The 68,638-nt window shown below is 45.3% G+C and overlaps 2 protein-coding genes and 1 long non-coding RNA gene across 3 annotated transcripts; all 3 read left to right on the forward strand.

The window, feature by feature from the left end:
- Window positions 1-476: 476 nt before the first annotated feature.
- Window positions 477-54,535, forward strand: BEAN1 (brain expressed associated with NEDD4 1). Its single transcript, XM_066557525.1, has 5 exons — window positions 477-577; window positions 1,930-2,004; window positions 39,935-40,144; window positions 43,074-43,215; window positions 53,807-54,535. The coding sequence occupies exons 1-5, from the start codon at window positions 547-549 to the stop codon at window positions 54,036-54,038; spliced, it is 690 nt and encodes a 229-aa protein (XP_066413622.1). The 5' UTR covers window positions 477-546; the 3' UTR covers window positions 54,039-54,535.
- Window positions 54,536-56,564: 2,029 nt separating this feature from the next.
- LOC136561440 (uncharacterized) lies at window positions 56,565-58,195 on the forward strand. The gene is made up of 2 exons (XR_010784342.1): window positions 56,565-56,852; window positions 57,916-58,195. It is a non-coding gene; the product is annotated as an uncharacterized lncRNA (long non-coding RNA).
- A 2,089-nt stretch (window positions 58,196-60,284) lies between these two features.
- On the forward strand, window positions 60,285-66,886 carry LOC136561415 (uncharacterized). The gene is made up of 2 exons (XM_066557711.1): window positions 60,285-60,569; window positions 62,731-66,886. Exons 1-2 carry the CDS (start codon window positions 60,285-60,287, stop codon window positions 64,204-64,206), a joined length of 1,761 nt encoding a protein of 586 aa, XP_066413808.1. The 3' UTR covers window positions 64,207-66,886.
- The last annotated feature ends 1,752 nt before the right edge of the window (window positions 66,887-68,638 follow it).

Raw genomic sequence — 68,638 nt, forward strand, 5'->3', positions numbered from 1 at the left:
ACGGCATTTAACAAGCACGGTGAGAAACGTCCCCAAGACCCCTGGTAACAAGTAGATGTTACGACTGTAGAGTGGGTTTAGCTCTCGCTTGGACTACATGACTACATCCTCCTGCTAGCCCCCATCCAGCCCCACGGAATTATATCCTCCGCACAGCCGGATAATCCCGTCCATCCCCGTGGGTTTACTCCAGGCAGTCCCTCCCTTCCAGCCCAAGTGCTGGGCTGGACTCGGCTTTCCGGAGCCGCTGTCCACCTCCAGCTCCGCATGCAGGCGGCGAATCCCCGCGGCAGCCCCGGTACCGCCGCCCGCCGCTGCCGGGCGCTGCCGCAGGAGGGATGAGCGGCGGGCGCAGCCCCGGCGTGTGCGGCCCCGGGCCCCCCCGCGCTGCCCCCGCCATGTGCGGCCCTGCCCGCGGGGCGGGGGTCACCCGCCCCCCGGCCTCCAGCCCGGGGCCGCCGGCTCCGGCCCGGCCCCGCTCCGGCCCCGCGCACGGCAGGAGGCGGCGGGGCCCCGCCGGCCCCCGGGGAGCCGCGGCGGGGGCGGATGGAGACAGCGGGCACGGCGGCGGGCTGGGGTAAGGCAGGGCAGGGCGGCATGGGGGAAGGTACGGGCTGAGCCGGGATGGGCAAAGGCAGCAGCCGGGGGAAGGTACGGGCTGAGCCGGGATGGGCAAAGGCAGGGGCTGGAGCTGAACCGGGCTGAGGGGAAGCAGGGGCTGGGGCGGGCTGGGGAGAGGCAGAGCCTGAACCGAGCCGAGGAAAGGCAAGAGCTGAGCCTAGCCGGGGTAAGGAAGGAACCAAGCTGGGGAAAGGCGTGAGCCATGCCGGGGTAAAAGGTAGGGGCTGTGCCGTGCCGTGCCGTGCCGTGCCGTGCCGGGGTAAAGCAGGAGCCGTGCCGGCCGAGGCACGCTCTGAGGGGCCGATCCCGGCCGGGTGGGGCAGGCTCTGAGGAGCCGATCCCGGGTGGGGCAGGCTCTGAGGGGCGATCCCGGCTCTGAAGGGCCGATCCCGGCCGGGTGGGGCAGGCTCTGAGGGGCCGATCCCGGCTCCGAGGGGCCGATCCCGGCTCTGAGGGGCCGATCCCGGGTGGGGCAGCCTCTGAGGGGCCGCGGGAGCCCGTGGGTTGCCGCCCAGCCGCGGGTGCAGAGTGCGGGGATCCCAGAGCCCAAAGGACCCTGCCCGAAAGTTTGTGTGGGCCGGGCCCCCTCCGGAGAAGGGAGCAGCCCCTTCCCGGCCGTGCCCCGGGCAGGGCAGGGCAGGGCAGGGCAGCGCCGAGACCCCGAGCCGAAGTCTGTGACACAACGAGTGACTCTCGGGAATCAGGCTTTAAATCCTCGTCTGCATTAGCAAACGAGCTCATCTTTAAAGAAATCTAAAGATTTGGTTATTTAGGACACGTTTTACTCGTGTGCATTTTGTTGCCTGTAAATATAAATCTTTGAAGAGCAAGTTATAAATATTAAAGCCTAAGTGCATAGGGGGAGTATGTGTATCAGATTTTAGACTAAATTTATTCCAACCTAGTTTGGCACACACATGCCTGATGCATTCAAGCTGCACTCACACAAATCAGGGAAGTTATTTGGTTTTACAGTGGTAGGTGCCGGTTTCAGAGACTGGTGAATGACTTAACAATAATTAGCATATTTATATAACACAATGTTGTTTATACGTTGGGGTTTGGAATCTGAGAGGCATTAATATAATTTCCTGAACAGGAGGGATTCCTAGAAGTGTGCAGCAATGCCTTGTTTGGTGTTTTCCCCCCACTTGAGTTACATCTGTGTGTGCACTCAGGGTCTGAGATGTGCAATCCTGCCCAGAGAGAGCAGGTGAACCTTAACTCAATGTGCCTTCAACTCACATCTGGTACCAAATGAAAACAAACTGTTATTAAGGACCTTTCTCTTCATTTTTCCCTTTTTAGTTATTTTCTTCCATCTTCCTTTCATCTCTGGAAGCTCCATCAGTATTGGGATAGGCAGCAATTATTCCAATCTCCGTAAGTAATCTCTTTTTCATTTTTTTTTAAACTGCATTATTGGCATGTTTTGCAGTCATGTACAGCTGCAGAAATAATATATTTCAAATTCTCTAGCAGATAAACATCAATCCAGTAAAAAGCAAATAGCTTCCTGACTGAGAAAAAACTGAGTTAACAGAAATGTCCTTAACCTTGTCATCCTTAGGCAGACCAAACTCACAGAAATGACAGAATTGTCTGAAATAAAGGACCATAAAATTTAGTGTCAGGTACGAGTACTTCAATATTTTATTAAAAAAAAATCTTCCTTTCAGCATTTTCTCCCACAACAGCAAACTACCAAATTGACAAATGGAGCACACTGACATCAGTCAAAATTTATATCATTTTGGCACTCATTAGTAAACAAATGTGGCTAAAAATTACTTCCAGTCGTTGAAATAAAACAATTCCTGACATTTGACTTCCTTCTGCTCTCCTTTTTATGACTGCCTTTTGTAGTCATTACATGAAGGTTTTTTGAAAAGGAAATACAGCTTTATAGGAGCCAATTATCCTCGTGTCACTGGTCCTATTTTGGCAGAAAACCACATGCACACAGGGAAGCAGGGCAGCATGTCCAGTGTCTTGGATGGAAGAATGCATCATGAAAAAAATACATAACAATTAAACCCACCAAGAGCCCTCTTGAAGCAAGGGCTGCAGCTCAAGAAAAGCTGTGCTGGAATGTTATAATCAGACTGTGACTTTGTAACACTGCTCATGCCCATCTGGCTGAGGAATCTTACAATTACAGGTGCAGTTTAAAGGAAGAACAGACAAGAAGTTCCCTTAATTTCCTTTGGAACATACATGGAGGAACACAAACACAGCTACAATCATTCATAGATAGAAATCACACCCATTTTAATGTTTGCTGTCACAACCTATCATGACAGCAAACTTGGAGAAATTATTCATAGAGTCAGAACCAGCTTCTGGCTACAGCAGGTAGTTTTTGGATCAATCCCTAAGATAACTTTGGTAATCGAGAGCAGAGTTTAGTTGGTAAAGGTGAAGACAGTGCAAAACCAAGTAAATGCCAAGTGCTGTCTTTCAGATTGTCTGGTAATTCTTTAAACTCCTCCAAAACACCACATTAAAGCTGGGCTGAAGAGCAACTGCAAAATCAGTAGCTGCTGCCTAATGATGCCCAACTGGCATCACCCAAGTCACAGAAATATGTAATAGCAGTACAAAAATGTGGACATTGGTACAGCTGCATTGGCAGTCTCCTCATTTGTTAGTGAGCTGCCTGTGGGCTTGGCAAGAAAATCCTGGTGCTGTGCTGGTGTTGTTACAGGTCAATATTGCAAAAAGAATGCTGGGATTATTTGCCCCCAGAAATGTTGGGTTTACATAATGCACAAAGTGATGTTTGCCAGCACTTCACTGCAGGACAGCTTTGTCTTGCATTGGGTTTAGATCAGCAGAGTTCTGTAATAGAACAATTGCAGCAACCAGTTCAGAGGAGTCTGAGGATTGCTCTCATTTCCACGCAGGTGCCTACAAAATTAAGTGGTTTAGATCATGGTTTTCCTTCAGCCTTAACTGAGTGCAGCTCAGCCAGACTTGACGTTCTGGCCCTCCCCACAAGGGCTCTCAGCTGTAATTCCTGTAATTCAAGCCTAGGCTCTGAAATGTTCCACTGACAGGAACAGATAACATTAACACAGCACCAGGTGGGCATTAGCCACAAGTGAAACCATGGCTCATGGGATGCTTTTACAGCAAATGTGGAGAGACCAGAGTTATCCCAGGCTGTTTGGAGGTACCACAGGAAGGAGACTCCACAGTGGCCTCTACAGAACTCCTGTAGGCCAGGTACCAGACCTGTTTGCTGCCCAAACACTGAATTTCCTAAGCAAGGGCAAAGGCCCAGGAGCAGGACTGCAGCTCTGCCCATACAGAGTCAGCACTGCTCTAGTCCAGGACAAAGGGGAAAATTCACCCAAGCAAAGTCCAGGCAAGAGAGTACTCAGGGAGGGAACCCAATGACTGCAACAACACAGAGCCAAGGTGGGCTGACAGGGTCAGAGTTTAACAGAACTTCCTAGTCACAAATAGAATTTGTTTTGACTTTGTTGCTTTAGATGTTTCTTTCTGAGAGAAACATTGGATTTTCTTTGCAAAGTGTTTCTAGGTTTTAGTCAGCTGTGTTTGGATGGTTGGTTGGTTGGTTGGTTGGTTGGTTGGTTTTCAGAATAAAAAGTCAGATTTAAGAAGATAAACTATTATCTGAAGATAAACTATTAATCAGCAGTCATGAACCTCAGTCAGTGTTTCAAATGCTTAAATGAAGGGGTCCAAAACCTGTCAGAGAAATAAAAAGGCAGAAAAAGTGTTCTATGCAAACTGCCTTCCCTTTCTGCATGTGCCTGCCTCCTCCACCTCCTTCCCAGCACTTCTGAGATTTATCTCTGAGGAAATTGGTTGTAGACACAAGTAAAAGCAATCAAACCAACTGATTATTCAATCAATTATGCAGATTGCCAACACATATGTGTTATTATAAAAAGACAGTTATCTCCAGCTATTTAGTGACTCTATGTATTCAAATGTTATAGGATAGTCCAATTCAACTACATCCCTGCTTTTAGAAATAAGAGCACAAGGAATGTCCAGAGATATGTAAAATGTTCATTTGCAGGCATGAATGACAAAAAACAAAGCTTTAAAATATACAAGCAGCATTTCCAAATCCAGCACTAAGATTCCTGTCTTAGAATCTTCAGAGTCTACAGCCTTGTCTTAACTAGACAGAATTCTCTCACCAAACCAAGAAGGAACAGAGGCATTCCTACTGTGGCTCTCTGTGCACAAAAACCCACCTAAAACAGGCCCAGGGGACACCTCCCAGGAGGGAAAAGTGCAGAAAATCCTCACCCTGGGATCAGTAGAAACACCTTGGAGGTTGTCCCCAGCATCTGGCTCAGGGACAGCAGAGGAGCACATCTGGCTGCCAGCTGTGCTGCCACTGATTCCAGCACTGAGAACTGCATCCTGAGACCCCAGGACAACAATGAAAGGATGAATAAACTTCTACTCATAAACAAGGAAATCTTTCTGCACACAGCAAGGATAAAATGCCCTCTCCACTGGGACTCTGCAGCTCTTGATGGCAAATCCTGTCTTTTTCCCTCTCCAAACTCAGCCAGATTAGTGCAGTTGTCTGAGGCACAAACACAATTCCCAATGACAGGATGCACATCAGCAGGAACATAACTGCACATCCCCAGGCACAGAGCCCAGTGCCTCAGTCCAACCCAGGGAAGAGCCTGAGTGATTTGGGGTCTGTGCAAGCACCCCCAGGAGCTCTCCTGGCCATCCCACATTTGAGACATGCAGGACAGGAGATCATTTGCAGCTTTGGTGGGAGCTGCTGGCTTGGGGAGGTCCAGGATGCCAGGAGTTTAAGAGAGAGCCTGACAGATCTGCAGCCAGACTTGTGCACAGCATAGCAGGACATCCCCTTGCACTTGTGGGGTGCCTTAAGAAGTGTCAGTGATCAAAGCACCAACATGCACCACTCATTATCAAAAATGCCAGATAACCACATAGGTCTGTGGTGCCAGACACTGAGGGACATGCAATGCAGTTTCCCCTTCTTAAGTGCACAGCAAAATTTAATCCCCAGAATAATCTGTTCTTTTCTTCCTTCATTCTATTTCTTCTCCAAATGTGGATGTTTTTCTGAAGCTGGCAAAGAGGTTTCCATCTCCTTTTCCTTAAGGGCATACCCCAAATCTCCCTACAGTTTTCCACATTGCACTTCATGTTTTAATGACTCCAGCTGGGCAGGAGGGAAGGATGCTCAAATACCTCCAGAACCACACCTTGGAATCCTTTGTTCCTCTCCTCTACTAAGTAATAGCCCGCATCTTTCTGCCATCAATTTACTTTATGATGCCTTGAAGTCATCTGTTACATGAATAATAATTTCTTCAACTTTTAAATGGAATCAGCACTGGGAAGGGATCCATTTCTCTCCAAGCCTGACAGTTTCTCATCCTCCTGTATGAGGATGTAGGCTGACAACTCCAATTCAATCATTTCCATTGTGCCTACTAACTTAATGCTTTCATTTCAAGCAGCTTCTCCCAACTCACACTTCTCCACTCGAAATAATAGATTAGGAAATAATATCTGCATAGTTCCCATGCACCTGCATTGCAAACAGGCAGAGTCTAGTCCAGACTTGCTCTCTCGCAAATAAATAAAATGATGCTTCAGTTTTTGGAGGGGATCTCATCAAGCTGCTACAAGCAGCTCTATCAAGAAACCTCTTAGAGGGGAGCTTTGGTTTAGATCTTGTTTGAGCTGTGTGTTCAGGCACATGCCCAGACACCTTTATGCAGAGCATCCCTCCAGGAGAGCTGGACTCCTCTGTAAAGCTTCCTTACAGTCTCTGTCCTCAGATGTTTTAAAGATTTGGTCTACAGCTCAGAGCTGGCAGAAGCATTCAGCTGGCTTTGACAGCATTTATACAAACAGGGATTTTAGCTCCAAGACTTGATACATTTCTTGCTGGAACTTCATTAAATACCCCTGACTTTTTTCTTTTTTTAAAATTACATTATATGACATAGGGAAGCTTACAGTCCTCAAGAACCTTTGTGAAGATAATTCACTAAGGATGTTTCAGCCAAAGCCCCGTGATCTCTGTCTACTCTTAATGCAAGTAGTTGCATTAAGACACTTTGTTTCTGTGGGCTCTTTAATGCTAAGTTTCTTATCTTTTAATTCTCTTTTTAGTTGCAAGAATGTTAATCCCTCTGTTTCCATCTATAAAATGAAGATTTGTCTTTCAGCAACTGTTTTTTCCTTCATTGATAAGTAATCTTTATTAGTTTTGTGGTTCAAGAAAAGCAGCTCTGTAAGCATCTGATCTTCACAGGTTTTCAGCATCCAGCTTTATTTTGATTTAGTTGCAAAATTTCTACAAGATTACTTCTACTTAGAAGCCCCACTAGAACTGCAACTTAATCACTGTAGGTTCTGCACAAAACAACTGGCCTTGTCCTTTCAGATGACAGGTATCTAAAAAACAGAAGGTGGGCAGAGGAAAAAAAGGCTGGCAGAAAAGTCAATTGCTTTAAATTACAGGAAATTTAGGGAAAGCCTGGCTCTCCTGGCTGCTGGGGTGGTGTCTGCCATTCCCTGCCACTGACTCTTGTTAACAAGAGAGGAATTCTCTGAATTCTGTTTCCCCTTACTGAGGACCTGCAATGTTTTTTATGGTTAGATGATAAATGTGTTTCTAGAAATTTTCAAACCAGGTTTCTTTGTTGTCACCTCAATGTATTGCCCTGAAACTTGCTCCAAGGGCAGTGGTTACACAGGGAACCACAGGACAGCAGAGAAAAGGTAAAGCCCTGCTGCCTTGACCAGACAATAAAAGCTCTGAGAGGTAAATTAACTGGGGGATTTTATTTTATTTTATTTTATTTTATTTTATTTTATTTTATTTTAATTTTTTATTTAAAGACAAATTGCTGCTTTATTGCAGCAGCCATGTTGACAAGTAGCCCAACAATATCTAGTCACTGGATATTGTAATTCCAGTTCTGCCTCAGAGACACATCCAGAGAGAAATGTGAATCCAGAGATTTCTGGTTTGGCCTGGAACTTGGTTCTAAGGGAGGAACACACACTCTGCAAAGAGGAGCAAAAAGGAGGAGCTATTTGGGGTGATTTTTGTGCATCATTTGAAGAGTACATCAAACTGCACTAATGATCACTCTCCTCACAGTAAACACATTTGTGGAATCAGATGTTCCTTTAGAAAGAATGTGGGACATTTAATAGTAGACTGAAAACAGTTCCAATGCACCCTCCTGAGTGCTCTGGCTGAACAGCACATCTCTGAGCAGCAATCCCAACCAGAAATGCCCAGATGTTTAGAGAGAGCACAAAATCAAAATAAAACTACACAGACAATTTTATAAAATACTTTCCTTTTAGAACAGTACAATCCTAAATGGAAACATGAGTGGAAACTGCACTTTTGCCATTTGATTCTATTAATCAATCTGAAAGATATCTGAAAACCTGATAAAATAGAAAAAATCCCTTAATTCAGAGTTTTATTTCTGTGCTTCCAATAAAAAAATTTAAAAAAAACAAAAAAAACATGTTTCCACTGAATGAAGCAAGCTGTAAATTGGAAATATTCCTAAAGTTGCAGACATAAGATCTGCAACTCTTAAGGAGAGCTGCAGCATCTGTAGAGGTAAAAACAAGAGCTCTTCCCCAGATTTTCAAATGATGATTCCCAAATAGAGCCAAAGGCAATGTGGTAAAATGCAGGGATGAAGGTGGTGCTAAGGTACTGTAGTAGTACAGAAATGACATCCTGTGTCTGTGCTCTGGTTTAAGGTTAGTGTGCTTGCCTTTAGTTGCCATCAGTGCAAAAGTACTGAGGAACTGGTGGACACAAGAAGTCGCCAGAGATGAGAATTGTCTTCCTTACATTGTGTTTGGCACAGGTTCCTCTGTCATGCTCCTCTAGATCATAGGTACAGGGCTTTAAACATCAGCCCAGCCTGGGCCATGAGTGGTTCATTCGATATCACTCACTGGCTGTGGTGACAACTGGGTACCCACTCCAACAGAGACACAACTGGGGGGACATGTGGCTAAAGAAATTGGTATTATTGACACAGGAAAATTAGCTGCAAACTTTTATTATTACTGTATTTTAATATTGATGCAGATTCGTTTTCAAGTTGTGGGTCCATTTTTTTGCATCACATCTGTATAATACTGCCCCTTAGCCTAAATTTGATGTGGCAATTTGATGTTCCTAAGTTACCAGTTTCCATTTGCTAAATCCATCAAACATGGGCTGGTTTAGAATCCACACCCTGAAGCCCATTGCATGGCCCTCTCTGATGGGAACAGGTGAAGAACAAGAAAGGGCTCCTCTGAGAGAGGCTTCTTAGCTCCTTGGCATCCATAGGAAAAACAGGTTTCAAATCAATTTTAGTTTTAAAACATGCTTGAAGACAAACACCTTTTGGCAGCATGTACTGGGACAGAAGGATCACCTTGGGAAGTGATGCATTTTTTCACCAGTGAAACAATCAGTCTCAAAAGAATTTTCATTGCAAACAACTGAAAGCTCATTATTTGCTCAGTCAGTCTGTGATGCCTCTGTCCCTGCTGGTTGTGCCTCACTCTCTTCCTCAAAAGAACACTGACATGATTTTAGTCTTCATCATTTTGGGGATTATTATACAGCTCCCTTTGAGAACAGATGGGACATTTGTATCATCTGGATTCACAAAACACATAATTTGCACTTGCTACAGCTGGGATAGGTTTGCACACCCATTTTTTAACCATCATTACCCCACAGCTCCTCAGTCCAAAGGAAATTGGACCTGCCCCTGTAATGTTTTACAGTTGACAGTGTGAATCCCTGAGGCTAACAGAACATCACTGTGGGTTTCTGGTGTTCTCACAAAGCCCAGAGCCCAAAGTGACTTCCCCAGTTCCACAACAGCTGGCAGCACACAAAGCACAGCATTGCCTCCTGGGACATGAGGTGTTTGGCTTAGAGGGACCTTCAAAGTGGAGCCAGCGAAGTGGTGAAAGGTAAAACAGGAATTTTATGTTGCAGGAACTGTAGAGAATTTTCATATGTCCAAAAAGTGGTGACATCACAGCAGTGGTAGAGGAGAGGTGTTCTGAACTGATAAAAACAGGGGCAGTGGTGAAGATACAAAAGAGTGAAACTGAAGCAACTTCATAGAGGTTTAAAATCATTAGGGCAACTTCAAAATAGATTAGGAATTAAACATTTATAGATGATATCACCAATTACTTACATATGACAGTTACTTACAAATGACAATTAATATGACAATTATTACCAGGACCAATTACTCCAATAAATTTCCAAATAAATTCTTTTTCCCTTTGCATCATTCTTCTGTTTGACATTTGCAATGACTGTGTAACCAGTCCAACACCAATAAAAAATGTTTCCATTTAGACAAGGACTACCCTTGGCACCACAAAGTATTATTGCTTAGCAGCTGCTTCTATCATTTTATTAACTCTAAGAAAAACCCCAAAACTAACAAAGCAACAAACAAACAAGCAAATCAACCCACGCCCAGACAGGAACTCCCACAAGGTTAATTGCTGGGAATTCCATGCCATTTTACCTGGAATTGTCTGAGATGCCTGCCAGAACTGCAGAGGCCATTTGGGAGGTGCAGATGATGTTTGAAGGCTCACAGTGATCCTGGGAGGTGGCAGAGCTGCCAGGTGCAAGGGCCCAGGCTGAGATTTGCTGTGGCACTGCTGGTGATCTTTATGAATTGGGGACACTGCCATCTTCCCGTGGGGAAGCTGTGCAGGAGAGAAAACCAGGCACAATTACCCAAAGTGCAGGATTTGCAGCTGTAAAGGGAGACAAAAGGTTCCAAATTAAAAATCCTGGAGAGCTAACAAAGCTCATGGAGCAGCAGTGCCTGTGCTGGGTGCCAGCCTGCACCTCTTCAAGCTGGGCCTGAACCTTTGCTCGCCTCTGGAATGTTTTAGATTGTTCACATAAAGTGGCCTGGATACAACCTGAATTCATAATGCTCTGCTGAAAATTAAAGCTGATTTCCAAAGAATCTGCACAATTTTCTGTACAAATTCTGACTTCCCAAACTTAAAAATATTTAATTTAGTCATTCATTAACTGTTTTCTGTCTGGTCTACTTCTCTTTTTCTTTATTGGAAGACTCTGCATGTGTCAGTGCACACTCAGATGCACTTGTCAGACAATTATTTGCATTTTTGTACCATCCAAACAAGATCACCTTCAATAGCTCTTCTGGTGAAATGGGAAAAATTATAAAATAATATATTCTTTGAATAATGTAGGAAGTTTTTACCTCTCTTTTCCTGAAGAATTTTCTGACTTCCTGATCTCCATAATTTTGTTTGTTCCATATAGTATGTTAATAGATTTCTAACCTAAGAAACTGGAATATATTTACATAAGTTCTTTTTTCAATTATTTGCTCAGTGGTTTAGATGCTTCAGTGGGACACTGAAATTCCATGGGATATTTTGTATTGTGAAGTGTAAAGCACACAAGAAAACCCCATATACTTCCTTATACAGAGATGCCCCAGTTCCCATTAAACCCAGTGTCATGCAGCTGCTGTTTGAATGTTGATGGGTGTGAAAAGCCAAACTGCTGCTGCTGCAGGCAAACCCTCAGAGCTTCTGGCATGGGAAGGGGTGGCCCTGCTCAGATGTGACAAGTGGCACCAGTCCCACCCACACTCCCATTTCTCATGCAAATATGTTTTGTACAGGTGAATGCATGACCTGAAACTGCTTTTCTGGCTGTCTCTGCTTTGAGAGGAGGAAATGTCTGTTCATTGATGTCTGTGTGCAAAGGAACCCCAGTGCACTATCAAAGGACAAGAGAAAATTATTTTTTCCCTTCTCTAGGCAGAGAGCAGTGATTCAGTTTTCTACTCGGCCCCCCCAAAATCAACAGCAGCCCTGGGACACAGCTTCAATCATTTAATGAGGGGCCAGTAAAATGTTTGGCTGCAGGCAGAGCTGCTGACCCTACTGCATAGCATTTCATGTCTCTGCAAACCAACTCTGAGTTTATGGCTCCATAAATTCACGCAAGGCTTTATTAGGAGTATTGAAAAAATCTTCCCCACTCTATCATACTCAGTTCCTACCCTTAACTGTCAAATTGGAAAGGGACCATGACAGTGTTATACTTACAGCTAAGGAGGTCTGAATCCAGTCCTTCAGGCTTATAGAAGATAACAGATCTCTTTTTTTCCCCCATTTAACCATTTTGAGTGTTCAGCTGGGGTGAGGATGCATTGTTTTGGTTTGGGTGTTCAAGCACATCAGGCAGCCAGAAGGCTCAGAGGCACCTCAGCCTTGTGATTTCCCTGGTGTGCTTCACCTGGACCTCCTGTGGCTCGAACCCATGGAAAATGCCCAGAACAGCAGGACAGGAAGGATTTGTTTCAGTCTGAGACCCTTTTCAGGTCTGACAAAGCAGAGGGGGCTGTCATCCAGCCCGGCCTTTCAAAAGCAGCAAGATTGACTTTCAGAGGGAATTGCTTGTTACACAATGTATTGTTTCTGCTCCTTTCAGATGAACTGAGCTTTCTGCTGAGTAAAAATGAACCACACTGTGGTGACAGACTCTGCCTCTTACACTGGCTGTGCTGTCACTTGAAAGGGGACTGTGGCAGAGTCCACATGTCCTTGAAACTGTTCAAGTGAGTTCCCCTTCACTTTCCTGAATCATACCCCCACATTCTGGGAATGTGAATCCATCTGCTCACCAGCTCAGTGTCTGCAGCAATAGGCTGCTCTGAACAATAGGTTTCATCTGGTTTTGCTGTTGCAAGGACATGGATGTTTAGAGGCTTATTTATTCATCTGTCTAAATCATTCATACTGGATGCTGAGTTCAAGGACCATGTGTGGTTCAGGCAGCAGTGGGAATGCAAGCTGTGGTCAAGCTCAGAGTGTATTAAGCTAATGTATTATGAAAGCTACTGCCCTGAAATGCCAGTTGAGGAGGGAAAAGGAAGGAAAAAAGCCTAAGAAAGGCAGTTGCCATTGCCAGAAACAATTAGGCACTGGCAGCTCTGCAGAGCAGTGGCTGCTGGCTCGGCCTCTGCAGTGGGAAGTGGAGTGTGAATAACCAAAGCACCTCACAGCTGATGCAAGTGATGTTAGGCCAGGGGAGAGGGCAGAATTACTGTGAGAGATAGCCAGTGTATTTAAAGGAGTCATGGGGTACTTTTGATACAGAGTGCAGACAGTTTTAGCCATTTGTTTTAAAACCAGATTTGTTGCAAAGGAGTTGAAGGAGGTGTTGAAAGATCTCTGATGAACACAAGAATGCTGCAGTCTCAGCAGCTGCTGTTTACAAGCAAACTTGGAGATGTAACCACCTCAGCTTCTTCAGTTCCTGCCTTGTTATGTTTACACGTTAATGTCAAGCTGCAGTTTTAACACTGAACCCTTCCTTTTAGCATACTCACTTTGTGACTAACAATATCTAAGAGACAAACTGCTTTTAGACTTCTATTCTACACTCTACAAATAGCATTGATCACATGCTGTCACTAATCACTTGTGGATTTCAGTTACCATGACATTTTACACAGAGAAGCGTGGCCTCAATGTGCAGAAGGACCAGATGTTACAATGGCAGAGTGGACTGTAAAGACACTTCAGGTGAAAGTAACCCAAAAAGTGAGATTCAGGAGTGAATAATACACCCCATCCTCCAATAGGCATGAGATACACGGAGGAAAAATGCAAAGTAAAATGTCACACTCTGGACATGCAGTGTGAACAGCAGGTCCTCACCACCTTCCCTGCTCAGCACCACCCACTCCCAGGCTGTCCAGAGCAATTCCAGCCCCACACAGCACTCTGACAAGAGAGCAGCATCCAGGTTAGATCCAAGGAGCACAGAAGATTGTGCCTTTACACTGAGAATTCCTAAGGTTTGCAGTTGATGTGCATGGGAGGAACATAAGACCTGAATTTAGGCAAGATCTCATGTTCTTACACTCTGAATTCATAACCTGATCAGCAGAGATTACAGCTGGAATAGGGTTGTGGATTTTCCTCTGAGAAAACATATTGGGTGTGGCTGTGAAAGGTTTAATGGGAACACACCAGTTTGGATGATCTTGCATTTTGCCAGGATCCCATGATACCCTTTAATCAATTGCATTGCACATAAGATGTGTTCTTTTCTGCCCTTTTATGAAGGTGTGCATAAAGTAGTGACTGGCAACAATCTTCTTAATTGATGCAAATATATATTTTTCTAAATGCAAAGCTGTCACTTCAGTGCTAGTAAAAAGGCTACAGGAATGACAGCTGACAAAATAAGAGTCAAGTACTCACAGGTTTGCTCTGAACATATTACAGCCATTAAGAGCTCCAAACCAACAGAGCATTTGCAATAGTTACAGGAGTGCACAGAGCTCAGAAACTGCCTGGGGGAAAATTCGTCATTTGTCAGTGCAAAGACTGATGATCTCCAGCCTTCTCCAGGACACTGAGAGTTCACAAGTGACCCTGGGGGCAGTGTCACCCCTGAGGTACCAGCAGCTGCCGCCCCACAGGGACCCTCCAGCCAAGGCAGCTGCCAGAGCCCTGTGCAAGCCCTGCCACAGAGCAGCAGGCACAGCAAGGCTCCCCAGAGTTCCCCTGGTGCAGCATTCCCTCCAGCCAGCCTGCCCAGGAATGCAGGACACACAGACACACAGACAGACAGACAGACTCCAAGGGCTGCCAGGCACATTTCCAGAGCAGCAGTGTCCACATCAGGAAATCATCCATGAACGTGTGGCTAAATCAGCACATCAAAAACTGCTTGTGTATAAAACCCCCACCTTTGGGACTAATGTATAGGTAACATCATGTAAGGTATATAATTATATACCTTACATATTTTATTTTATATATATATATATATATATATATATATATAATCTTATCTTATATTTTCTTTTCTTTTCTTTTATTTTATTTTATTTTATTTTATATTATATATTATATATTTATATATTATATATATTATATATATTATATGTATATAATATATATTATATTATATATATTATATATATAATAGCTAATATATTATATATTATATTATTTATATTTATATTATATATTATTATATATTATATTATATATTATATACCATACTTATTACCTAACATCTTGGGGATGAGTATATATCTAAATATACATGATATATATGTATCATATTTACTACTTTTCCTCCTATCTGTGTGCAAGATAGAGGCACTCCACTTGAATCATTCACTGTTCTAATTTCTGACTTTCTGGTTTTGTAATGCATTTAGCCCATAGGGTAGAAAACACCTTGTTTCCTTCAGAATAGATTTGATATATTTGATATACCTATTTCATCCTAATATATTTTAGGACATTTAGGACTTCCTGGCAGGATCCAAGCACCTTGTGTTGTCCTCTGAAAGCAACAGTCATTTTAAAGAACTGCATCCTTGAGCCAAAAAGCATGAATGAAAATACCTGACTTTTTCATGTTAGTTGCCATTATTCTTTCTCATCTTAGATTCCTTACATTTACTTTACAGTTAATGGTATCTTGATTCAGAAACTTAATTTTCCTTTTATTTTGGCCAACAAAAACTTCATCTACTTCATATGAAACCCTTAAATAATAAAAACCAGGAACCAAGAAGGGAGTATAGTTCCTTTATAGCATGTTTTTCTGTTAAATCATTATTAATAGATACCTTTAAAGCTTTTGTCCATCATAGCAATTATCCATTACTTGTGTGTGTCCTTGGACAATTTCTCATGTTGCTTAAGGGCATTGATTAAGCATACAAATAGATCTATCACCTAATATTGTTGTTTATTTATTTAGAGGTTTTCAGGGACATGAGGATTGCCACCTTTTTTGAATTGAAAAGGATTTTATATAAAAAAAAAAGCAGGAATAGATAGATAGATAGATAGATAGATAGATAGATAGATAGATAGATAGATAGATAGATGATAGATAGATAGATAGATAGATAGATAGATAGATAGATAGATAGATAGATGAAATTTACCTTCATATTATTACTTCAACAACCTAAAAATCTTTTGATAAATGGCTTTAAGTGACTTTAACTTTGGTTTTTAACAACAGGCAAGTGCAGCACTCTATAAAGTTGCAGCCATCAGACTGTCAGTACTAAAACCCTACAGCCATCATCTCCCTACCTTTGTTTAGAGGTCACATCTGCATCCCCCACCCTCACACACACAAATTCCCAGTGGAAATTGGAACCTTCTGCTAAATGGCTGTTTCTTCAAGGACAAGAAGTGACACAATATTTTCTGATTCCCAGTGCTGGTTGCCAGCAGTGCTCCCACTGCTCTGTGTGTTTCTGACTCACATTAGCAGGGTGCAGCAGGACCTCTTACTCACTGCAGTTATGATGAATTAACTGCAAAGGAGGAGGAAGAAGACAGCTGTTGTTTAGGCTTTTTTTAAACCCAAACAAAACCTGTAGTCCAGATCTCTGCCATGCAATATGGTGGTCCTTGACTGCAAGTGCCTCAATGGATGCTAAGCAGATGTTTTGAAATTAATTTCCACTGGGCTGGAAGTTTGTAATTCTCATCATAAATCATAATGTAAAACTAGTGCATAGATAGGTTAACATTTCCATTTTCAGTGTGTTACAAATAAATAATTTCTACACTGTAAATATCTAGCAGAATAAAGCTATATTTCACCTTTGGAGCTGTCTGTGAAAACAGTCCTTGGCAAAGTTCTTCATTACCAGCCAGGAAGGACAGCTTTATATTTCTACAGGAGGCTGAATCAGCTCCTCAGATCTTCCCTGCAGCTTATCAGGATTTTTCTGTGAACCTCAAGAGTTCCAGGGAGTGTAACTCACAGCAAAAGGGGAAGAACTATCAGGTAGAAGACCTTCACCAGCATCTGTTCTTGCTGACAGCTTGACCCAGACTAAGTAGGCTTGAGATTACTCCCTCAGCCTAAAAATGTCTGAGTACAGGAGGCCCCCAGCTCGTCCTCTGCAGAGAGGGGTGTGTCCCTAAGTGCCATTGGGATCACAATCCCTGTTTCTCATGAAAGGACTGGACACACCAATATTGCACAGCACTCACCAGGCCATCAGATGAGCCCTCCAAGTACAACTGCCAGACTGTGTTCCATCTAATTAGCAAAGCAATTTTGTGATAGAATCAATTAATTACAGTGCCAGGCAGATGGTGATAGAGCCACACGGTGTGCAGAACTCTGTCTCTTCAATTCACTATCTGGAATATTATATTTATCAAAGTCACAAGGCCTTTCAATGCTGATAACATCCTTTACTGTGTTATTTTGGTCTGCTCTATTTCAATTTTGTTCCAATTCTTTCCCCCACCTCTGGCTTTCCAGAAACCCAAATATCTTTCAGTAAGGCTGAAACAGCCTTATAAAATAGTTTGTGTTATGAGCAGTAATGGCAGCTGGTGGTTATGCAGCACCTTAAAGAACTCCTTTATCTTTTGGAGCCCTGTTGAAAACTCTGTGCAATAATTTGACCTTCAAACATGCATGAAACTGGAAAATGAGAACCATTTCAGGTGCTTCTGAAAAATAGGTTACCCCCCCAGTAAATGCCTACAAGCAGGACTTAAGTACTTTTGGTTTCTACTCACAAGCAAATCTATCATCAGCTTTTGAGATAATGGAATTTTTGGTGGACTACAGCTGTACAGGGATTCCAAGGGAAGCTCACCATATACAACCTTATTTGGAAAAAAACCCAGCAGTTCAGTCTCAGGTATCAACTAACAGAACAGACCAGTCACCCAGAGAACTGGGATAAAATACAGGAACCAAAGTATTGGGATGTATTTCCTACTGCCCCAAGAAAACTTCCCCATCAGTCTGAAACTGGTCAATTATTCCTGTCAATGCTGGAGTTCTTAAAAATGAATCACAGAAGCATTGTGGGGTTTTGCTTTGGACTGGACTAGGTCCTCTCTGATGGCACTTAGGTTCAGACTGGAGCTGTGGTGTGATTATTCAGGCCCTTCAACTAAACCCTAAATTCAGATTCTAGAATCTCAAAGCATGGAAGGTTGTGCTTTGTGCAGGTTTGAAAACAAGAAGTTTTCCCACTGTATACCAAATTAGTCCAGTTCTGGTTTTGGTCTGAGAAAGGTTTAGCTTTAAACAGACATAAATAGCCAAGTTCCTCAGTCTGTTACATGTGCCCACAGTGCATTCACTGCAGGGCTTCTGGACTGGCCTGTCACTAAAGAATATTCATGAGATCTGCTTCTTAAAACATTGGCAGTTCACCAGCAACAGAAGCAGATTAATGACAGAGGGAAAGGGAAATTACTTTCAAAAACCTCCAGCTCACTGTGCCATTAGTAGCTAATCCAATATCCTGCTCTTGTCCCTCAGAGGGAATCAAACCCTTTGTTCTGGCAATGATAAAATCAGATTCACTGGTGTCTACAGCAGTGACCAGGAGGCCTCAGCACTCATTAGATAACAGACTGCTTTGTACCAGCCATGCAGGATCTCAGAAATGAGAGGGACAAAGCAAAAAGAGATGCTAAGGAAGGAGTTCAGAAATAAATCCTGAGGAAAGGGGAAACCCAGACCTGGCAGCTCTTTCTCAGCCATATCACACCAATTTTACTGTCACAAAACTCATGGAAATCTCAGGCCACAGCTGTGAGAATGAAGCCATGGAGTTCTGAGGAGATCCACCACGGTTGGGGGCAGTCTGGTCACACTGGGGCTCTTGTGCTGTTTGAACAAGCATGAGCAAAAGGCAGAGACAGCCCATGTGTTCTGTGTGAGACAGGGAGAGAGATTCCCCAGGGCCTACACAGAGAATGGTGCTTGGAAAACAAAGAGGATCCACAGTATTTTACACATCCTTTCAGACCTAGGCACGTGCAGAAAAAGCTTTGTAGTGAAGTGAATTTTCAGGGAAGGAACAGAGGAAAAACTCAGGTCCTCAAAATCAAAATCCACAGTATCTACTGAGAGTAAGAGTGGACTTCCCAGGGAGGCTGGCTTCCAGGATGGATTTCCATCATATGTTCAGCATATTGCTGCAAGGTGGAAAACATCTGTGCTATTGCCACAAACCAGGCTGGCAGGAAGAGCCTGAACAAGTGGTGGAGCAAACAAGAAGAATGTGGGAGGAGAGAATCTTTGTTCTTTTTGTAGCACCTCACACATGCAGTTTCCCAGCCATGGCTCCTGGGCATTATAGCTATGTAAGAATATCAGTCCTGGTGTGCTGAGCCAGGCTCCAAAATTCCTGAAAGGCTGTTTAGGGCATCACAGTAACCAACAAGAGCCTGAGAAGCCACATGTGTGATTTATGGAGAGGATTCCAGTGCAGCCCTCAGTGTGTGCTTCCCACATCTGAGTGTGCACACACAAACACACAGAGCTCTGGACAGGAGGGGCTTCGTGCAGAAAAAAAATCAAATATAACTTGATACTTCCCGTTTTATTAGTAATTAAACATTGCATACAAAAACTGAGAATAATCCTGTCATGAAGATTTTACTTAAAGCTCACATTAACAGGAGGTTTCTGTTTGTTCCAAGAGCAGCATCTCCACAGCCAAGCCCCCAGATTGCCTCTCTGGGCAGCACCTCAGGCCTTGGGGGTTCATAACCTCCATCCCTCCCCAGCAGCTTTATAGAAAGTCATGTAGATAATCCTGCCCATGGAAAGTCCTCTCTAGGTAAAAGGATAAAGGAGGGGGGAAAGCAAAAAAACCCAAAACATCAGCATGCAATTCAGGGGCAGCTTAGGAAATAAATTCTTATAATCATGCTGACTAATTTGGAAAGAAAAAATAATGTCAAAATAAAAAGTTCTTATTGCAGGATAGGTCCCCAGCATTCAGTTAATTTTTACCCTCCATAGCTGTCCTGGCTTTCAGAAACAGAATTGTTGCCTCCTAGCTTACTGTGAGCTTAATTTTAGCAGTTAGGAAGCAAAGCCCTTGCATAAAATATTGCATTTAATGGGCACCTACCATGAAATTCAGCCTAATGGGAAAGAACATGAACTGTTTTCAAGTGTATTGCAAGTATGATTATATTTACCTATTCCTTTCTGGCTCAGTCCACCAGAATCCCCAGACAAAAAACCACATTCCTATGTTTTTCTTCCTCTCCCTTTCTCTTTCCTGTGCTCTCTTTTCTGATTGAGGGTGGTTTTTGCTGTTAAATCCTCTTGGATGGGAAGTAGAACCACTTCTAGGACTTAACAAAAGCATTGTCCTGTGTGCATTCAGGGGAAGCTGCCCTCAGAAGCAATGCATGGATTCGTTCCAGTTGAGAAAACAAGCTAAAATTTCCCTGGCTGGAAGAGGAAATCAAATGTATGACCTTTGCTCAAGGGTTAGCCACACATTTCTCAGAAATTACTCTTGGAAAAGTGGTGTTGACCTGTAGCACGTAAGATGTTCCTGTCTTCATCTCCCCCTTGTCTCCTTCTCCACCACTCATTTAGCATGAAGCTAAAGAACAAAAGAATTGAGGTTTAGTGTCTCACTTTACCTATCTCCCTTTTTATAGGCTGTATTTTCTATCTAGAGACTTTCCTGAAACCATGAGAAAGTAGATGTAAAGGGTAAAATTCTGCTTCAGGTTTAAACACACATTTTCATTGGTACCAAAGAATTCATCCACTGAAGCCAAAGAGAATCACAACCTGTGTAATCATTGCTCCCAGTCCCAAGGGTCACATGAGTGGAGGCTTTCATCTTGAAAAAAACCTGGTTTATGTAACTTGACACTTCTCATTTTATAAGTAGATAATTAAACACTGCACAAGAGCTTAAAATGATTCTGTCATGAAGATTTTACTTAAAGCTCACATTAACAGGAGGTTTCTGTTTGTTCCAAGAGCAGCATCTCCACAGCCAAGCCCCCAGATTGCCTCTCTGGGCAGCACCTGAGGCCTTGGGGGTTCATAACCTCCCTCCCTCTCCAGCAGCTTTATAGAAAGTCATGTAGATAATCCTGCCCATGGAAAATCTTCTCTAGGTAATCCTGCCTGGACTCCACCAGGATGGTGAACAGAATCAAGACACAGAACAGGAGACTTTGAGGCAGATATGTTTGAATACTGTCCAAACTTGGGCTTTGGACAAGCCTTGTCCAAAAAGCTGATTTCAAGAGAGGCACGGTACTGCTATTTAAATATCAATTGCATAAACACAGCAGAATTTTAAATACTAAATATTGAAAACATTAAATGTTAACCTAATGACTGCATTCTTTGTTTCCATTCATTTCATTGCATGCCCTTTTAGAGCTGGTCCAGCTGAAGGAAAGGAATTTGCAATTTCACAGTTCTCTTGCAAATTTGTAGCCAGGTTTCTCCCAGTCCTTGCCAGCAGTTCCAGGGAAGGCACACAGACCTGATCCAGATTGTCAGAGCCAGGCAGGTACTCAGGAGGGGCATTTCAGAGAGGTTCAACCTCCCTGCAGGTGCATCCAGGCTCTTCTTACTGTCCAAATGGGAGAGCAAGAAATTCCTGAAACCAGCTCCAAAGGGAACTTCCAGAAGTGGAGAATATTTGCTCTTAATCTGTGGGATACTGTCACACACCACTGAAAGAGATGGGAACACCTAGCTTTAAGGAACCACTGAAGGAACACAAATGGAAGGGTTATCAGAGGCTCTGGCAGGAAAGAATCCCAGCTCAAGAGGCCCAGATTGCCCCATGCCTGCCAGTTTCCTTCTGAAGTCATTTCAGCTGCCTTTAACATCAATTTTTCACTCAGCAAATGAATGTAACTGTACTTGTCAGCTTGGCAAATTGCTGTATCATAGTACCCTTGCACTTCCATGAAGCAACAAAATTATATTCCTTATATTCAGGAATTCCTTTATTATACAATCTTTTCTATTAGGAAAATACTTAAACATCCCAAAGAAAAATATAAAGGGATGGGGGAAAATAAAAAACAACCCAATCAGTATCCAGTTTGGGGGCAACTTAGTAAGTCAGTTCTTGCAAACACTCTGACTAATTGAGGCTCCTTAAGGTATCACACTGCTGTACTGATAGTTTAAGCAGTCTTTGTCAGGCAGTTAAGTTCTGTATTCACTGCTGCTCATAACTCTTATTTCTTCTTCACTTGCATAGTCCCAGGCTGTGACCTGCAGACAGGTTTCAGCTCTTTGGAGCATTCACTACAGGTATCAGTGTTTAATAGGGGAGTTTAGGTTGCTGTGGAAATCACCATCTACTGTTTCCCTGCCACAACAAAATTCCTTTTGCCTATAAAAATCCTGCTGCTGGGCTGGTTATAAATGTCATAGATTACCTTAGTCTGGATTATCAACACTAATGACAACAATATCTTCTTCTTTTACAACTTTTATTTATCCTTTCTAAGGACCCATTTGGAAGACTGCTTCTTCCAGTAGCTATGTTTGTTCAGTATATTCTTCCTCTTTTATTTGCTGGCACTTGGTTTTATTTAATGAGTATTTTACTGCCTGCTGAGGGTCAGTATTTGTTGATCTTGCCTGATACAGAAAATCCCACTGACACACTATCAGCTTCTGTAAGCAGAAATGAACAAAAGACACGATTGCAATAGCCCGGGAGTAACTGTTAATAAGAGCAGAACTTTTATCTGGTTTTGCATCTCTGATTTGACAGCTTATCTTTTCAGAGGCTAAAAGGAGCAGAGGGCTTAGGAATAACAACTGAGCACAGAGTTCTGGTCCCAGGAAACAAGAGAGACAAACCTGCAGGGCTGTGGCCCCTTTGCCTCCCCCTGGAAGCACTGACAATGGCTGAGGGAAGGCAGGAGCCTGAACACAGGAGGAGGAGCAGGGACAAGCAAAGATTGCAGTGCCAGCTCCTCCTGACATGGGACAGGCATTGGGATGATGGCTCCCCTTGTCCCATGAATTTAGAAAATGCTCAGTTCTGCTAAATACAGCCATTTTCAAGATTTAACACAGTAAATTATCTGACAGGATATAAAGAATGACCAGTTCTGTTTCATAGTGAGAAATGATCAGTAGTATTGTTACATTCTGAAATAAATATTAACATATTTCTCTGAATGGCTGCCCTTTTTTTGGGGAGAAGCCAAGGTTTAAAAGTTTCTATCAAGGCAGCCTGTGAAGGCTGCTCCAAAAACCCACAAACACAGCCAAGAAACTGTTCTTGTTAAAGGAGTTACCTTGCTATGCCTTTTCCTTCATCTGTTATATGAATCTATGAATTTCAGCAAAAGTCCTTTCCAACTTTCTGGCAATTTTGATTTTAACACTTCTATAATACAAACTCTGAACAGCAGACAAGCCCATCAGCAAGGCAAAACCCTCTCCCACAATCCAAAGTGGTGGAACAGTGACAGTTTTAGAACATGAATCTCAGTGCCTCCTGAATTAGAAAATTTTGTAGAAATAAAATCAAGGATGGATTTACAGAGCACAAATTATGCACATAAGCACCTTCCTGAACTGAGGCTCAGCTTCAGTACCTTTATAAAAAATAGCAGACTCTTGGTTTTGGCACATTATGAAATATGAGTTAGTGGAAAACACTATATGCTGTGGAACTAAGATGAAAAATACAGAATGAACAGAGTGAATAGAAAACAGCCAGCAGGGCCAGAGGACATAACACCTCCTTGAAATCCTAAATTCAAATCTTCCTTGAGTCCTAATTGAAATAATGTGGCTGGTTTCATCTGGGTGGCTTCCAGAAGAGGCTTGTTCCTATCACTGCATTGCAAGGGAAGTGTTTGTAGCTGCCAGACTTTGTTCCCCAGAGGGGAGTGACAAATAAATGCATTTTACAAATAAATACATAAATAGGGCAGGAGAAAAGTGTGTAAAGTGGTAGACAAGAAAATATTCTGATGTCTCTTGTTAAGCATCACTGGTGACTCCCATTAACAAGAGCCATTCCCAGAACCTGTAAATGATGTTTATAAATGAAAGGAAGCCTGAGGACGCCCTGTCTGGGAGGAAAATGGAAGTGCCTGTTTCAATCCCTCTGTGTGGGATAGTCAGGGAAATGCACAAAGCAGGGTCTGGGAAGGGACACCAAGGAGTGGAGGATCCAACTCAGAGAACACTCCTGGCACTGACTCCTTTGTGACACACACTTGGGAGTTAGACTGGGAAAAGGGTCTGGGAATTCAGCATTCTTTCAGTGCGGCTAGAGGCATGAAAACCTTTCTTTTCATGCCTGGCTTCAGCTCTCTGGCCCTGGGAGTGCTGGATAAATCTGAATTCCTGTTTGGGCTTGGAGCTCCTGGGTGCCCGTAGGGAGCTCTGCCACCCATGGTGGTGACATGGCCCTGCCTCTGCTCCAGAAGGAGGCCTGGGACCTGCCCGTGGTGCTCCAGGAGCCAGATCCAGGTGCTGAGCCAGGCTTTGGGAAAGGTCTCTGCTCATGGCCTGGCCATGCAGGGCTGTGCAGGCAGAGCTCCCAGATCCAGGTGCTGATCTTTGGGAAAGGTCCCTGCTCCCAGCCTGGCCGTGCAGGGCTGTGCAGACACAGCTCCCAGCTCCAGGTGCTGATCTTTGGGAAAGGTCTCTGCTCATGGCCTGGCCATGCAGGGCTGTGCAGGCACAGCTCCCAGATCCAGGTGCTGATCTTTGGGAAAGGTCTCTGCTCATGGCCTGCCCATGCAGGGCTGTGCAGGCAGAGCTCCCAGCTCCAGGTGCTGATCTTTGGGAAAGGTCTCTGCTCCCAGCCTGCCCATGCAGGGCTGTGCAGGCAGAGCTCCCAGCTCCAGGTGCTGATCTTTGGGAAAGGTCTCTGCTCCCAGCCTGCCCATGCAGGGCTGTGCAGGCACAGCTCCCAGATCCAGGTGCTGATCTTTGGGAAAGGTCTCTGCTCCCAGCCTGCCCATGCAGGGCTGTGCAGGCAGAGCTCCCAGATCCAGGTGCTGAGCCAGGCTTTGGGAAAGGTCTCTGCTCCCAGCCTGCCCATGCAGGGCTGTGCAGACACAGCTCCCAGATCCAGGTGCTGATCTTTGGGAAAGGTCTCTGCTCATGGCCTGCCCATGCAGGGCTGTGCAGGCACAGCTCCCAGATCCAGGTGCTGATCTTTGGGAAAGGTCTCTGCTCATGGCCTGGCCATGCAGGGCTGTGCAGGCACAGCTCCCAGATCCAGGTGCTGATCTTTGGGAAAGGTCTCTGCTCCCAGCCTGCCCATGCAGGGCTGTGCAGGCACAGCTCCCAGATCCAGGTGCTGATCTTTGGGAAAGGTCTCTGCTCATGGCCTGGCCATGCAGGGCTGTGCAGGCAGAGCTCCCAGATCCAGGTGCTGATCTTTGGGAAAGGTCTCTGCTCCCAGCCTGCCCATGCAGGGCTGTGCAGGCACAGCTCCCAGATCCAGGTGCTGATCTTTGGGAAAGGTCTCTGCTCATGGCCTGGCCATGCAGGGCTGTGCAGGCACAGCTCCCAGATCCAGGTGCTGATCTTTGGGAAAGGTCTCTGCTCCCAGCCTGCCCATGCAGGGCTGTGCAGGCAGAGCTCAGGGAAGGGAGCTCGGTGGATGCAGGCGCGGCTGAGGCTGGCACCGCTCCCCGTGTGACTCCGAGTCTGCCACCAGCAACAAACAGAGCCATTCTGGGGATTCTCCAGCGAAGAGAAATGTCAGAACTGACACAATGTTTGCAGTAATAAGCTGTGTTGGCAAAATTCTTGTAGATGTCGCCCGAATGTAAATGAACCCCGGTGACTCAGGGAAGCGATCTCCTGAAGAAAGAGAAGAAAGAGACACAGAACTTATTTGCATTTAGCACTGGATTACAAATATCACTGTTCTCTCTCTTCCTCTCAGACTGAAACTGCTGGCTCAGTGTCAGCAGTGCACAGATGCATTTCTCCTTCTTGTTTCATAACTTGTTTAATACCAAGAGGATAAAGTAGGGATCCCTGAGCTTCTCAGGTGCCTCTTTTGCATACATGCTTTACTCAATGATTCCTGATTCTCGGTACTGGGAATACTTTATACAGCACAGCAGAAACATGCCCAAGTGAATAACTGCTGCAGAAACACAGAGATCAGACAATGAAAATAAAAGACAGATTCATTTTGATAAAATACACAGAGGTCAGTCCACAAGCTTCTGTTGGGCTTTAAAAGTTTTCTTGCTGTAAATTCCACACTGGAAACGGTAGGTAGCAGGGCTTTGCAAAGTTCTACAGAACCCCTATTCTGGAAATGCTCTGTGAAACATGGAAAAAGTGCATGAATGAGATGGGCATAATGCAACCTCTTAATTTTTGTTGCCTGGAGAAAGGAGACATCATCAGAATAAAAACAAAATACCCAAAGATAGTACAGGAATGTCATTTACATTTCTCACTTTTTAAGTAATATAAAGAAAAATATGAAAACTCTAACAGACATAACTGTCATATTTTCACCATAAAGAATAAATAGCACAGTAATCCCCACTGCAGAAGAGATGAAAGCTTCAAAAAAGAAAAATTAAAAAAAACTGTTTCCATAGCAAGTCTCTCTATTCCCACTTTATATCTTCACATAACCCATGAAATATTCATTCAAAATAATTGCTCAGCTTAAGGAAACAGTGTGCTGGTAATTCATCCCTCTTCACAGGTCACAGCAAGTGCAGGAAAAATGTGCAGAAATAGGATGTGACTGAACACAGAGTGTGACAGAGATCATGTGCCATAGAAAGGGCCATTGGGGTTTAAATGAAATCAAGGGAATGCAGGGAAGGGCAGAGTTAAGTCACCAGCCAAAAGGACAATCCCTCAGAAATGCCTCCAGTCAGAGCCCCACTCACACACCTGGGGGTGTGGTTCATGGTGCCACCAGTGTCCCACTGTCCCTGCAGCCCTGCCAGCACCTGCACAGCAGCTGTCCCCACCACACTGCATCCTAACAGAGGCCAGCATGGGATCTCAGGAGTGAGCAAGCCTAAAGAAGTCTCCATATGCTAAAATCCTGCACATTTAGGTTATTGTTTGGTGCTTGAGCAACAAGCATGAGCTTGTCTCATGAGCTAAGCATCTTGTGGATATCCCCTGTGGGCTGGTGCTGGGCTGCTCCTGGGCACTGATACCATCCCTACCCTCTGAAAAGGCAGAGAGCATTGGATGCCAAGTTCCTGGCACATCCTCTGTTCTGCTGGGACAGAAGAAGCTCTGTTGGCTCTGCAGGTGATAAATTCCTTTAGTGCAGTCCAGCAAGGGCCACCTCCTCCTGCTGTGTGGGGAGCTGTTGAACAGGGGAGCTGACACAAAATAGGCCCACAGATTTTCCTGCTGGAACCCAGCAAAAGCCACGTGGCTGGTTCCACAGGAAACCCCAGTGCTCTGCTCCATGTTCCTCAGGAAAGGGGCACCTGCAGCCCCTGAGCTCTGTGGGGACACCAGGGCTGGGCCAGCAGCCCCACAGCAAACTGGCATCCAACAAATGGAAATAAAACAAGCCTTAAGTCACATTATGGAAACTAAAATCCTGCTGCATTCTGCTAAGTCACTGTGGGAAAAAAAACCAAACCCTTAATTTTATCAGTAGAAATTGCCAACAAGAATTAGAAGAGCTCTTCATTAAAGGCAAAATAAGGCCGACATCAGGCAAACTGATTTTGTATTAATTTTGATTTGGGATCATAGCACAGCAGCTATTTGTGATAATATAGATCTATACACATTTGTAGGAGACAGAGATGGGTTTGATCTGCTCATATTGAATTATCTTGAGTCAGAACCCAAAGGACAGTGTTTGTAGAGTAAATAAAACCTTTAAATTCGATTTCTCTGTTTAAATTTGCTTTTAAAGTTTAGGGGGAAAATACTACTACTACTAAAAACAAAAACAATTTTCCAAAATTTCAAGGAAGATTAAAACTTCACTGAAAAAAGGCAACCGTAACATAAAAGTATAATTCAAATCTAATTAAATAAGAGGGCAAGTAATGATTAAAGATATGTTCCTAACTTACAGATGCATGCATGGATGAGTAATTAATCTGGTCTCATACCATGATCATTCTGCACCTCCACTGTCTAACCCAGGACCAGCATTCCCTCAGCTCATCCTGGGGACATCCTGCTCCCTTGGAATCCTTCCTCAGTGAAGATTCAGTGGCAGCTGCTTTGTAATTTCATCTCTGGGAGGAACTGAGACATGAGCAGATAGCAGCTCATGCAGCAGATAATTTGATCAGACACTGTATTGCTTCCTCCTGCAACGGCTCAGGAGCTGCTGGTGAGGAGGGCTGGTTTGAAGAGAGGAATAATATTGCAAAAAGCATTCCAGGGAACCTGGAACGTGCTTCATGTGCTTCACCTGTGCTTCATCAGGGATATCCACTCTGTGGGCAGGGAAAGAGTAAAAAAAGGAATCTTGTGCTAAATTAATCAGAGGAAATAGAACCATAATTCAGTCAGTAATCAACTTGACAGATGTAAATTAATGCACCAGTCATTGTTCATTCCTTTTTTTCTCAGTCACAGATTTTTTAAGAGTGACATGTGCATGGTTCTCTTTGCAGAGCTTTTGGGTAATCAAACACTGATAAAGGGCAACATGGGGATGAACACAGCCCTTGTTGGGCTGTCTCCAGCCTCTCTGCAGGCAGGGTTTATCTCCAAGGCACACAGGAGATAAAGTAGGAGATAAAGCAGGAGCAGTGAGTTTCATTTCTGAACCCCCTCAGCACTCCCTGAACCCCCGAGGCTGCCCACACCTTCTCAAGGCTGCAGGCTCAGGTATTGTTAGCTCATATTGTTGAAACCAGGCACCTGTTTGTCTCCTCAGCCCTGCCTGCCTTGGCCCAGCCTGAAAATCTGGAGTTTCAGGAAATGCTGCAGCAGCTGCTACTTAGAAATTCTGTGATCTCATTCCCAGGAGGACTGCACAGGATAGTGTTACAAATGGCCCAGTACATAGGAATCCATCAATAAATGTAATAATCCCAGCAGCAGGGTATTTCTTGTCTCTTGTGCTGTCAGCACAAGGGACACCACCATGTAAGTCCCTGCTCCAGGTGCTGTTCAGAACAAATTGCAGCAGGTCAGCATCCACTGGCTGAACATTCTAAAGCTGCAGATGTAGCCCCATAAAACACAGAGATCACCCTTGTTAACATTTCTAGCACATTTCTCCACTTAATACCAATGCAGGAGCCATCCAGAAGCAGGAGGAGTTCAGACAGGATTTTGTTGTTGCAGAGAGTTCACACCTTCCTTGGCCAAGCACTGCAGTCTGTCCTTCATCTTCAGCAGCTAAAAGAGGCTTAAATACACCAACTCCGACAAACAGAAACCAAATCCATAGACAAATAACCAAAAACCGACCCAGAGATGCCATCAAACCAGAAACACCTGGCTCCAAAGCACATTCCCTTTCCAGCTTGCAGTGGAAGGCAGGAGCCCACATCTCTGTAGCACCACTTTAAAGACACCACCACCCTCTCTGGGACCCCTTAAAAGAACCTTGTGATGCACATGTCAGGAATGAGGAGTTGAAGGAACTGTTTGATACATGCAGACATTTGAAGCCTTTCCCATTCTCGTGGTTTTCCTCAAGCTTCAGGACAGTGGGCACTTTGGATTTTTTAAAAAACATAAATAACTAAAACAATCAAAAAGTACCCACTTCCCATGGCCATTCTAACAGGGCATTTTGCCAGTACAATTATATTTAGGATGTACTGTGAAGTTCATGGGCTTATAATTTTGAAGGAGCAGGTGAAGAGTTACTTCTCAGAGGTAACACAGATTTGAACATTGCTTTGAGATAACAGATCATCCTAAATTCACACTTTCTCCACAGCAGATCACACTGACTGTCAACTTTTTAATAATTAATGAGGCTCATCTCATTAATTATTAAATTATAAAAAGCTGTTTTACTATTTGACTCCCAGTTACAATAGCCACAAGGAGTCCCTGCTGACATTAAAGCACAAGGGCTCTGAAGAGGAAGCAGCCACCTTTTCTAGACTGGTTTTGTCGCAGTCTCAGCGAGCTGTCATTGCACTGCTCGTGCTTTAGGCACTGAGGTTCAACATTCCCAAAACATCTCAGGACTCTGGGACCCCTGAGATGGCTGAGCTGAAGTGAATTCCTGCTTGGGGAGGTGCTCTTGGTCCCCTCCAGGAGCCACAGCACCTTTGCAGAGCGCCAGGTCCTTGCTGTGCCCAGAGCCTGGGACTCCCCTGCTGGGTGGGATTTCCCCTGAGCCTTTCCCTGGAAGGTCATCCTGCAGTGCCCAGCACAGAGCACAATTCCCACTTGCTGTGCATGGCTTTGATAGTGCTCTAGTAACCCTGGAGCACCATTTTCCCCCTTTTATTCCTTTCAGTGCTCCATCACTTCTATGAACAAGCCTTTTTCAGAGCAGCACTCACTTTTCTGCAGCTCACACACCTGTGTTTCTACAGTGTCCTATAAAATAGGAGCTATTTTCATGCTGTCAGTTTCTTCACAAAAAACTCTTTGTCTACTAATGCAAGGAATAGAAAATTTCAGCTTGTTTTTAAACTAAATGTCTCCAATTCTGATTGTTCATGCACCAGAACTGAAGAGGTTCATCCATTCCCACCAGAACTGAAGAGCAGTGTGTCCAGCAACTGTGAGTCCCCCTAAGAGCTGGAGAATACAATTTACAAATCTGAGTTGATCAATCTCCTGATACAGACTCTTTAGATTGCCCTCATACTGAAGGACATTCTGATTCTCCTGTAATGCCAGATTGCCTTCAGGTAGGGAAGAAGAATGTTTAGGTAATTTGGACAGAACTCCTTAACTGGCCACACCATGTGGGTCCTCTCAGCCTCATTAAGCACCTAACAAGGTAACCCTGATGTGCAGCATGGAGTTAAAATGAATAATTAGGGCAGGTGAGAGGAAACTAAAGAAGGGGTTCCTTTCTTTTTTTTTTTTATTTTTTCAAATTTGGTAATCCACAATGTAAAAGCCCTTGCTGTTAGCAAGCATGTGGATTAAAATACCTTTGTGGTCATGTGTGATCAGGACAACAGGGACAGAAATTGTTTCCTTTTCTATTACAGAGTTGTATCTTTCTCCACGTGTCTACCCATGAACTTGAAAGGGGATAGAAGATCAGCCTAGATACCAGTTTCTCTACCAAGAATCCCATCGTTTTGTTCAAAAATTCTCTATTTTTTTTTCCAGTGGGTAAATGGGAACAATTTAACAGACACATTTCCACTGTGAATATTAATAGAAAGTAGCAATAGTTAGTGACCTTTAACACAGACTGGACTTCAAGAAGGTGGGAGCTGGATGGTGTCCCTGGATACTTCCAGGCAGTATCCCTACAAGAGCTTTTATTTAGATAGTTTTATTAGAAGCACCCCTGCTGGGCACACTTATTTGCTGGGACTGAACCATTTTCTGGTGCCTTTTGTTCAAAAGGCCACAAAACCCAGCCAATGTTCCAGGTTAAGGCATTGTCCAGGGTGCTCTGAGGGCATCACAGGAGTTTTCATCTATGTGCAGCACCATTCATCACAAAGGGATTTATGTATCCTTTGGATTCAAAATTTAATCAACTTTCCCACAATGTAATTATTTAAATTGAGAATAATCTCCAGAACAGTGTGCTCACAGGAAAAGTCCAAGTTTTTGCTCCAGCCTGACTCTGCATCCCTCAATGATGACTCTCTCAATCTGACTGGGTGGCAATGCAGAACAAGGCACATTGCAATTCCTGTTCCTTTAGATATATTTCCTTGTTTAAATCATCTTTGCAAACAATAAACAGTTTCCCTTTAAGAACATTTGGAACACCTACAGCCTGGACTGTCAGCTGCCTGGAGAGGGAATGGTGCAGCAAGCACAGCTGAGTCTCAGGGATCTGTAAATCTCAGTCTTTCTCTGCTTGCCTTCTCTTTGGGGACAGCTCAGAGCCCTTCTGACTCCCAGCACACACAGAGCTGCTGGAGCTGATGCAGATGCTTGTGGTAACTCTCTGCTGAAACAGGCCTTGAAGTGGGAACTGCATTTTCTATTTTAAATATTCACATACAGACACTGCAGTTTATATTGAAGGTGAATAAATGTCCTTTCCTAAAGGCTGCACTTGGCTTAGGGGGAGTTTTTGGTTGGTTTTAAAGTCTTTCCCCTGCCACCTGAAATGAAAAAAAAGCCATGATTGCATTATTTAGAGGAAGGAGCTGTGTGGAGCCTGTAACAGGAGCTCTGTGTGCAAGGCAGCAGAATGTCCTGCTGCCCCAGGGGACACCCCCAGCCTTCCAGCTCTGCCAGCTCTGCCAGCTTTGCCAGCTCTGCCAGCTCTGCCAGCTCTGCCAGCTTTGCCAGCTCTGCCAGCTCTGCCAGCTCTACCAGCTCTGCCAGCTTTGTCAGCTCTACCAGCTCTGCCAGCTCTGCCAGCTCTGCCAGCTCTGCCAGCCCCTCGGGGTGAGTGTCTGCTCTGCCAGCCTGGCCCAGCCCTGCACAGGAGGGTGTGCATCCAACACTGCAGAGACCAGGGAATGGTCCTGCCTTCCCAGTGACCACTCCTTGGGTGTTCTACAGTAGCAACAGGGATTTCCCCCAGGCTTTTGAACAGTAATGTTTGGGTGTTTCATTTCCACAGATCTTTCAGTGTCCTTGTATTTCAGTGGCTCCTTTAGCAGCAAAGAACCCAGGTGATTGAGATTGTCTCCAGAATCAGCATCTGACTTGCCACTATTGACATCCCTGCATCTGTCTAAGCAGACATCCTAGTCCTGTTCAGATGAAATCTGAAGGAATTAAATCATTTCTTAATGGTATGAGAAAACCCCTTGATTTATGCAGGCAGATACTGCTGGAGCTTTCACAGATACAAATGATGATGTAAATCACACTAGAGGCTTTGTGTACTCTGCAACACCATCACCATAACTCATGTGGGAGTGCAGAACACCACTGCAAACCATTTAAATTATTTTTCAAAATTCATGTCACCTTGAAAGAAAGGCCGAGATAGTTCACATGTGATACCACCTCCTGAAGGAAGATCCTGGGATCCCACTGTTTGTTAACAGCTTTCTATCTCAGCACCCCATTCCTTCCACAACCCCCTGGATCAGTATGTCAGTCATCATTATTTTCTAAGCAGTAAAAATCAGTCATTCCTCTATGTGCTTTTTCAGTAGATTACTCCTACTGAAGACTGCCAAGGGAGCTGGAAAAAGGAAACAGGATTAATTTTGATAAGAAATGCCCTAAATAAGAAGCAGCACAAGGACACAAGCACTGTAGGAGGAGGGCTGGGGGTGTGTACCAAAGGTGGATCTGGTTCCTGAAGCTCAGTTCAGCCTCAACATTCAGTTGCAGATGGATCTTCATTATAGAGCTTTGAACCCTGTGAGCAGGGTAAGATTGCTGAAGATGACTAATAGAGCCAGTGGAACAATTCATTGAAACACCAGGAAAACACAAAACTCCATCATTTAAACAGTCATAAATGTGAGCCAGTTTAATGGTGATCAGAAGTGGATAACTGATTTGGAGATTCATAAATGCATGTAGTGCACAAGTCAGGCTCACCTGTTGGGACTCTTTGAGCTGGCAAAAATTTCATCATTCCTTCCCATTTTCTCTATGGAGGTTGAGAGAAAAGTTTGTAAGGAAAGGAACTTCTCTGTGGAAGGGTTTGGATTTTTGGTTTGGGGTTGGTTTTTTGTTGCCCCAATATAGATTACATTTCCTACCTGGGTTCCATGCCCCATGAGCTGCCATCTGCCCTCTTTAGGTTACATTAAATACAGTTCAGACAGAGCTCAGCCTCCCAAAGACAAGACATGAGACATCCAGACCACAGTTCAAGCAGACTGATAAGGTAAAATATAAAATAATTTGCCCATTATATTTTTTCAAACCTTAAGAAATATTACTATATTGCAACATTTTTCCAAAGATTTATATGAGAAAGTTGTATGCCAAAAAAACCCCAGAGTTTTCCACCATAAAAAAAACCCCAAAATTATAGGGTTTGTCCTATTCAAGTCACTACCAAGCTATGTTGGATCTGAGCTTATGAAGGTAACTTTACATTAATGGATAAAAGAGAATTCTCATCATACCTGTTTCCAAGCCCTAATACCGAGTTTCTGAGAAAAGTAATAGCTTTGGGTGCTGCTTATAAAACTGTATTAGTTCCAAGTTGTTTGAATATGAGAAAATAGGGGGGAAATATTCCTTGTCCATCAGAAAGTGGGCTGTTAGACTTGCAGAGTGATTTGTTTCCCTGCAGTGGTATTTATCATCTTGATAAAAGACACCATGGATCTGAAAATGGGAAGATTTTTCCTGTTAATTTGAAACAGCACCTATACAAGCTGCTGTGACATCAACATAATACCCTAAAGCCACAGCAGCTGAAAAGATTTATTTCCTGAGCCCTTCTGCAGCCACATTCTCTTTGCTTCTGACATTCTCAATTTGCAGGCTGCTGGTGATCCAATCTTCCTCATTCTGGCTCTATAATAAGGATGTCAATGCAAGGAGAGAGAAATTCATTATCTGATAGGCATAAGAGAGGATGAGAAGCAGAGTTTGCTCTCTAGGGGGACAGCCACCCTCTCTGCCTTGGAGGAGCTCCTCAAGGTCATGGGCAGCTTTTGTACCTGGAAGGATGTCCCACATTCACTTTCAGATAAAACTGAGCCATCCCTAGCACAGTCTCAGGTCTGAAGAAGGTTTTCATTTTTTACTATTAATCAGTGAAAAGTTTTAATTCTGATTAGAAGCTATATATGCAGTTTAAAAGTTCAAAGAGTCTTTGAACTGCAGAGAGCAGCAGAGAAACTGAGTCTGAATTCACAGGTGCTGCCTGGTTAATGGCATTGTGTAGGCTTGGATTGTGCTGAGGGATCTCCCACAGCAGCAATCAACTGGTAAGATTAGTTAACCATTTGTATAGGAAGATTTACCTCAAATTTAGAAATAATAATGAATATCATCTGCTTTGGAAACTGTTAAATGTCATTGGTGCAGCAACTGACAGGAAAAATTATTTATTCATTGACTTTGTCAAATAACTACGAAGTGTCAATTCCAGCAGATAAGAAGATAAGAGGTAGAAGTTTGAAGCACTCCCTATAGAGTTAATATTGAACATCCATTGCAGCTTAAGAGGCAGTTTTATTTTCTGTGTGGAAAGCAGAAAAGCCTGAAGAACAGAACAGTGCTTGAGAGAACCAAACTTGCTCCTGGGCCTCCTGACCTGCAAATTCCTCTTCCCATACTATTTGTCTGGCTGGTGTAAAACCACTTTAGAGAGAGGGCATTTCCCAGACTGTTCTGGTCATCCACTCATTTCTAAACTTTTCTACAAGAGAATAAGAGAAATACAAAAGGACAAATATCCTGCCCTGTTCTGAGCATCCTCATTGCTTCCTTTGAGTCCCATGAGCAGATGACACCCTGGTGTGAACTTCACCTAAGTGAAGTTTCAGCCTTCCTCAGGATCCAATGGAATAGCTCTGAATCCAACAGAGACATTTCTTTTTAGTTAATTTAAGGTTCAGCTCTTGTGGGCTCTTGAATTCAGTGCCTGAGTAACATCCCTCTCCCCCTGGCTGCAGGGATGCTCCTGTGAGCCAAACCCTTTCACAATTTTTTATTTTTTTTTTGTGCCACAGAAACAAGCAATGCAATTTCTGCTGATTTCCAGAGATTTATTTCCCAGGGCAGCAGCAAGAGCAGGGTCCAGCTGGTCACTCTTGGCCAGACTAAACCATCTCCAAACAGGAACTGTTCATAAAGGCAGAACCAACAAAATCTCAGATCATTGCACTGATTTAGTGCATCTGGGTGCTCTCAGCTCCTTCCTGACATCTGTCACTCACCTTCCCTGGATAAAGAGACTGCAGAATCCAAGGGACTGAGAGAGGAAGGATATCAGAAATGTGCTTTAAGTTGCTTCAGAGTTTGAGATGCTTTGCTGCAATCATTTGAAGCCCAAAGGATTACAGAGGATGTTGTGCACCATCCTAAACTGACCTTCCCACTGCTCCTTCCCCTCCCTGTACCCTGTGTCAGTGTAGTGCATTGAAGGGTGCTGGGAGGTGCTGGATCACCATTCCAAACAGTTTTACTGACCCAGGGGGACAAGGAATACTCCTGCTCTGTCCTTGTGCTTCAGCTCCAGTTCAGCAAGGCAGCACCAAGCCCACCCTGCCCTCAGGAATAATCCCAGGCTGGCAGGGATGAAGAAGTGGATGATTCTAGACACAAAATCTTTCCAGAACAACACATCAGCACTCCTTCAGGAGCTGGTCATGCACTTCTCAGCCTGGGAAACAAAACCACTCCATGTCTCATCCTCTCCACCAGTCATAACATGAATTATCATCTTTATTAAGATGATACATTGGAAACCAGGGGAAGAGATTTGGTTATCTTAGCAGGATCCAGCTCTAAAATCACCCCAAAGCCCATCAGGTCCAGAGGCCGATGCAGCCTCACCAGAGCTGATCTGCCTTCAGGACAAAAGGAAACAGAACAAGACCCCACCACCAACACCAAACTCAACTCATTTGTGTGGAGAGAAGAGACTCATTTGTGTGGAAGTGCTTCCCTTCTCTCTCCTCTGAGGTACAAGCAGGGGAAAGGGACTGAGGAAGAGAGAAGCCACTCCTAATAAAGGCTGCATGTTGGGTGACATGTCTGCACACCAGGACATTTCACCCTGCCAGGATCTGACCCAGCTGAAACTTCCCCAGTGCTTAAGGCCAAGTTAGAGAGGGGTCCCTGTCCCTTCAAAGACAGGTTAGCAGGAGTGAGAAAGAACAATATGCACCCAAAAAGCCAGGCTGTTCTACACCTCCTTCAGTTACTTTCCAATTGCTTTGTTGAGATGCAGGAGCACTGAGTAAAGCAATATATTGTGATACTTAAGGGATTTTTCAAAATGCTGATTTATTGTCTGACACTGCATGGACAGTTCAGGCAATTCTGCACTGGTGCTCACTCTGAATTCAGTGTTCTGCCAGCCCTGTGCCACTTGTGTACACACAGTACAGAGCTTCCATTGTGGATAAATCCATGGTGTGTACATCCAACATAATTCATATTTGGAGGATTAGATATAAAATATTCATATTTATGTATGTATTGTTTATAATTTGCAGTTTCATGGGAAAGGATACTATTTACCTCAAAACAAAAGTGTTAGCAGTCTACTAATGGTGTTATATTTATGGGCTTCACATACATTTGCAGATACTCCTATTCTGAATGAAAACCATAGCATTTTTATATGGAGAAATGCACAGTTTATCAAAAGAAGATGGTTTTGGATAAGAGGAGAAAATTTACAATATGGTTTTTTGCCAAAAGTAATATAAACATCTCTTTTTACCCTCACAGTTTTCAAACCCAAAGAATTTATATCCACACAGCATCTCATTCTGCTGTTGTTTGTCACAGTAGTAAGTCAGTAGTAAAGTCTGGAGGATCACACTCACAGTGTCAAACTGAAAATGGTGCCACACGAGAAGTTTATCAAGCACATTTTGTGTTAGGGGCTGGCCTAAGGGGACTCATTCATTCCTTCTAATAACAGCAATGTTGCACTATAACTTGTCTATATGAGTGACTGGGTTCAGTTAGATTAAAGGCATAAAAAAACCAGAAAGATTCACACTGGTGAGAAACAATAGATAAAACAGACAGGACTTGGGACAGCCAAGGAAGCCCCAAAATGTGGGGGATAAATGGGGTGTCTTGAACCAAACCACACCACCTCAGTAGCAGTGCAGGAGAATATTGTCTGTGTGAAGCCACTTGAAGCTGTTAAACTTCTACAAAGCAAAGCAGGTCCAAACATCAGTGCTCACACAGGGTGGCACCACAGGAACCTCCCAAATAGTCAGTGTGGAAATTCCAGCTGGCTTCCACATCTGGAAAAAAATAATAATATCCTTAGCCAGGCCCCTCCTGTTTAGAGGATCGTTCCAAATTTGGCCCAAGTTTTTAAAGCTCTGAAAGCGCTCACTGCAGCCTCCTTCCTCCCCACTTGACAGCAGTTTATCACCAATTCCATTTCAGGGCTATTTGACATTAAATTGATGACCACAAGCCTGACAATGCCTGGGGCAACCTCACACCCCAGGCTCATGTTCTCATCATGTTGACAACAAAGTTAATTCTTCTTTTACCTTTGCAAGTCAGCCAAAATTACCAATAAATTTCCTGACACTTCTTCCAGTTCAGGAGTTAATCCCTGCAGCCAGGACTTAAACTGCCACTGCTGTGATATTTGCATCTCTCAAAGGCAGAATTTGCAAAAATCTGAAAATACAAGGCCTTGGAAAGCCAGTGAGGGTGTGTTGGACACATTACCAACAGAGATCGTTTTAAAAATGTACAAAGAGAAACACGATTCAAATTTTGTAAAGTTTTGGGAATCTGAGTTCTAGCACAAGGGCCTTACTCCCCAAACATATCCCATACCCAAAACTTCTTTGCACTGAATATTAAGTAGGACACTTGTCCATAACCTTTGATTTACCACTACAGCATGAGTTTCATTCTCAGAAAATTCAGTCTTGGTTTTTGGCACAAGATACTTGGTAAAAGCTCAGCACATTTCTTGGCTGTCTGTCCTAAATGCCTATGAAGATCCTCAGGCAACAGTCAAGTGCTTCCAGAAAATCAACAATACTCCTCTACATGCTAATTCCCCTGTGTCATGTGTATGTTTCTAGTTGGCTCTCTCAGTCTCAAGCATCAGCCAATGATAACAAACACTGGCGTGGAGCCATTGTCTTCTTTCTAAACTTATTGTGAGTGCAAATCAAAGGTGTCTCCCAAAAGAAAAGAGCAAACCTTGCTGAGACCTCTCTGATAACATCTATCCTTGTAAGCAGCACTGCACTTCCTGAAACACATACTCACTCCACACAAAACTCAAAAGAGAAAATTTTATTATCCCTGATTTCATGAGGAAATAAATTCTGTATTTGTTCAGCTGGCACATAGCCAGATAAAAAGTATATATCCAGGCCAGATTTGACAGCCAAGCTTGGTATATGGCATCAGTAAAATTTTGGTTTACTGATTACTGATGCTGAGCAGCTAATGGGAGGTTTGGGGTTTGTTTGTTTGGTTGGTTGGTTGGTTTTTGGTTTGTTTTGTGGGGTTTTTTTTTTTTTGGTTGGTTTGGTTTTCTTCTTTTTTTTGGGGGGGGGGGGGCAGGGGGGGCGGAGAGGGGGATTCTGTCTGCTAAAATCCTGAATAATTTTTCCCAAATTTCCTCTCTTTACCATTAGCAATTCAATCCCCCATAAATACATTTCTGGGCAATTTATTCCCATGCATAATCGTGTTATCAGTTGTTTCTCTAAGGGAATATTGTTGTTTAACCTTTGATACTGCCCCTGTGGCTTGTCTCAAAAGGATGTTTCACTTGGCAATAAATTACTGTAGTTTTTCTTCCTTAAGAAGATTTATTACTGAACACAAATAATACATTTAAAGATTTATTTTTTTTTTAATCAGAGTAAAGCAGTTGCAACCAAACAATCCCACTCTGGATGAGTCTCTTCCTGCACTACAAATCAGTTTCTTGGGATGCTGAGTCCCTCACAAACCAAAGCAAGCTGTGTGCCACAAAAGGAGGCTCCTGTGCTTCATTCTTGCCCAAAATTTTCTCTGGAAATCCTCAAAACCTTCTTACACCCCTGACAACAGGCAATTCATCTGTTCCTCTTGTGTCAGCCTTGAGTCAGGAACGGGAGTGAGGTGACACATGGACTCCAGATCTCTTCAGCAGGCTAAATCTGAGTTTCTAATAAACCCATTCTTTTATACACCATTCTGATACAGGTGGGCCTGATTGGTCATTTAATCAACACCCCATTACACAATTGGCTAATTAACAGGACACCCTTGGTAAACATCTTACCAAAGAAAACAACTGTTCAAGGCACCAGCTGCAAGATTAATTCTTGCTCTCAGCCTTCTCAAAACTCTCCAGAACAATTCCTGGGAAAGCAATTCTGGCTTTCTCTCTCTGACCAGACTGTCACATCCACACCTCCTGCAGTTCACCTTTTGGGATTTCCACTTTGCTCCTTGTGCACTTCAGTTCTTTCAGCATCAGTCAGTTCATGGTACAAGGAGTCTTGGCAGGAAGAAGCCACCAGAACTGTGGTTCATAGAGCCCTGTCTCCAGCAGGACATTCCCAAAAAACAGGGCAGCTACTGCCCATGTCCCGCTGGAGTCAGCTCCCGGCAGCCCCAGGGATGGGCAATAACCGGGATTTCCCCAGGAGCAGGGGCGGTGCAGTGGCTGTGGGACCCCTGTGACAAGTGACACATTCTCCTCTCTCTCTCTGTTCTCAGCAATTGCCTCGAACCAGAGCAGTGCTTCCAGCGCCTTCCCGAGCCCCGGGGAGCACGGCAGTGACAGCAGCCTGCTGGTGTCCCCGCTGCTGGTGGCAGGCGTGGTGATCGGGCTGGTGCTGCTGCTCTCCTGTGCCACCATCGTGGTGGGCAGCCTGCGCAGGGACAGCCGGGCCCGCCGGCCCCGCCCGGGCACCGCGGCTACGGACGGTAAGGGAGCACCGGGAATGGGCAGGGATGGGAATGACATCCAATAACGGGATGGGAATGACATCCAATAACGGGATCGGTCACGGTAAGGGAGCACCGGGAACGGACAGGGCTGGGAATGACATCCAATAACGGGATGGGAATGACATCCAATAACGGGATCGGTCACGGTAAGGGAGCACCGGGAACGGGCAGGGATGGGAATGACATCCAATAACGGGATCGGTCACGGTAAGAGAGCACCGGAACAGGCAGGGCTGGGAATGACATCCAATAACGGGATGGGAATGACATCCAATAACGGGATCGGTCACGGTAAGGGAGCACCGGGAACGGGCAGGGATGGGAATGACATCCAATAACGGGATGGGAATGACATCCAATAATGGGATGGGAATGACATCCAATAACGGGATCGGTCACGGTAAGGGAGCACCGGGAACGGGCAGGGCTGGGAATGACATCCAATAACGGGATGGGAATGACATCCAATAACGGGATCGGTCACGGTAAGGGAGCACCGGGAACGGGCAGGGATGGGAATGACATCCAATAATGGGATGGGAATGACATCCAATAACGGGATCGGTCACGGTAAGAGAGCACCGGGAACGGGCAGGGATGGGAATGACATCCAATAACGGGATTGGTCACGGTAAGAGAGCACCGGGAACGGGCAGGGATGGGAATGACATCCAATAACGGGATGGGAATGACATCCAATAACGGGATCGGTCACGGTAAGGGAGCACCAGGAATGCCTGACCGGGAATGGGCAGGGATGGGGAACAACATGGAATAACGGGATCAGCGGCTGCAGACGGTAAGGGAGCACCAGGAATGGGCAGGGCTGTGAATGACATCCAATAACGGGATTGGTCACGGTAAGGGAGCACCGGGAATGGTGCTGGGAATGGGCAGGACTGGGAATGACATCCAATAACGGGATGGGTGACGGCAGCCTGGCAGGGTAACCCAGCTCTGTGCCGGGTTCCCACTCAGGTCATGGTTAACAGAACCAGCCAGTGCTGCCAGCACCTCCTGAACAGCTCATTTCCCTCGGTGTGGGATTATTGTCTGTTCTATTTTCACATCCCCCTATAGCCTTGGTGCAGCATTTGCTGGAATTTCTAATTCTCAGAAAGGCAAAGCTGTTCTCATTCAGCCAAGTGCACCAGCCTACAACAATCACTGGGCAAATGCAGTTTGTCTGAGTGCAGAAGTGACTGTCTGTCTGGAAACAGAACACAACAGGGCACCCAAATGTCATTAAACTGTCACCATCATTAACAGTGTCATTGATGACATCGGTGTCACCACAGCCATCATCGTTAGAGACTCAAAAAGGTGCTAATTCCTACCTCCTAACCAAAATAAAACCCATAAAACAAAACCAACACATAACCAAAAAAACCTTGAAGATTAAGGAGTTAATTTTTGAGTGTGTTTTCAGCCCTTTTGGGCTTTGCTGACAAGAAGCCACTTTGTCAAGGAAATGAGAGAAGATTATTTCTATTTGAGGAAAAAAAAAAACAGTTTTAAAAGTTACTGTGTAATTCTTCAGACAGTAAAAATTCCAATGATTAATGGTGGAGCATCAACAACCACGTCCCCTGTGAGCAGGCTCCTCCACCTGCAGGTTGTTATGGGTGCAGTTCTGTGCAGATCATTGAGGGGTTTTTATTTATATAGAAAAGCCAGTAATAGTGAAACACATAAAAATGCATTGGCTTAAATGTTGTTTTCACTGAGGTAAATTAAGTAGCCATTGAAGTCAATTGAAGTTAATTTAGTAATTTGGACCAGGAATTCTTATGTCTAAACTAAACAAATCTCCTAGGATCAGTTTGTCCCCTTGGAGCAAGGAATCATTTCTTTTTGGCTTTTCCAGAAATATTTATCCAGATAAGTGAATAATGTCTATATTTTGGGAATCAAATTTAGAGTAAAAAAAAAAATTGAAATGCAAACTCCCATGGCAGAGGAAAATAAAAACAAAATCCAGAAAACTAATGTCTGCTATTACAGTAATATCAGTTTTCCTAATTTTCAGCAGCTACATTGACAATTCAATAGTTAAACCCAAACTGGAGTTACTGTTTGACCCAATATTTTGGCATGATAAAATACTGACCAATAAGCTTTAATCACTGTGTTTAAATCTATTACTCTGATAGCTTCAACTCCTTGAAAAAGCCTAGAGCCAGGCAAAAAACAGAAAGGAAAATTTCCAAACTCCTTGTTAGATACAACAATGCTAGAGTTGGGGAGATATTCAAAAGAATAATCCTAAACTTAATTGTGCCACACTACATTACATGGACACATATGCACTAATTAGCCTCTAACAGAGAAAATAGCACTAAACTCTTAATATTTGTGGAGCTGGGAAGCTCTTGCATGGAAGCATTAAGAAATCCCTGTGGGAGCAAGCAGAAGGATGATTTTTCTGTGCTATTTTCCAGCTTTCCCCATTTTTGTCAGTGTTTATTGAGAGCAGCATTTTCTCAGCAATCAAACCCCTGCCCCTCCTGTTACACCCCTCCCAGAATGTACAAACTTGCCATGGATGCACCTGCTGGAATTTCAGCTACCCCACAAACAGCTGAAGCTGCACATGGTAGAACCCACACTCCTTTTCAGCCTTTGAGGCCCCAGAAAAGCTTTGGAACTTCCATCTGTGTTGTAGGGCAGCACTAAAGGCACAGTCCCTGTGCCAGAGCCTGAAACAGCCCAGTTCACCTACAGATGGGCTTCATTTACTCCTAAAGGAATAAGAATATCCCATGAAAACCGATTGTTCCAAAGTACCCACAACTCCTGTGCCTCAGGAAGGGTTTGTTTTCTGATTTGTGGCAGTGTTATAAATGAGTGACAGAGCACCCAGCACGGAGGGGAAGAGCAGCCAATGTAAATTCTTGTTTTGCAGCTCCAGATGGTTTCTCCCACGGCGGCTCCTCTGCAGAGCTGAGATCCACCTGCAGCGAGGAGCTCCCCCCAGCCTGTGATTTTGACTCCTACCTGGATATACTTTCTCAGGTGAACATCATGTATCCTGATCCACCTCCATGGTAAGCACTTGCCTGACATTCTCAGGGTTACAGCCCCGCACTGGCAAAGCCCACTGCAAAAATTCAGCTCACACAAATTCTGAATACAGACAGACCTTGTTTAGCTTGAGTGTAAGTTCAAGTTTTCCTTAGCAGAAGACATTTTTACTAAATAAAGATGGACAGGAATTCTCATTCAGTGTTATTCACATTCAGATTTATCATAGTGATGATATACTAATGAAGCACACAAGAGGAATCACTTAAAATCATCTTTCTTTGAAAGAAATGCCTTTACAAGTCAAAGTTTCAAAGTCAAAAATACATACTTTTTCCAAGAATTTCCGTGTTACATTTATTACTGACCTTGAGAATATTCAGATCAGAGGAAACAGAAAAACAAAATTCCAGAAATTATACAGCAGCTCCTAAATTGTGCCCCCACATTCACAGGTCCAGGCTCCCTCGTGAGCCACAGGAGCTGCACTTTGGGCCATGGGCATCTTCTTTATGTGCCTCAGGCCCCTTGAGGTCCAGAAATGAAGGAATTCAGTCACTCCCTCCAATGAACCAACAGAAATCATTTTAAGCAGAACATCACTTCAAACTTTCTGTAGTGCTGTGTGTTACCAACAGCAAACACAGGTTGGACAGCCATGCCCCCCTTTCTTTTTCTTTTTTTTTCTTCCTTTTCAGCAGACTCTTTTTGAGTTAAAGCACTATCAGACCAGCCCTTTTCTGACTGTGATACAGAGCAGCTCAGCAGTTATGTATTACCTGCTACTCCTGTATAACTAATGGGCTTTTAGGGATTGTGTAAATATTTTACCAGAAAACTCACATGTGAAAAATTACTCTGAGCCTGGCATCTAAATGTGTAGAATTTCATATAAACCCACTTAGGAATTTAGACTGGATTTTGGGCCTACACCCACGAATCTTTCCTAATAAAAGGCAGCCAGCTGACACCCAGCAACTCTGAGTGGGCAGCTGGCCAGATTCCTGAGAACAAACTGACAATATATTCTTTAGCAGGCAGATCATCAAAGATTATACCAAAGGATGCTTCCATTTCCAGTTGGAAACAGACACAGAGAAGGTTTTTTCCATTTCTGTGGGGTTGTGTTTGAAGGAGATATGAGTGACACAGGACAGCACAGATTGTCCCCAGTTTGCAGTAAATTCTGCAGGGGCTCTGTAACAAGCGTGGCAAGGGTTAATCATCTTGTGTGCTACCTGTTCTCAGAATATTCTGGGACACACAAAGGTGTCCAGCCACTGCCTCCTCAGGTTTCCTGCTGGGCTGAGTGTCCCTGAGGATCCACTCTGCCCACGCTGGAAACCACTGCTCATCCCAGCAATTACAGCCCTGCATCACAGGGCCAAGGTAGAGATTATTGTCAATGCTTTGGCTGCTTTCTCACTGCCATGCAGTTAAATATTTTAGAAAAAGTAGCTTTGGCAAATCATCAAAATCTTAATAAATTTTATAGCTTAGCAGCACAACTTGGGGAACTTCAGGGAAAGAAGATGGCTGAAAGCAAAGTTACATGGAGACTTTCAAACTTGCTATTAATGCATTCTCCAGACCATTGTAACTGTTCAGAAAAGCACTGGGGGAGAGGCCCTGTCTGATTAACTGCATTATGTAAAGCCTGAAAAATTCCTGTACATCTCCCTTTATATTCTCCTGCATGGTATAACACTGCAGTGTCTGTTTTTAATTAGTAGAGCATGGAAATTATTTAAAAGTTGACTGTCAGACATGGCCTGGAAGCAGGAACAAGACATGCCTGACCTTGTGCATTTAAAATATTAACTCCCTGGGATCAATCTCATTGCATATGATAATATTTTGAAGAGTAGGTTTACTGAAACATAGCACTGCCTAAATGAGTGTAATTCCTCCTCCTAATTCCTGGAGGGCAAGATGTAATTTAAAGCTAAACTAGCATGGCCAACAGCTAATGATGCAGCTGTGGCATCAGCAAAACAGAAATTGAGAGCAGCAAGGAAAGCAACTGCACTGGTAAATAACTCTTAAAAATCTTTCAAGTGAGAGAGCTCAGTGAGTGAAAAGCAGTGGGTGCTGCCAGGAAAATTTCCTTTTATCCACCTGGTGCTGCAAGGCCACCTGCATTGGAGCCCCCAGCCAGGAGTGTGCAGCTCCTCACCCCTCCTGCCAGACCACACACTGCAATGGTGTCAGCAGAAAGCCAACACTCTATCTGGCCCAGGGGTGGTTTGGTAGATTTTATAGCTGAGCTTTAAACCACAGAATGAGTGGAAAAGGGATTTAAGGGGAAGGCTGATGAAACACAGAGTCAGTCCCCATGTCTTTGGCTGAGGGAGATCTCCCTGTTCAGGCCTGCCCACTCCCAACTCTCCAGCTGGAAGTCCAAGAACTGTTCATACAAAACACTATTTATAGAAAAAATGTTATTGGGAAATTAATCTATGAAAAATGCCTTGGGATATTAGTATTTGCTCTGATCTCTGAATCACAAGTTTCATTTGTGACTCAATCTGATTATCTGCACTGACACTTCCACTAACCCCTTTCTTGCATTAGATTTAGAGGGATGCCAGGCATGGAATTCTGTCATTAGCCTGCTGTAGTTGCAGGGTGGTTACAGAGAAGCCATTTGGTCAATTTGTTTTGACAGGCCAAAATATACAGTGCTGCTATCTATAAACATCCCTTTAGGACAGTTAATGGCTTTTTAATGAATCTCAGATCTGTGCTAGCATCTGTCACATTGATTTTACATGAGGTGTAGATGAGAAATATAAAAACAAAATACAGAGGGTATGAACCAAACCGTTTCAGAATATGAGGAGTTTGTATTTCAGAGAATATTTCTGATATATACAGATACTGGCAGCAGGGTGGAAGTCAATGTTTCACAGTCTGTGTCACCAGACATGGCCAAGCCTTTGTTTCTAAGAAACTCAGTGTGAGAGAGATGATCCAAGTGATCTCCCAACAATTCTAAACCCCAGAATTCTAATCCCTCCAAATGAGCAAACTGAACACATCCAGCCAGGACAGAAGACAAGCACAATGTCCCTGCCACACCTTACCTATCATCATGGTCAATATGGCTTGGAAAGAAACTGGAAAGCCTGTAAATCCAATATCTGCCATTTTGTTCAGCAGTCACTGTGCTGGTGGGAGTAAAACCACACTGTTGGCACTGTGGGGATGAAACCTTTCTAGACAGAAATCATGAGCTCACGTTCTCTGTGCTGAGTTCTTTGTAACACACACTTCTAGTGAGCATTGCTGGTTATCTTCTTACAAAGATGTGGTAAGGAAGCTGGTTAAAAATAAGTTGAGTTCACATGTTTGAAGTGGATTGGATTACAGTACCAACCAAAGTCCAAGTAAATTAAAAACTATTATATTTTCTTTAGGAGACTCAGTAAAATCCAAGCAATGAGGAGATTTCACACCAGGAGAGGAATTTTATCAACTTCTCACCTTGTGGCCAGGGAAAATGCATCTCACTCCACTGCATAAGGGCTTTTTCACTCCTTAGTGATTGGATATTAATGGCATGTACAGAGCTTTAGGCAGCCAAGGTGATTGCCTTTTCATCTGAGACTCACGAGTGTCTGACACAGAGCATCCCTGAGGAATGAGTGCTCAGGAGATGCAGGGATTTACCTTCAGGAATGGTCCCAATGGAAGCCACAGAAGTCCTCTCCAAACTTCACACTGAATGTTCCCCACAGGGCACATGAAGTAAAGAGCCCTCAGCCCCCTCTATCCCAGCATTCATATTAAATCCCATTGTGTGAGGGTTTGCTTGTGGGCTCACTGTTCCTCAGCTGGTCACCCTGCCTAATCTACAGAGGATCTGTTCTAGAGAGAATTGTCTTATTTAGGCTTGATAAATCCCAGTATTCTCAATAACCATGTTCAGCCTGCATTGTTTAAATGGGCAAATCAATTTAAAAATTACTTTAAAATGGCAAAAGGAAATGCTCCTGTCTTAAAGTCAGACACTAATTTCCCTTTAAATATATATTTTTAAAAGCCTACTTAAGGGACTTTCTTTTTTAAGACATTCTTTCCCATCCCCCACTCCTGAGGATGCAAGTTAGCCAAGCCATCCTCCTGGATTTTCTTGAAAGGCAGAATTGGGCTTGCAGGGAACTGACATAAAATCTTGCTATATTGTTCTGTATTCCTTTGCCAAGGCTGTTTTCCTGAGAGCAAACCAGGTGAGGAACTTTTCCCACATTACAGTGACAGCTGGCAAAGCATGAGAGGGACTTTTGGGGTTAAGTTCAGCTCTTACTTCATTACCCCCACTAAGATTTTCAGTTAGTAAGGTAAAAAATGCCACTGGAAATATGACAGGTTTATAATTCCATAAGGTATCATGACATGAGCTAAAACTCTCAATTCCTTTAACTCCAAATTCCAAACACTCTAAAACCCCTCCCTTCACATCCCAGGGCTATTCCTCATCAGTACCAGGGAAAGAAACAAGTAAATTCCTAATTATTTTGGCAAACTTCTTATTTCAAGCTTAAGTTTGTTTACAGCCAATTTATGAGCGTTTCTTTCTGTGGCATTTGCATTCCTCTTAATTATTCACACCTTTCTCTTTTTTCTTGTCTTTGTAGTCAAAAACGCTCTCACACCTCAGCCTGTGTGTTGGGAGGCTGGGGCACAAAATTCCCTTTGCTTTCTGTCATCAAAAAGATCTGTGGGCACCTTCTGATCAACCTCTCTTTACACCTGCCCCAGTTCCACTCTGCAGGTGCAAATTATTGCTGCATAAAAACCACCCTGCAGCAGAGAAAGCAGCAACATCTGATGGAAGGGAAGCACCAAGGATTTCTAACCAGAAATCTACAGTGCCACGCAGAGCAACCTCAACTTAAAGCTGCCAAATATTTGATGAGTGTACTTTAAAAACAAAGAGTATTTTTCTCTGATTTCCCAGTTGCATATTGGCAGCCAGTATTTCCTTCACCTGCTCAGAATTCATTCCTGGAATAACTACAGCACAGCCCTTTCTTGGAATATGATCCTAAAACTTGTCAAATGGAAAATTTCCCCAAACATCAGCAGGTTCTGCTGACATTCAAGAATTGGTGGTGGTGTTCAGAATCCTGTTTGTGGATTAACTCCATGGCTTGGGAAGCTACAAATTTTTATTTATCTGATTCTTGTTACTCAATCAGTGCCCAGCATCCTTTACTGTGCAATGGTTACAGAAATCCAGAGAGCAAACACTGCTGATGGCCAAGTAGCTTTTACTATGTATAAAATTAATGCCAGGCTGAATTGCATCATATGAAATCTTCATCCTAGAATGACTTGTTTTATTTAAAACATTTATTTCAATTGTTTAAAGCTGCCCAATTATGATGAAACTGCATTATATTGCTTCAAAATGTTATCTGATTTATGTTTTCATGAAACAGTTTACACTTCATTTCATTTTTCCTCTGGAATATTTATCCATCCAAGTTGTAACTTCCTCAAGATTATCTTGACCAGAGTGCAGAACAGAGATGCAGCCTTTCAGTGCTCATTAACACAAACAGCCCTATTGTAGTTCTAAGGAGTTGGAAATTCCAGAAATAACTAGGGACAGAAAAAAAGACAGAAAAAACGTAAATTCCACCTTTCCTGTCTCTTCAAAAGTTAAGTTAATTGGGCCCTAGATGTTTACTTGAACAATACCTTAGGTTACATTTTTTACTATTTAAAAACATTAAAATAAATATGTAAATAAATATGCATAAAATTAGAATCTCAAATGGAAAGTGTCAATATCAAAAATAAACCTAGGAAAATATCCTAGCTCATGACAATGTCATTAGAGAAGCAGTTCTGTCAGAACTGATATATTTCCCCATGGTAATAATAAATCACCAAAGAAAATATGTATTCTAGGAAAACACACCTCAAAGGACACATGGGCAGATTTCCAGGCTGCTCTCCTACCATCCTGGCTGGGAGCAAATTGTGCCATCACAGAAGGCAGAGTTCAGCATCATCAGCTCAACTGCCTACAGGAGCATCAAACTCATCATTATTTTTTTTCATCTGAACCTTCTTTAGAGAGTTACAGCACAATTGTTCTGATTTCAGCTTTTCTGTTAGGTAACATCTTCATGGAAACATCCTTTGTGCTGTTTCATCCCAGCTCCAGCCTGCCAGCACACAGATGTTCCAGATCCAGGGGCTCTGTTTGCCATTTTCAAAAGAACACAAAATGGAAACAGTGCAACAGGAGCACTTTTAGCAGAGTTAGAACATACAACAAAAGAACAAAGTGACCTATGAGACATCTACAGCACAAAGAATTCTTCATTCCCAGCTCTGCCTTTTTTCACTTCTTGTTGTTTGCATCTTAAAAAGTTCTGTCAGCAGAACCTTCTTCCTGCCCCAGAGAGGGGCTCCTAATTTATGAATGACAGCCAGTTAAAGAAGCTCTTTGGGGTTTCCCTGGCAATAAACCCATCCTAATACTCACTGCAACGACACCCAACAAATTCTCAAAGTTCTTGCCCCTCCTGCCACGCTCTGAGTCAGCAAGGTCATCCTGGAGAGCTGCTGCCATTTTTGAGCATCATTCCTCTCCCTGCAGATCCCATTTACCTGCAGTAGGACATCAGCCTCCCTTGCTTTTCCCAGGGAAATGATTCCTTTAAAAACCCAGTAGTGTGTCTGAACACAGCAGTGCAGGAATTGTAACAAAAACAAGGCCCAAACCATGCAGACAGCAGCACATTTCAAGGGCAGTAACCCCTTCCTTCTCATCACTGCCTGCTGATACTGCACCCCCAGACAATACAAGTTTTACAAAGCAGAGGATTAAAGTGGATTCACTACAAGTACTGCAGCCAAGGATTTTTTCAGGGCTGGTATCCACAAGATGCAGTGTAATGAGTCCCTGTGCTCCATTATTTATGTTATGGTAACACAACACTTTCCAAAAGCATTTGCTTTCCTGTCTAAAAGGATTTTCCTGTGACTGCTGTAGTGAACTTCAAGCCTGAGCTACTTTGTACATGTCCAATATCTTCCCAGAAACGAATTTGTCAGATAAAATAGAACTATTGTGGTGGGTTTTGTAAAAGATGAACAAGTATTTTTGTTTTTCCACTTCATGGTCCTGCATTTTCAGTTGCAAAACATATATATGTAAATGAATCTATACACACATATAAATATACCTGTACACCCACATATGCATGTACACACATATATTACACACCCTTTTGTGGGTATCACTCCCTTAGCTGTTCCTGAGGTCGCCATCTGATGATTTGTGAGCTGCAGTCTCAGACCTCCCCCCTTCCTTTGTCTCCCCCATTTCCACTTCCCTGGTGCTCCTGGTGCCCCCCCAGCTAAACTGGGAGCTTCTGACTGAGGCAGACAATCCAGGAGAAATCTGGCCCAGAAAAGACTCACACATTAAATACAAAATAAAAAACCAAACCAAAACAAACCTCCCAACCTCCCCACCACCACCACCTCCAAACCTTTTTGCCTGTTTAGCTCCAGATTGGGGATCAAGGTCTTTTATTTATTTTAAAATGACAGTAAGGTTTTAGTCCAGCATCACTCACACCAATACTTGCTAATCACCTGAAAGAAATTATTGCTATTGAAATTTTTTCTAAGTAATCCTTCAAATCTTTTGAGGAATGGTTTTCCAACCACAACCATACAGTGGATGCTTGTCCAACTCAGTATTATTTCTTATAATACTTGCTTAAATTCTCTAATCAAAAAGATCTTGTAAAGTCATATAAGTTTACATATTAAAGTCTCCTTGAAAGAGAGACTGTAAAATAGAATTCATCCTTGTACAGTTGATAATGCATTATTTATCCTACAGGAATGCCTCTATAACAGCAGTCAGAAAGCACAACCAAAGTACTAAAGCTGTTAAACAGAGGGGGCAAAATCACACTACAAAACAAACAAACAAATAAAAACAAACCCCCCCCAAAAAAAACCCACAAAAATACATTTTTAAAAACCCACAAAACACTTGGAAACAAAGAAAAAATACAAAGTTGAAGTCTATTTTAAGACCTTAATTCATGTCCACTCTGCCCTCACCAGAGAGTGCTAGGAACCTTATCTGCAGAAGCAGAGCAGGAGCTGTTTGCAATGTCAGCTCTACAAGCAAAGATCCCATGCACAGAAAAGAACACAGGAAATGAACATCAAGATCATAAACTGATAATGAAATACAAAAAGTTATTACAAAAAAACAAAACCCACAACTATTTGAATTATTTGTCATTCTCTCCATGGCCACAACAATCTGTAGGCACAGCTGTGAAGCTGCCAAAAAGCTGTTTAATTGAAAGTCTGGCATGTGTTTTTTACTACCTTACTCACTTTTTAAAATGTGATCTTAATTGCCAAAAATGAGGGGAAAGAACATTACTTGCTTTTGGAGAAAATAAGATAATTCTTTTTATCCATCATATGTATGAAGGACAAAATGCCCCAACACCAATACATTGATATTTGGAACTAAACAACTTCTTAATATCATAACTCCTTAATATCCAACTCCTTAATATCATAACTCCCACCATTTACTTGACCCTTCAAGGTCTCCTTCCTAAGGGATCCTTTCCCTGTTTATCCCAGCCAGCAGTTCAGTTCTACAAAGCTGAGCTGTGCTCCAGGAAAGGCATTCAATTAAACCCAAGGCAGAGGAATCATCTGCAGATGATCAGGTAACAGCAGCAAGAAACAGTTCCCACTGTGCCCATTTCTCCTTTAGGTCAGTGGCAGATTTCCCAGAAGCAAGGAGACAGAGAAGTTTCTTCCCTTTTCCTTCCTTGGTAGAAGGATTCCAAATTTTCCCCCTTGAAACTCCCCTTGCTGAGGGCTTTTCTGAATGGAAACTTTTCCCCTGTGCTAACGGGCCCAGTAAGTGCTCTCTGTTAGCCTGATTAAATCAGTCAAAACCCGAGGAGAGATTTTAAATAAATTCACCGGGCTTTGGGTCAGCAAAATGTAAATGAAGTAAAGATGCAGCTCATAGGAATCCTGCAAGAAGTGGCTGTTTCTTTACCCTCATGGAGCTCAAGGAGAGTGGAGGACATCAGGTCCTCAGTCTCTGATGGAGGTCTAAGAACTTTCCAAAGACTACCATGTATGTTTGAAAGCTTCAGTGTGTTCAGTAGAGGCTGGAGTGACATCTTTTCTACATGCTGTAAAAAAAAACCCAATTCTACTTCCTAACATGCTGGGACTTTTCTGAAATATCTAGCAGCCCTATTCAGGGATTTCACAACAGACTTGTGTTCTTAAATATTATTTTCTGATGGGGAAATTGAAATTTTCTAGTGTGAATTTAAAGCCATTGTCCTGATGAATATAAAAGTAAGATGAAATGGAGGTAAAAATCAAACCACCCATGGATATTTGAGTTTAGTTACGTAGCACTCTGATTTCACTTTCTTACCTCTCCCTCCCCCAAGGACCATTTCCATCACCCAGACTGGGGTTTGGGAGCTTGGCTTAGCCTGGCAGTAACAGAGGTACAGGGGCACAGTGTGTGCCTGCAGTCTGCTGAGAAGACACATGCTCAATATCCCAATTTTCAGGAAATATCCCAGATCTTAATTGCTCTGCAGTTAGTGTGGCTGAGGAAATAGGTTCTTAATTTGTCTGGCTCCAGCAGAAATGTTTTTCAGGTTAACTCAGTAGAGAAAGGGTTTTTGTTTGTTTTGTTTTGGGTGGTTTTGGGTGGGGTTTTGTTTGTTTGTTTGTTTGGGTTTTTTTGTTTTGTTTTGTTTTGTTTTGTTTTGTTTTTGTGGTTTTTTGAGGGGTTTTTGGTTTTTTTTTTTTATAGAAGACATTTCCTTCTTCAGGATTGGAGTTAAAATGATGCTGGAATGGGTAAACAACACAAAGCAGGTCTAACATTTGAGATCATGATGTTGTGACTCTTTAGGGCCCATTTCTCCTGTAGCCAGGGAGCACAGAGCAGAGTGAGGAGGGAGCATTTCCCTGGCTGAGCCCGGTGGCACAGACAGAAGCCAGAGTGGCACCAGAGCCTGGGTGCACCCCATGGAACCCCCAAAGCACCTGGCCCGTTCTGCTCTTTGGGAGGAACACAAGGGGCACTGTGCCCGTCCCACAGTGAGCGGCCCCAGTGCGTGCAGGCGATGCCGCTCAGCCCTGGCAGCGCTCACCTCCCTCCCAGGGCTGCTGGCTGAGCTCCAGACGCGGCAGCCAGGGCAGCACAGAGATGGCTGCTGGAGACCGCATCACCAGCTCTCCGTGCCTCGTTTCACCACTGAAACAGCAGCACCACCTCCTCTGCCCCCAGGCCTTTCTAACCTGCCTCTCACAGGCAGGTGAGAGCGGGGATGAGCCCTGCCTGCACTGCGCTCCTGGTGACTGCACCTCTGGGATTATCTCGGGGGGGTTATGTGCCATATTCTTGAGTGTCTGACATGGCAGGGTCAGCAAGGATGTGGGCCGAGGAACAAAACACCAGACACTCGTTTTCTTCTCACTTTACTTGCCTCTGTTATGCTGAAGTAATGTACTGTGGCATTTTTTTTCCAGGAATTTCATGAATATTTCTTTTTTTTCTTTCAGCTACGATGAATGTGTGGGGCCAGGAGCAACACAAATATATATTCCCACAGATGATCCCCCCCCATATTCCCTGACGGACCCTTGCCAAAGAAATGAAATGCCTGGACACATCTGTAGCAGGCAGGAGGAGGAGGCAGCCCGTGCCGCAGGGAGGCTGCGGGAGCCCGGCTCGGCCCTGGCCGTCATCTCCCGGTGCGGGGGCGGCTCCGCCGTGCGGGACAGCGGCGTGTGAGCACCGCCCGCTCCAACGGGACACCTCCGCTGGCCACCGGGCCCCGGAGCGCCGCGGTGAGGGCGGCTCTTTCCTTCGGTTCTTCTGAAGAACTCAGACCAACACAAGAATAAAACCTCTGGAAGTTTTACCAATTTTATATCTTTAAACAGGGATACAATGGGATCCCTGTGAATCCCAATGGGATTTTTTTTACAGTGAATTTTGCAAGTTTACGTAAATTTCCCTGTTTGTGCTTCAAAGTGTTCCATGGCATCACACAGCATAAAAGAGCAGCAGAGACAAGCAGTGCATCTGACCTCTCTGAAGCATTGCAGAACCCATTGAAATTAGCCACTCATAATGAAGATAAATGTTATCCAGTCGAGCCTACTTGTTGATTTTATGATACTTTGCATGTTTTAGAGCAGATGGAAAAAGAAGAGCATTTTGTTGTCATTGTAGGTGTCTCTAGTACAGCTCATTCAGTGTATTGACAACAAAGCATTTTTAAATAACTCTTTGTCTGTGTGTTTCAGTAGGCAAAGCACTGCGCATAAAAAAAGCTTATCAGTACCATGTAGAAACAAAAGAAAAAAAATATTATTTTACTATTCACATTATTCCTTTGGTACCAGGCTTTCCAGGCCATTGCAAAGTCTGTTGCAAGTCTTCCTCAAAAGACACCACGCACGGGTGGAGGAGAGGTGGCGCTGGGTCCCCAGGGTGCAGCACAGCTGGGCAGGCGGGAGCTGCGCGTCCTTCTCGGCCTCGCTGCAGCCGGGGAAGGCACAGCGATCCCCGAGGGTGCTGCAGGCCGGCCCCGCACACGGCTCCCGCACACGGCTCCCGCACACGGCTCCCGCACACGGCTCCCGCACACGGCTGCACTTCCAGGCACAATCCCGGCTCTTTTCCCGTGAGGAGCGCGGCTGTTCCCGGGTGATCTCTGGGAGCTGTGTGAGCGCCGTGCAAACAGAGACGCCGGGCTGGGCTCAGTAACAGAGCCTCAGGGGCTTCGGAGCGTTCCCAGCTGTAGAGAAGGGACCAGGAAAAGGAACCCAGCGAGTGAGGCCAGGACACTGGGCTGGCAGTCCGAGGGTCCCCGGCGGTGTGCCAGGGCAGTGGGAGCTCAGCTCAGGCACAGCAGGGCCGGGGCACAGCAGGGCCGGGGCACAGCAGGGCCGGGGCACAGCAGGGCCGGGGCACAGCAGGGCCGGGGCACAGCAGGGCCCGGGGCACAGCAGGGCCGGGGCACAGCAGGGCCGGGGCACAGCAGGGCCGGGGCACAGCAGGGCCGGGGCACAGCAGGGCCAGGGCAGTGGGAGCTCAGCTCAGACATAGCAGGACCAGGGCACAGCAGGGCCAGGGCAGTGGGAGCTCAGCTCAGGCACAGCAGGGCCGGGGCACAGCAGGGCCTTGTCCCCAGGGCCAGCCGGGGCCGCACTCGCCGGAGCCTCCCCTGCACCAGCCCGGCCAGAGGGGACCGAGTGTGGCACCGAGCGGCTCCCAGAACGGGCACTGGCTCTGGGGCGGGCAGGACAGCGGGGACCCAGCCCCTCATGGGCACCCCTTGCTCCTTTTCCCCTCCCAGGAGCCGCTGGCCAAGCCCCAGGCGCCGGCTGGGCCCAGCTCCTGGGGCTGGGCTGCGTGTGAAAGGCAGCGCATCCCCCGGGCCTCGGTCTGCTCACCCCGAGCTGGGCACGATCCACGGGTGGGACAGGAGGATCTGCTTCCCCCATTCCTTTGTATGGCCCAGCCAAAAAAAATGCTGCAAAATTCACACTAGAGGCCAGTCCTGACATCCAACAGCAGGCGGCCAAGGAGGTGTTCATCTATTGCCTGAAACAAAACAGAGTTGGGATCCTGTTGTTCACCTCTGCCTGGAAAGTCCCATTCCTCATCTGAAATAGTCCTATTCTTCATCTGAAATAGTCCCATTCCTCATCTGAAATAGTCCCATAGTCTGAAAGCTTCTCTGTGTCTGGCCTAGGACACACAACCCACAAGAGAGCAAGGAGAGCTCAACCCTGTGCTTTCCTTGGGACTTTCCCCTGGAAAACTTCTTTGCTGTGTTGTTTTGAAATGTGTTACTACAGGAAATGCACTCTACATTTTAAAGTAACTTTTAAGTTCTGTGTCTAATGGAAAACCCCAGGGTGAGTCTGGGTGCTAGCAAGAAGCAGAACTGGCTGCCAGCACATCAACAGCAGGGATGGAGCTCCAGCCAGCCCCTGGGGCACCCACAAGCCTGGGCTCCATCTGGGACCAGGGACAGGAGCCAAGGAGCTGTGGCAGGGGAGCAGAGTTATCACAGGCTCATCTCCAGGAAATTTCTTAGAGGCATTTTCACTAACATACAAAAAAAAAAAAAACAAAGTTTTTTACACAGAGAAAATGGACTTCATTTTCTATCCCCACTAAAGGATATGTAAAGCTGAGTATAGTAAATATATAATGGTGTTTAAAAGGAAGCAGCATCCAAATTATTAAAATTGCACTTGGATTTTCTGTAAATATTAAATAATTTTCAACTGTAATCATCATTCAACACTCCAAAGATTGACACAATTATAATTAATACTGAGATGGGAAGTAATTATATGGTTCTTACTGCTATATAAATTATACCATTACTGAGTCATATGCACATGATGAGATATAAGGTAAGCTTGCATTTTTTGCTAAGTAGATGACAGTAAATATGTATGTTGCTAAAATGAGACAATTCTTTTGCAGTTCAGCAAGATTTTCAATATTCTCAGTATACTATACCCAAAAGAACAAAAATTCACCATTTTGCACTGCAGAACTGCTGGCAGGCATTGCTAGAAGGTAAGGCTCTATTTCTCATTTGTGTTTTTAACAGGGAGAACAGCTCCTCTCCTTAAAGTTTTCATTTCAACAGTTTGGTGGCATGCACAGCACCCTGCAATGAGAGAAACAACCCTCTTCCCCAGCTCAGGGGGGGCAGAGATGCACAGAAGTGCCCCAGGGAGGTTCACTGGCAGGGCGGTCGGCAGAGAGGGAAGCACAGGGTGCTCTGTGCAGAATGGGATTGGCTTCCAGGGCTGGCTCTGCCTGCAGCCCCTGCAGAGCTGCTCCTGCCTGGAACAGGCTCTGCCTGCAGCTCCTGCCCTGGAACAGGCTCTGCCTGCAGCCCCTGCACAGCTGCTCCTGCCCTGGAACAGGCTCTGCCTGCAGCTCCTGCAGGGCTGCTCCTGCCCTGGAACAGGCTCTGCCTGCAGCCCCTGCCCTGGAACAGGCTCTGCCTGCAGCTCCTGCAGGGCTGCTCCTGCCCTGGAACAGGCTCTGCCTGCAGCTCCTGCAGGGCTGCTCCTGCCCTGGAACAGGCTCTGCCTGCAGCCCCTGCACAGCTGCTCCTGCCTGGAACAGGCTTTGCCTGCAGCTCCTGCCCTGGAACAGGCTCTGCCTGCAGCCCCTGCCTGCAGCTCCTGCAGGGCTGCTCCTGCCCTGGAACAGGGCCAGGCTCTGGGACCTGCTCCCCTCGGGCTGCTCCTGGGGAGGGCTGGGCAGTCTAATGAACCCAGAGCAGAAGGGAAAGGGGATTTTTCCCCTGAAAGTAAGGCTCTTCCAAGTAACATGACCAAGCTGCAGGCTCTTCTGCAGACAGACACAGAGGGCTTTTCACACGTGGCAGACAAGTCCTGTCACTGATGCTCAGTTTCTCTGCACGGTGGGAAACTCTTTGGTTTGGCTTTTCACCTTTTTAACAGGGATTTCCTGCCCTTCCACCAACTCTGTATCTGTGATTTACAAAACAAGCTGACTTTAAGCAGACTTCTGATGAGAATGGGAGATTTACATATTACCTGATGTTAGCAATGCATTGGTAAAATTGTAGAAAACTAATCCAAGTCTTTCTTTCTTCCCTCAGTAACAGTGAAATGTCCCTGGCACTGTGCTCTGGGTATGGCAGCATTTCTGACACACATCTGCCTGCTCCCTCTGGTGGCGTGGACCCTTCCATAAATTCCTGTCATCCTGTTATCACAGAATAATCTAAATAACCTCAGCTGTGCTGTCACACAGATATGAACATCACACAGCCAGAACATCCACATCCAACTGTAGCATTTTTCTGAGTTCCCACTGAATACCTGGGTTTTGTGATTCATTACAAACATATATAATTAAATAACAAACTGTGAATTGAAGAGTGTGCTTCCTTCTGTGGTATCTTACCACCACCAGCACTTGCAGGAGTGCCTTAGCATTTTCTGCTCTTATTAATCTTTTCAACTGAGTGAAATCCAACAAATCTGGGGGCCGGGGGAAGATTAAAAATCCAGACAGACAGCACTAGACAGAAGAAAATTAGCTGTAAAACACTAGAGAGAGACATTTGCAGCTCTGAAGCTGCTCCAAGAGCTTCCAATGCCACTACTGCTGGTGTTGAAATTCCTTGTAATGATGGAGTAAGGACATGCTTTCATTTCTTGAAAAGATTGCAGATCTTGGATAAATCTCAGCAAAGTTGACAGAATGATGTTACTCTTGAGAAATTCATCTCCTTCTATCAGATATTATGCTAAACCCTTGCATAATTCTAATACTAGTGCTAAACCCCAGGCTTAACACAGGCCTTTGCTTTATTACATGGGTGAAATCAGAAAGAAAACTGGACATCCTATTTCTTGCTACATGATAACAACCCTGTATTTCTGTAGTCCCCTCTTCTGCTTCAATTTTTAGTATACTGATCTTATACAGAACTTTTAGTAAAGAACACACACGTGTTTGGGTTGGCTTCCATGCTTTTTATTTTACATCTCTGGGACCACCCATGACTGAGCAACTGCTGAGGAAGCAGCTCTGTGCTTCAGTCACTTACATTTGGATTTTACCTTTGTCAGAGGCCACAGGAACAAGCACTGGAGCAGTCAGGTCCCTCCTGCTCTGGGGGACAAGTCAGTGTCCAAGCTGAAGAGGGGCAGAGTCAAATTACTGAAGTCAGGAGACTGAAAATGGCAACGTATCACCAAGGGAAAATATGAAAATGGCAAAATAGAAATAATGGGCCAATCACCCCAGAAATATTCAAACAGATAATTTTTTAGCACAGCAAGGTGAGTAAAGATGTATTTCCTGAATGGAAACCACATCCAACTGATCTAAGTGGTCTTGGTACAGTCTGACAAATTATTCCCTTCCTTACCCTACAGAAATAATTTCTACATGAAATTATGGCCATAGACTTCTGTGAAATAAAATAACAATCATCATAGGAGAGACTATATATCAATTTGTGAAGTCACACAGGAGCATAACATCATGATGGCCACAGGTGGTGACTTGAAAATTCAGATTCCAAAAATCAAGGTTAGAAAAGGACCTGGATCACAAGTGTGTTTTCCAGCTGCTGGATCCAGCCTCCCTTTAACCCCAGTGCAAGGCAGTTCTCACCCCAGGGCCAGCACAGATCTCATTTAACCCCAGTGCAGGGCAGTTCTCACCCCAGGGCAGGCAGAGATCTCATTTAACCCCAGTGCAGGGCAGTTCTCACCCCAGGGCCAGCACAGATCTCATTTAACCCCAGTGCAGGGCAGTTGTCACCCCAGGGCCAGCACAGATCTCATTTAACCCCAGTGCAGGGCAGTTCTCAGCCCACAGCAGGCACAGATCTCATTTAACCCCAGTGCAGGGCAGTTCTCAGCCCAGAGTGGGCACAGATCTCATTTAACCCCAGTGCAGGGCAGTTCTCACCCCAGGGCCAGCACAGATCTCATTTAACCCCAGGCCGGGGCAGTTCTCACCCCAGGGCAGGCACAAACCTCTCGCAGCCAGATGTCACCAGCAGCGAGGGGTCTGAGGGCTAATCAACACACAAGTTATACCATTTGTGACCGATGACCGCTGATACCTCTGTTAAAATATACAAACAGTGTAAATTTTTGATGACCAGGGAGCTTTTGGTGGGTCACCAGGAGCTCCCTGCTTCGCGCAAACCAGGTTAGCGTACAGAAACACCGAGACTTGGCGCTGCGCACCAGAGAGCCACCGACATCCCGGGACACCCGAGACATCCCGGGACATCCCCGCGCCCTCACCGCCCCTGTCGCAACAAGCCCCGCCCCGCGCGGCGCGCAGCCCGAGCCCTCACCGCCCTCCCGCCTTTCACTTTCGATTCACGGGGCTCCGCCCCCCCCGCCCTAACTGACAAGCGGAAGAACCAATGGACGCCCGGGGTGCGAGCGGTGCCGGCCAATGGCAGCGCGGGGCGGGCCGCGGGGCGGGCCCGGCGCCATGGCGGAGCCGGCGCTGCTGAGGGAGTACGTGTCGCACCTGGCGGCCCGCGCGGCGCAGGGACAGCTCGCGGCCTGCGCCGATCCCGCGCTCAAGGCCCGGGCGCGGCGGCTGCTGGGCCCGGGGCGCCGCGGGGCCCTGGACGTGCGCGGCGTGGCCGAGCGCTGCCGGAGGGCGCGGGGCGGCCGCGCCCTGCGCGACCTGCTCAAGGCGCTGGAGCTGCTGGAGCTGCTCTGCGTCAACCTCCTGCTGTGCCCTTGGCGCCGGGAGATCCGCTCCCTCAAGGTACCGCGCTGCCGCCCGCCCCCCGGGGCCACGAGGCCGCTTCCCCGGGCCGGGGCTTGGCAGAGGCACCGGGACGTGGGAGCGGGATCAGGGGCACATCCAGCTCGGGACAGGGAGCGGGGCCAGGGCTCATCCAGCTCGGGGCAGGGAGCGGGGCCAGGGGCACATCCTGCTCGGGGCAGGGAGCGGGGTCAGGGCAAATCCAGCTCGGGCCAGGGGCGCATCCAGCTCGGGACAGGGTGCCCAGCACGGTGCAAGGCTGCTCAGACGTGTGCATTGGCCTTCACTGGCCGTGTCCTCGCTGAGGCCCTGAGTGCTGAGCAGCTCCGGGGGTCGGGAGCGGAGCCCCTCGTTGTGGTGAGGCAGTAGGGAAGGTAGAAACTACCCCACAAGGCTTTGCCTTTGATCACGTTAAGCTGTGAGCAGAATGTGCCTGTGAGCAGGGGTGTTTTGGCTCGGTGCCACAGGCCAGGTGAGCCAGTGCCTCTCCGGTCCCTGATCCCCGCTCAGGCTGCAGCTGGTGCGCCGGGCAGGGACAGCCCCTTGGAAAGAGGAAATGCTGCTGGATTTTGCAGCAGGGTGGTCACGGTTACCCCACTTCCCCAGCACACTGAGCACGTCTCATTGCCCAGAGGACACAGCCATCTTCACACATCCCATTTTTAAACAAACTCCCCGGACACCCAAATGCAAACTTACTGCCCTTGCTTTGGCAACAGGTGCTGGTGAGAAAAAGCCATTTCTTTAATTCTTCCTGCACTTAGGTCTCACCTGTGGATTTTCAAACAGCTGTAAATTCCTGTTCTTTTCATTCATCTCCCTAAAACAGGGCAAGGCATAAGATAGTCAGGTCTACATTTAGTGGGTCCAGCTTTTCTTAGCACAAGGATCCTAGGCTGCATTAAAATTAAACTTTGAAGACCACTGTGGGCAACCCAAAGTGTAAGACAGCCTGCTGCAGGCCTGAAATAATTCTACTGCAAAGCACAAGTTGGAGAACAACCAGTACCTTGTGCATGTAGAGATTTGACTAAAAGCTACTGAAATACATGGAATAGTATTTCCCATGTCCTGCCCCTCACCTGCTCTGGTGTCCCTGCAGTGCCTGCAGCTGCCCCCCCTCCAGAAGGAACAGAAGGTGGGGAGTACAGGGCACTGTAAACAGATTTATCTGAGGATTACACTGTGGCCATTCTGAGGGCCAGTTTTGTTCTCCTGAATCTCCTGCTTGTGACACCAATGCTCAGGGGTCAGCCTTGGTCTGGCTCAAGCTGAGCAGCCTGAAAACAAGGTACCCCGCTCCTGGAAAGCCTGGCTTTGCATTCCCACCTGTGTTCCGTTCTGACTGGCCAGGAGTTGTTCTGACTGTCATGCCCAGCTCAGAACAGTCTCTCCTGTCACAGGGTTTCACACAAAACCAAAAACCGCTTCCATGTTACAGTCTAGGCCTCGTGCCTGGGGTAGCTCTAAAACCAAGCAAACATTGAACAGTTTTTTAAGTTGTTGCACAGCAGCAGCACTTTATTGGTGTTTTGGAGACAGCTTGTGCAAAGAGAGGTGTTTGAACAATACTTCTGTTAGAATAGTCTCACTCCAGAAAGCTGCTTTTAAAAAATGGCAGTTTAATTCAAGGGTAGCAAAGTTCACAGCAGGAGTCTGAACCATGGAAAAAGAAAATGTTACAGACTTGTCCCCAGTTCAGAAATGGGATTCACAGTGAGTGCATCCTGTCTGTTTCTTTAGGAAAATACCTCAGTGATTCATTCCATGAATCTCTGTTTGTTTCAAAGCTTAGGTTCAGTAGAACACAAAAGGTTTATTTCTGAGTTTCTCTAGTTTGACTAAAATGATTTCCTTATTATTTCTTTATTTTTGAATACTGGTACTCTTAGCCAAGACCCCAGCAGGTTTAAACTGGCACAACTTCACCGGAACTGATGAGCTGTAGCAAAGCCCCAATGCTGGAGAGGCTGCCAGCACAGAGCTGTTAGAAAAGGCTCACTCACTGCAATTCAAAACTCTGACTGGTAGAACACAGCTTTTTGAAAGCTGTAAGCAAGTCTTGAAGTATTTTTGATCTTTAGGAAATCAGCTGTTTCACATTTCCCTGCACCCTTTGCCCCAGTGCTCACCAGCTTTTCCATGTTGTGTTCTGTTCCAGACCTTCACTGGGAATTTTGTCTACTACATCCAGCCAGTGCTCCCAGAGGACATTGTGAAAGCAGTGCTGGAGAAAATAGGCTATGTTGCAACTACAGCAACAGAGTTTTCACTTGTCAAAAAGAGAAACAACGAGGAAACAAAGCAGACTGCATTTGAGATATTCCTAGCAAGAATCGAGTGCGAGGCCATCCTGGAGATGACAAATGAAGAAGCACTTGGCAGTTTGGAGAAGAGCCTGCAGCAGGGAACACAAACACGTCGGCATCGAGGAGAGGGGGATGAGGAGCATCAGACACCCCAGAGAGGAGACACTGAAAGTCTGGGAAATGAAGGGAGCAGTGAGACACCTTTGTGCCTTGCCCCCCAGCAGAAGGGCTCAGTTCCCTGTGCTGCATCCTTTGGAGCTGCTGGGAATGTGAGGATCACAGGGGACGTGGCTCAGTCAGCAGCTGCTGCATCCCCCAGCAGCCTCCAGCAGCACCAGAGGCAAAGCATTGACACCGCACACCTGCCGGGCAAGGGCTCGGACAGCGAGGACTTCCTGACCCAATACAGTGACATTGTCATTGCACAAACACCCATCTTCAGTGAGAGCCTCTCTCCACAGGCTTTGGGAAAGGAGCCCCGAGCCAGGCTGGGTGGGGAGTGTGCCCTGGCAGGGCCTGCACGAGCGCTGGGGCCTGCGCCGCTGTCCCCGGGAGCCAGCGGGCCCCCAGCCTTTGCCATGTTTGCTGACAGCTCCTGTGACAGCAAAACCACCTTGGAGTTTGAAGCTCCAGGAGTCCCAGAAGGATCAATTGAAGCAGAAATTAATGATGCCATAAATTGCATAGACCCAGCCCCTGGTGATGAGCCCACTGAGCTCAAGTCTCTGCCCTACAAGGACTTTGCCTCTGCCCAGAACTGCAGCGTCCCCAGGGAAGAGGACATTTGTGAGCTGTCTTTAACCTTCACAGAACTACAGATCAAGGATGCTCAGGAAGAACTTATGTATCCAGTAGAGGAAAGTGGCCAGCCTGAGGCAGTGGCCTATGCAGGAACAAGTGACAGGCACGTTAGAGAATTCAATTGCTCCCAAATAAAACACGCGTACCTGACTGATGCTGACCTGCACAAGAGAGCAGCGTCACACCCTGAGCCACCTTCAGGTCTGTGCTGTACTGCTGGGCACACAGAGGATGCCACTGCTGGTTCTGACAGCAGGAGACTGTTCATGGATCCTGCTAAGGGACACCCAGCTTCTGAGTGCTTCAGGCATGTCAGAGAGCCCCCCAACCTCACCTACATCCCCCCCCAGAGCATCGATGTGCAGCCCTCACACGGGGGCAGGAGGGGCCTGGGGCAGCCTGCAGGTGGCTCTGCTGGAGGCAGGGAAGGGAAGCTGGAGCAGGGCAATTCCCAAGAGACTGACAGCCAGGAGCCTTATGTCATCATTGACAGAACGGAGCAGGCAGCACTGAGCCACCACTCCTGAGGCTCCAGTGCTTTATTGTCATCCCCTGGGGGACTGTCCTCTCACCTGGGGCCTTGATCCTGTTGTCAGGGAGATGATTCACTTTGTCACAACAGTTCTAAAAAACCCAAAGCACATCCCTGCCTTGGGACAGTAAATAGCAGGAGTTACACAAATTCCTAATGGTTCCTTTCGCAAGGAAACCTGAATGGTCACCTTTTTAAAGGGTAGCCAAACTAATATAAATTTATATCAATTTAATTCATCAGATTCCTTCTGGCTGTTCCTAATGCCAGACAGGTTTCTTCAGCTGGGCATCCTACTTCTCGTTTTTCCCTTCGCAGACCTATTCCTGGAATACTCTTCCAGTACAAGGTAAATTCTGCTAAACTGGAAGAAGTTTAGAAATGCCTTACTGGACTGTACTCCTTAACTCTCTGCATTCCTTTGAAGATGTGTCTGAGCTAATCTTCCTCCTGACTTCAGATGAAACCAGTTTTAGAAAGTTTGATAACATTCCTTTAGCTTTAAAGAGGGAAACAGCTCTGTGAACACTTGCTTTTGTGGAGGCATTGACCTGTGTCATAGGTTTTATATCTAACCAATATATAACCATTTGTTACCAAAGTATTTTGTGGCCACCACCACAATTTCTAAGAGAAGCCTTGAGCACTGTAACTGTTCACTGCCAGCAGCAGAGAGAGGTCCAGCTACAGCTGCCATTTCCCTTGCCCCTGCTCCTGACACTTAATTCTGCACAGAATTTTTCTGCAGGCCAGTTCATCTCACTAAAATGAAGAGAAAAAAAATCTCATTCTTCACCATTTTAATGGCAGGAAAAAAAAATCTGCTCAGGGAAGGATCCCAGTGAGCAGCAGAGGCAGGATCAGGGATATCCTGCAGGTGGGAGTGCTGTGTGGAAAGCTCAGGAGTGTTGGATCAGCTGGAAGCTGGGATCCCAGCACTGAGGGCCTTTGTCACACACAGCTCTGAACTCATTTAGGAAAGGACACTGCTGCTGTGCCTAGGCAGTCTGCAGTGCTGTTTATACAAATTCCTCCAGGAGGTGTCAGAGCCTGGTGCCCAGCAGCAGGACAGAGAGCAATGGCCATAAGCTAAAACACAAAAAAATTCACTCCAACATGAGGAAGAATTTGTTTTCCTGGAGGGGGCAAAGCCCTGGAGCTGATGCCCAGGGAGGCTGTGGAATCTCCATCTCTGGGACATTCCAAACCTATCTGGACATGTTCCTGTGTCACCTGCTCTAGGTGACCCTGCCTGGGCAGGGCTTGGACTGGGTGACCTCCAGAGCTCCCTTCCAACCCTAAAAATTCTGGGATTCTATGAGACACTTGTTACCTAGAAAGACACTTCAATACTGCTTCAAGTTGCTTTTTCAGTAGCACTGAATGTCTGCTGGTTTGGGCTGGGGTAGAGTTCATTTTCTTCACAGTGGCTAATATGGAGCTCAGTTCTAAATGCTAAAAAATGCCTTTCATGTACAGTTAAAATATTAGCTGAAACTAATTTTGTATTAATTGTTTGTAATTGACTTTCTTCCCAGAAAAAAATCAGAGGAGCACACATGGATTAGACTAGAAAAACCTCCAGAACTAAAACATAAAGATTTGCTTTTTGAAGAACTAACGGTTGAAATTCTGTCTTCCCCTGATTTCAGCAGTGTAGGAGAAACAGAATTTGCTCAAGGTAATAGCAGGGGACAGGACTGCCTTCAGCTCTAGGTGTGGTGTGAGAAATGGGTGTTAGGAACAAACAGGGTTCACAGGGCTGTGCCCTGACAAGTACCAGTGGCATCCTTTGGGTGTAAGATTCTGTACTAAACCACAAAGTGACATTTTCTGTGCTGTGCAAAATGTATGTCCATAGTGAAATTAGAATTAAGAACAAACTGCAGATGAGTGAGCTTCAAACATAGAACCATTTCCAAAAAAATTGTTCTTTTGGACTCTTAGAGAAGTAAAAGTTTTGAAAGTTTAACAGAAGTTAATCAAGAATAGTTGGTATCCCCCTACAAAGAAGCTGCAAGAAGTAAGATAATTATTTAGCATACAAAATCTTACTTTTAAGCTGGAATTTTAAAGGTTTACAACAGAGCAGTAGAATGGCATTCCTTGAATCACATGCTTTAGTACCAGCTTTGTACTTCACTAGGAAATGCTCTCTCTGTGCACTTACTGTTATCAAGTTGCAGTGATTTAGGAAAGAAGCAGCTGATCAGATGGGAATCACAGGACAGGAGCTGCAGTTCCTGACTGGGTGTGGTTCTTCCAGTGCAATGGGTTTTAGGCAAACCACAACCCTCCAAAAGCAGCACCATCAGATATTGATGAAAAGCCACATAACTGAATGTTCTTGTCCTGCACAAAGTGCCTGACAAATGTCTGTACAAAGAGATCAAAGTGCTGTTGAAGCCTTGCTTGTTCCAGCTAAACCAACCAAAACCAGCAGGGGAAAAATACATTCTGTACTAGTGGGATCATTCCCCTAAAACTGCCCAGAAAATCAATGTGAGAGCAGTCTGAGTGCTGCAGGGAAAGGATTCCCTTGAGGGCAGCAGCCAGAGGGTAAAGCACAAATGAAGGGCAACTCAGCACTTCCTTTGACAGGTCCAAGAATGAAACCCCCACTGGTTTTCTGTACTCTCCCAAGGTCATACATAATAAACTGCTCGTGACATAAACCCCAAAAAACCACCTGTGTTTTTCTTTATAAAAAGAAGTAAAAATCAAAGAGTGCAAACCAGTTAAGAAATCAATTAATTCTAGGATGTTTTTAGAAACATTTGAAAAGAATAACAAACAGTCGCATGCACCCTGTATTTTCACTATACCTCAGCTCAGCCAGAGCAGGGCTGGGGGTCTCATGAACACAAATAAAATAAGCTCTCTATAAAAAGCTAGCTGAAAAAACCCTCAGGGCCATTCTGCAATCACTTACAAAAACTCTGGGTTTTAAAATTTTTTTTTGCACTGAATTCAGTGGGACTACCAGTGCACAGTTCTCTTCAGAACTAAGCTATATTGTGATGTCCTGTAGAGCAGAAAGAACTTCCTGAATTCAATGAAGTTGCATTAATGTGGGCAGGATTAGAGCAAAATTTCCATTTCAAACTGGCAAGATCTGCTTAAGAAAGCTACTTTAACTAGATGCACTTCATTTGCTGCCTCCAATAATAAAATAATGAACATCCCCCCTCTGGTATGAAGTGTGTAAAGCCTGGGCAGGAAGGAGCCAATGCCTTGCTATGCCTCAGGCACCTGATGGCCACTCTGGCTGTGCCTGGAAAGGGGAACAAAGGAGCAGAGGGTAGGGCAGCACCTTCCTGGAGCCAGATTGCTGCTCAGGTCTATGGTGCCCACACAGCACAGGAGCACGAGTGGGCAAAGCCAGAGGGGCACTGAGAGCACCCAGGCCTCAGAATGCCCTGACTGCTGCCAGGGAGGCTGCACCCGAGGGCTCTGCATGGCCCTCAGAGCTAGAGCTGCAGGAGGAGTCATTGCCCTGGGAGGGATACAGCTGTTCCCATGCTAAATGGAATGCCTGCAAGCCTCTGAACCTTTTGTTTGGTGGGTACCACCCCAAGGGATCAGGAATGAACATTGATCTGACCCTGGACATCAAAATTCCAACAATCCAGCCTCAATGCTCTGAGATCTCTCCACTACCTGCTCTTACCTTTGCCTTCCATACTTTGTGCTATTTTTGTACCTGAATAGAAAACCCAAAGAGCTGCACCCCTCCTCTGTACTGCTATTCAGTTGTTAGAAAATCACAGAATTACTGAGGCTGGAAGCTCGGAGGTCTTTGGGTCCAGCCTGTTCCAGCCACTGTGACCCAGCCTGGAGCCCAGGTTTGTCCTGGAGCCGCAGGGGCAGCGTGGCTGCAGTGCAGGGACACCCAGCCAGCCTGGCCAGGGCCTCAGCAGAGCCTTCCCATTCCTGCCCAAGGGCTGTCACCCCAATGAGCTGAGGGCCAGCTCAGTGCCCTCCTCCAGACCGTCAGGAAAGGTTAAACAGGGCTGTCCCCAGCATGGATCCCAGGGGATCCCATTCCCACCACCCGGGGCCCAGCCGGCAGCCAGGTGCCATCCCAGCCAAGCTGGGGCTGCAGCTTCTCCAGGAGATGCCACAGGAGAGGGGCTCAAAGGCTCTGCTGAGTGCCAGGGAGACACATCCACAGCCTCTCCCTCAGCCACCAGGAGGGGCACCTGGCTGGGGTAAACGAGGTGGGCCAGGCAAAACCTGCCCCTCCTAAACCCAGACTGGCCGGGGCTGATCCCGGGGTGATCCCGGGGTTGGTGATCCCAGGGTTGGTGATCCCGGGGTGATCCTGGGGTGATCCCAGGGTTGGTGATCCCGGGGTGATCCTGGGGTGATCCCATGGTTGGTGATCCCGGGGTGATCCCGGGGTGATCCCAGGGTTGGTGATCCCA

Source organism: Molothrus aeneus, chromosome 11 (assembly GCF_037042795.1).
Source record: "Molothrus aeneus isolate 106 chromosome 11, BPBGC_Maene_1.0, whole genome shotgun sequence".
NCBI lineage: Eukaryota > Metazoa > Chordata > Aves > Passeriformes > Icteridae > Molothrus > Molothrus aeneus.

Coding starts and splice junctions, on each gene's coding strand:
- BEAN1 (XM_066557525.1), top strand. CDS start 547: ATGGAGACAGCGGGCACGGCGGCGGGCTGGG. Junction 2,005..39,934: donor CAGCAATTATTCCAATCTCC/GTAAGTAATCTC, acceptor CTCTGTTCTCAG/CAATTGCCTCGAACCAGAGC. Junction 43,216..53,806: donor TATCCTGATCCACCTCCATG/GTAAGCACTTGC, acceptor TTTTTCTTTCAG/CTACGATGAATGTGTGGGGC.
- LOC136561415 (XM_066557711.1), top strand. CDS start 60,285: ATGGCGGAGCCGGCGCTGCTGAGGGAGTACGTGTCGCACCTGGCGGCC. Junction 60,570..62,730: donor GGGAGATCCGCTCCCTCAAG/GTACCGCGCTGC, acceptor GTTCTGTTCCAG/ACCTTCACTGGGAATTTTGT.